The sequence below is a fragment of the Myxine glutinosa genome, chromosome 5 (genome assembly GCF_964187855.1).
Source record: "Myxine glutinosa chromosome 5, kmMyxGlut1.1, whole genome shotgun sequence".
Classification (NCBI taxonomy): domain Eukaryota; kingdom Metazoa; phylum Chordata; class Myxini; order Myxiniformes; family Myxinidae; genus Myxine; species Myxine glutinosa.
The window spans coordinates 60,672,126-60,744,214 of NC_136265.1; the positions used below are offsets into that span (position 1 = coordinate 60,672,126).

The window sequence follows — 72,089 nt, forward strand, 5'->3', positions numbered from 1 at the left end:
AGATCATGGAGCATACTCGGTCGTTCCGGGAGGTTCTCTCGCAGATCGCGGGTCGAGGATCGGTCTACCGGAGGAGGAGGACCATGGACCCGGTACGTGATGTACTCTCCACACCTTACTGTTACCTTCTTCCCGTTACCGTGCCGGATCTGTGCTGTTTCTTGCTGTGCACTATTTCAGGAATTCATTGAAATGGAGAATCTCATGATGGTCGAAGTTGAGGAAACTGAGGTTTAAAAAAAGTACAGACCGTGTAATACTGGGGTAAAAAGGTACAGACATTACCATGTAATACTGAGGTAAAAGGGTACAGGGATTACCATGTAATACTGAGGTAAAAGGGTACAGAGATTACCATGTAATACTGAGGTAAAAGGGCACAGAGATTACCCTGTAATACTGAGGGTAAAAGGGTACAGACATTACCGTGTAATACTGGGGTAAAAAGGTACAGACATTACCATGTAATACTGAGGTAAACGGGTACAGAGATTACCCTGTAATACTGAGGTAAAAGGGTACAGAGATTACCATGTAATACTGAGGTAAAAGGGTCCAGAGATTACCCTGTAATACTGAGGGTAAAAGGGTACAGACATTACCATGTAATACTGAGGGTAAAAGGGTACAGACATTACCATGTAATACTGAGGTAAAAGGGTACAGAGATTACCATGTAATACTGAGGTAAAAGGGTACAGAGATTGCCGTGTAATACTGAGGGTAAAAGGGTGCAGAGATTACCCTGTAATACTGAGGGTAAAAGGGTACAGAGATTACAATGTAATACTGAGGGTAAAAGGGTACAGAGATTACCATGTAATACTGAGGTAAAAGGGTACAGAGATTACCCTGTAATACTGAGGGTAAAAGGGTACAGAGATTACCCTGTAATACTGAGGGTAAAAGGGTACAGAGATTACAATGTAATACTGAGGGTAAAAGGGTACAGAGATTACAATGTAATACTGAGGGTAAAAGGGTACAGAGATTACAATGTAATACTGAGGGTAAAAGGTTTCAGAGATTACCATGTATTACTGAAGTAAAAGGTTTCAGAGATTACCATGTATTACTGAAGTAAAAGGTTTCAGAGATTAGCATGTAATACTGAGGTAAGAGGGTAGAGAGATTACCATGTAATACTGAGGGTAAAAGGGTACCGAGATTACCCTGTAATACTGAGGTAAGAGGGTAGAGAGATTACCATGTAATACTGAGGGTAAAAGGGTACCGAGATTACCCTGTAATACTGAGGTAAAAGGGTACAGAGATTGTCGTGAAAATCAAGCTCAGACACGACTTGACCTCTGGGTAGGTTTAATATCATTTAGATCGGCAATTACATCCTGTGAAAATACATACATGGAACATACATGAGCATACATACATGAGCATAAATCAGGGCATACATGAGCAGCAAAGGGGTAGTCACCATATAACAATGGTTAGCGCAGCACAGCATTTGGGGGGGCGTACATACCATTCATACTACTGGATAATGTCACAGTGAGTCCCGCTGAAGTGTCCGCACGCCCCAGTTGTCCCGGGTCTTATAGACGGCCCCTTCCGTAGCGAGCACCCCTGGGTTCACCTTGGTATATTTTCACTACATTCTCCCCGCCGTTAAAACTATACTGCCGCTCGGCAGGTTGCCCAAGCATCAGCCAGCAATAAACGAAAAGGGCACGTCAATCCATGTCGATGGCAGGGTTACCGCATTTCAACCTGTTAGCCTGGTTAGCATCAACCCCCAGATATAGAAGTATTGAGGAGGAAATCTCAGTCAAGAAGATATCGAACCGAGCAAGCAGTGTTCATCCCAGGGAGAAGACGAAGAGCCCGTGGGTAGCAGTAGTCTTACTGTGGGGTAGTCGGCACAGCAGCTAGATGGATGAGGGGTACCTTAGCATTACGCAACACATTGCATAAGGTGCGCCTTGACGAAGAGCGGCAGACCATTCGTCGCTAGGCAACATGTCAGGATGATGTGTAAACGTGTAAACCTCTTTACAGTAAGTAAGAGTACCTGACAGGAGACCACTACAGTAAGTCCATTACAGTAAGTCTGTACCTGCCTTGGCTCCCAAGGGTACATACGCATTACAAACTCTCGTTCCGGCACGCGAATCTACCGTTGGCAGCGGTCGCACGAGACACGAGCGGCCTCTGAAGGCTGTCTGGACGACCGGCATGGCTGTTTACTACGACGCCCAAAACGACCGAAGCGTGCAGAACCCCGGGACGCATATGGCATCCTGTCCAGCTGTACAGCGCGCGCGGAGGATCGGAGAAGATCAGCAGACCGAGAGAGACTCCCGGCTGGAAACCATGTTTGGCCCAGCGTCGTCCCGGATGGATGGATAGTCTAGATGTCGAGATGATTGACATGCTAGATGATCCGGATGGATAGGCCATCCCCAGATGTCCGACCGATCCATCCATACAACGCCATCATTGCATGGCACGGAGCCAGCCGGACCACGGATGGATCGACCATCATGGAATGGCTCGGACCGACCATTCATGGACACAAAGTGCCCATCCAGGGCCACACAAGGGGCGAGGTGGGAGGCGATATACCGGACGGCACCCGGGCGAGCATCAATTAACCACCCGGGCACCTTGTGGCTCGATCACAGGGAGGGGCCATGTCGAGCAAATGGCCGCAGGCGCTCCCAAGGGGCGAGGTGGCCCGATCACAGGGAGGGGCCATGTCGAGCAAAGGCCGCAGGCGCTCCCAAAGGGGCGGGGTGGCCCGATCACAGGGAGGGGGCCATGCCGAGTGAAGGCCGCAGACGCCCCGTACCCGGAGCGACAGAGCCATGGGTCACGGTGTACCCCAGAAATATATCCATCGTCGCGCATAGTTAAGTAACACCAGCGCGACAGCGCGACATGCAAATTAGCATCATGGTCATCATGGTCATATCCCTTGGACATATCCACACATGCAAATTAGCATCATGGTCATATCCCTTGGACATATCCACACATGCAAATGAGCATCATGGTCATATCCCTTGGACATATCCACAAACCGTAAGATTAACATATCCACAAATCATATCCCTTGGAATAAGGAAATAATAAAGAAATAAGGAGGTGAGCTGCTAAGGCACCCGAACCTTCCCACCATAATGGATGCCGGCCCATAACATCACTGAGCCGCCACCGGGGGTGCAGCAGCGCGCTGCATACCAAAGACAGACGACCTTCACAGTCTGGGTCAGGCAGAGTCACAGGCAGTCCGGGCAGAGGGAAATGGTATCAGACGTGGCGTCTCGCAGGCTCGAAATGTACGAGCCAAGAGCTCTGTCCGATAAACAACGAGCTCAGAGTAAACAACGAGCCCAAGGCGGTACGGTGCCCCGTTTCATGCGCAGGTCACCGTGTACTCCCTAAACGACGCTGGCGCGCGACCCTGGCGCGCGACCCTGACATTTGGTACGTAGTCTACCAAGATACAGGGAAATGTTAACGAATCCCCGGCGCGCGACCCTGACATTTGGTACGTAGTCTACCAAGATACAGGGAAATGTTATCGTATCCCCTCCCCCGATGAGTACGCGGGTAGCACGCAAGTACGTTAATGACGCTGTAAAGCCAACGCGTGATATAGTCGATGACGTCATCAATTAGTTCGGGCGCGTGCGTGCGGGCGGGTTTGACAGCGAGTTCTAGCTGAGTGGCATCCCCAGACGGAGTAAAGTAGCACTCCGAAAACTAAAGTCTCGCGTCCATGGGCTGCAGCATGCGAGCGTGCGCGAGATCGGTATACGAAATAAGAACCCGGCCGACGGGCGAAAGTAATATCTAGGGCGCCCTCATCGTTTTCGGGTCAGAGCATGAAGGATGAAGAGGAGGCCATTTGGTCCGTCAAGCCCGCTCTACACCAACACCACGTAATGCAATCCAACGTTATCATATTAAAGTAATTTGGGGGATCCGTTTGAGGATCGGGAACAACAACTCAGGTAAACCCCAGGACGACGAAGAACGATCATCTTATAGGAAACACATGGTATACACATGGCATACGCATAAGCCCGAGTGCCGTGAAAGGCTATGAAGGTCCCGCTCGACGTCCTTAGAAACGCATCCGTGCTGCGACGAGTCGTCGCATGGTGCCAAGCGAGCCTCCATGGAAGCGATTCCGGGCAGCGGAGCGATTCCGGGCAGCGGAGTTCGCCGGCCTCGGGGGAGTAGCTGCTACATGCAGGTGGGATTGCGACGGCCGCGATCAGAATCGCCGGCCTCACAGAGTGCTCGTCGCATGGTGCCAAGCGAGCCTCCATGGAGGCGATTCCGGGCAGCGGAGTTCGCCGGCCTCGGGGAGTAGCTGCTACATGCAGGTGGGACTGCGACGGCCGCGATCAGAATCGCCGGCCTCACAGAGTGCCCGCGAGAGGAACCGCATGCAAAGGGGCCCATCCAGTGAAGAGGCAGCGCGCGCAACTGGCGCGTCGTGCATTGTAGTGATTCCATCCAGCGACGGTGCGGTGCCACGCGATGGGTGCCACGTGTAGGAGGTGATCGGAATCAGGATGGGATCGCAGGCCTCCCAGAGTAGTAGCACGCGATGGGTGCAGTGCACGTCGATTCGCGTGGAGGAGGTGGTTCCACCGAGTATCGAGTGGTCGGGGGTGAGCCGGTCGTGAGAGGCACGGCGCGCTTCCGACGAGCAGTGCGCGATTCGCGCGGAGGAGATGGGCCACAGAGTAGCGAGTGGTCGGAGTGGAGCCGGTCGTGAGAGAGAGAGAGACACGGCATGATTCCGACGAGCAGTGCGCGATTCGCACGGAGGAGATGGGCCACAGAGTAGCGAGTGGTCGGAGTGGAGCCGGTCGTGAGAGAGAGACACGGCGTGATTCCGACGAGCAGTGCGCGATTCACGCGGAGGAGATGGGCCACAGAGTAGCGAGTGGTCGGAGTGGAGCCGGTCGTGAGAGAGAGAGACACGGCGTGATTCCGACGAGCAGTGCGCGATTCGCGCGGAGTAGATGGGCCACAGAGTAGCTCTATGTTCCGCTGACCTCCGCTCGTCACGGAATCACGATCAGCGGAATGCGTGCCCCGCGCGGCCTTTCTGCAGACCTTTGCAAAAGGGCCCTTAGTGGAGCACAGGTGACACGTCGCCTCTCGGGCCGGCCAAGGAGCACAGGCGTCACGTCGCCTCTCGGGCCGGGCATTCAGAGCGAGGATGCGGCCGATGTCCACACAAGTGACGTTTTGCATACCGGGCAGGCCGTGGCCGGGCAGCGGCGGCTGCAGTGAGGCCGGAAGCGGAATCCGCTTCCGGAGCTCCCCAGAGCCTCGGCCGTCATGGTGGTTGGGTCCTCCTCTGGAACCTCGGCGGTAGCCCTCTCAGGTCGCGCGCGTGTCGCGAGGACCCTGCCACGACCCGTGGGTGATCATATGCGGTCAATTGTTCTCGGGCATCTGTATACGCGTGCCAGCCATAGTGCCTTCTGTAAATGTCAGCTCCGCGACCTCCAAGAGACGGAGCCGCAAGACACCTGCGCGAAGCGATCGATCGATTCAAACGGTTGGCAGTCCGCTCGGTGCGGAGATGCCTGCCGTGCACAGCGCTCCATGTCGTTACGTTAGAGGTGCTTCGCCTCGGCTAGGGCCGTAGCGTACGTCCCAAATCGAGTCATGGTCTTGAAAACAGTGTGATGGACCTTGGACTGTAACACGGACACGGTTGGCTCGGTCCCGTGAGCCGCAAAGTAAACTGTTGCAAGTAATTCTGCAGCGTGTTGAGCCAATGAGCAAACGCCGATGCAGATCCTTCAGCGTGTGGGTCGGCTCCGAGAATCGGCACCACGGTCCAGCTGGTGGGCAGCCATTCGGCGAAATAAATGATATTAAGTGTCGTGAAAATCAAGCTCAGACACGACTTGACCTCTGGGTAGGTTTAATATCATTTAGATCGGCAATTACATCCTGTGAAAATACATACATGGAACATACATGAGCATACATACATGAGCATAAATCAGGGCATACATGAGCAGCAAAGGGGTAGTCACCATATAACAATGGTTAGCGCAGCACAGCATTTGGGGGGGGCATACATACCATTCATACTACTGGATAATGTCACAGTGAGTCCCGCTGAAGTGTCCGCACGCCCCAGTTGTCCCGGGTCTTATAGACGGCCCCTTCCGTAGCGAGCACCCCTGGGTTCACCTTGGTATATTTTCACTACAGAGATTACCATGTAATACTGAGGTAAAAGGGTACAGAGATTACCCTGTAATACTGAGGGTAAAAGGGTACAGACATTACCATGTAATACTGAGGTAAAAGGGTTCAGAGATTACCATGTAATACTGAGGTAAAAGGGTTCAGAGATTACCATGTAATACTGAGGTAAAAGGGTATAGAGATTACCATGTAATACTGAGGGTAAAAGGGTACAGAGATTACAATGTAATACTGAGGGTAAAAGGGTACAGAGATTACAATGTAATACTGAGGGTAAAAGGTTTCAGAGATTACCATGTATTACTGAAGTAAAAGGTTTCAGAGATTACCATGTATTACTGAAGTAAAAGGTTTCAGAGATTACCATGTATTACTGAAGTAAAAGGTTTCAGAGATTACCATGTATTACTGAAGTAAAAGGTTTCAGAGATTACCACGTATTACTGAAGTAAAAGGTTTCAGAGATTACCATGTATTACTGAAGTAAAAGGTTTCAGAGATTACCATGTATTACTGAAGTAAAAGGTTTCAGAGATTACTACGTATTACTGAAGTAAAAGGTTTCAGAGATTACCACGTATTACTGAAGTAAAAGGTTTCAGAGATTACTACGTATTACTGAAGTAAAAGGTTTCAGAGATTACCACGTATTACTGAAGTAAAAGGGTGAGCAAAAAGTGTGATAAGCATAGAATGCCTCAAGGACATTGGTTTCCTTCAAATTTCTTTGTCTCGTGTTAAAAAACATTTGTGCGTGTTTTAAAAGGTCATCATATTGTCGCGTCCATGGAGATAAGACCCCTGGGTGACGGATGACCAAAACGAGCTTTAACTCCGAGGCTTATTTCAAACCTTGGCGGGATTGTCTTTGGCGCGCGCAGGAAAGGCCCGAAGCCTTATCTAATCGGGAACACACTGGGTTAATCTGAACCCACAGAACAAAGAAACGAAACAAGACAAGAAAAGTAAAATTCAAGAAATAATGATTTCATGAAAATAATGCAAGCAATTAAAATGAATGTGAGGTAAAAAAACTATTTCCCAATTTGAGACATCTCCATTCAGACCCATATACAAACAAGGGGGAAAGATAAATATAAATAACTTCCCTTACTGGAGGGCTGACCCTCAGCTCTGGCCCTAAAGTGCGTCGAGGGCGCGTTTGTCATTGCTGCCGGTGTAGCTGCTTGTGCGGGACGTGCCCGATAATGTCGCCGAACCTGCGCGTCAGAAAATGCCCAGGCACGAGCAGGCACTCAACCAGCCCTTCCTCGCTTCCACCGCCGAGTGCAACGCAGCCCCAGCTCCCCCGAAAGACACCACACTCCAACAACACCCCCCTCCTCCAACATTGCAAAAACTCCACAATGCTCTGAAGGTTCTCTGCATGAGCGCGCACGAGAGGGGCGACCGCCCACCATGCAACCAGGAGCAGAAGAGAAGACCAAGATGGAGAGACGGCCTCCGTCTTTATTAGTACGTCACGGGTCATCCATCATGCCGACCAACCACGAAGCTCGGGGTGTGATCTCCCCATCACGAGTCGTCTGGGGGCAGAGTCTAGTCTCTGTTCGGGAATGTTCGGATGACATCGGGGTTTCCTTGCCAATCGGCAAATGCTGTTTCTGTCGGCCCTGGCGGCGTTGTGAGCGAATGATTCCATTACATCGCTGTTGTTGTTTGGCGGGCTTTTAAATTGTAATAAAGATGGAGGGAAGATCACAGGAGGTGAATTACACACTGGGGAATTCTTATTTATGCCTGAGAATTAATTAGCACAAAGCCACGCCCCTTATGGGGACATGCAAACGCTCTTACCCGGACAGACGGCCGAATTACTACATCGAGATTCTCCGCTGCATATGGAGCATTCTAATCTACACAGTTCCAACTTTCCTTAGGTATTTCTTTGTTTACCCCCACAAACGTAACAATATGTTGACTATAGGATGGAATTGACTGAATAGTTAGCGCAGGAGACGGGGTTTTGCAATCGGGTGTGTGTGTGTGTGTGTGTGTGTGTGTGTGTGTGTGTGTGTGTGTGCACATACGTTTCTGTCTGTCTGGGCTGTAACGTTTTTGCCATTTGAGCTATTGTCATTACATTTTCATGATAATGCGGAGAAGGCAAATTAATAATTTTTCAAAAGGTGAAAAGTCAGTGTCACCTAAAATTAGGAATTTTTCATCCAATTGACGTGAAATTAAAATTTACCATTTGAGTTTTGTCATCAAATTTTCATCAAACATTATGAGAATATGGAAAGGGCAAATTAATAATTTTGTTGAAAGGTCAAAACGCACCATCACATAAAATCTTCAATTTTCACCCAATTGGCCTGAAATTTTATGAATTTGCATATCAGGTCACTGAATTTGTTCTCCAATCTAAAGTTACATGGCTTTTTTTTTTTTTAGATCAAAAGGTCACAGGCCTTTTTCCATTGAAACAATCCCCCCCTACTCGCGGGTTTCGCTAGTCGCTATTCGCGAATAGCGGGGTCAGACTGTATTTTCTTTCTACTCTGAAACTACACACACAATTTCGATGAAACTTGACCACAAACTTCACCACCCATGCTGTACCAAAGTTTGTTCACGACATTTAAAACAAGTACAAAAAGTTTTAATTAAAACAAAAGCCGCATCGATGTTACACAATGCCTAGATGCAGCTGTGCCTATAACGTCGATGTTATAGGCACAGGACATTCCTATTGATTCGATTACTTGATGTTATTTTTGTGCAAAGTGAAAATATATCTCGGCAATTTCCCGTGTGTGGCGACGAATTTTTAATATATCTCGGCATTTTCCCGTCTGTTATTTCAGGCGGTGTATGACTGACCATGCCGCGATTTAAAAAATATATATCTCGGCAATTTCCCGTGTGTGGCGACACATGAACGAAGCTATGCTCCTCTCCACATTATTGTGACGACATATAAATTAAATATTTCATCGTGACGATTGTCATCAAATGGACGAATTTTTAATATATCTCGGCATTTTCCCGTCTGTTATTTCAGGCAGTGTATGACTGACCATGCCGCGATTAAAAAAATATATATCTCGGCAATTTCCCGTATGTGGCGACACGTGAACGAAGCTATGCTCCTCTCTCCACATTATTGTGACGACGTATAAATTAAATATTTCATCGTGACGATTGTCATCAAATGGACGAATTTTTAATATATCTCGGCATTTTCCCGTCTGTTATTTCGGGCGGTGTATGACTGAGCATGCCGCGATTTAAAAAAAATATATCTCAATGGACTTGAAGTTACAGGCCTTTGAGAATTCATTTCGTTCTATAAAGGGCAACCTTCATCGGATTTTCTTCCCGTTTTTTTTCAACCGAGTCTAAAACTATGTTAGCGACTGTGAAAAATGAAATGATATATCGAATTTGATTTGAAATAAAACTGTGTGAGAGAGGAAGACACCACGGGCCTACAAAACAGGCCTCAAAGCTATGTGAGTTAATAAAATGGTGGATATTTGTTTATATGAAGCCACTCCCACAATGGGTGGAGCTATGGTTCCCAGAATGGGTGGAGCTTTGAGGTTTTGTCTTCCCTGCAAGAACAAGAAGAAGAAGAACAAGAACAACAACAACAGCAGCGGGCACTCTATGAGCAGCGTCTGCGACGCGGCTAAAAACCTGCCCCTTTGGGGCTCTATGGGGGGGGGTTGCCCCCCAAAATTGGTATTTGCTGTCTTCTAAGAAACTACACACACAATTCGATGAAACTTGACCACAACCTTCACCACCCATGCTGTGCAAAAGTTTTTTCACAGCATTAAAAAAAAATTGGGCCCTGAAGGGGTCTACAAGAGGGTGGGAGTGTGTTGTCCCCAAAAGTAGGTATTTACTCTTTTCTCTGAAACTACACACACGATTTCAATGAAAGTTGACCACAACCTTCATCACTCGTGACGTACCAATGTTTGCTCAAGGCATTAGAAAAGTTGGGGTCTGAAGGGGTATACGGGGTGTGGGGGTTGCTCCCCAAAATAGGTATTTTTTGTTTGTTTGTTTAAAGTCTTATGATTACGTTAGTATGATGGTACATGCTGCCCTGTCTTCTCGCAACCATTTAAATTGGTTTAAAATACCATGATACTGTTGAAAATACCTTTCGTCAGTGTAATACACTGCTTTATTCGACCAGGTGAGCACCCAGGGGTATTGCCCCTATTTTTTTTAGACCAAAGATCAATGGTCAAGGTTTCATAAAATCATCAATTTTCATCCAATTAACCTGAAATTTTAAGAATTTGCATGTTTGGTCACAGAATGGACTCACCAATCAAAAACTAGAAGCTGATTATTTTCTTAGATCTAAAGTTCAGAGGTCAAGGCTGCATAAAATCATCAATTTTAATTTTGTATTTTTTTTAACTGTTGTCATTATTTTGAGCAAACAGAAGAAGAGGAAGACATCGGAATATTAACGACGGACGCGGGCTTTGGCTTTGCTTTTTCAGGTGCTTTCTTGTTTGTTGTTGGAATATTTTTTTACTTCTGGTAGATGTACCCCATGAAGAGCCACGATATTCTATTTACACATCTTCACACATGTCCAAAGCAGAAAACCCCCTGGTGCAAATGAAGTTGCTACAACCTCCAGCATAGGACCCTTAGTCTCCCTGGCAGGTTTGGTGGACATTGGATACGTGACGACTGAATGCATTGAGGTCACACAGACAGAAGAAGAAGAAGAAACCGAAGCAGTTTCCTGGGCTATTGTGCACATTCCTGGATGGGTCGCCACGCATTCTTCACAGTAACCTGGAACTCATTTTGCCGACCTCGGAAGGATAACAGGCGAGTCAACCTATCTGGTGTTAATCATCATCATGACAGGGGCTCAAACTCAAGACCCTAAGATCTGAAGCCAGCCACCTTAACCGTCAAGCCAACAGCAGGCGTTCACACAGACAGACAGCCAGACAGACACCAAATTGTGGATTGTAGTACAATATTTAATCTGGCTGGGGAAACTGGTTTCTGTTTACCAAGATGTCACGATCACATGATCCGGCTCGCTCCTATGGTTCAAACTCGGCTAATGACCATTTGGCAATTAATGGACAGTTATCCCCTGTGTGTATGTGTTCCACCAAGGCTCTGACATGTGAAAATTAAAATATACCATTGAGATTGTAAAGTGAGTAACTTTTAATAATGTATTGTTACGTTTATGGGGGTAGGTAAGAGAATACTGTAGGGAATGTAGGATTGATTCGGAATTGGATGGACTGTGTGACGTGTAGGAGCATCTCGATGCATAGTAGCTCAAGTAGGGAAAATGTAACTTAAGGTTGTGTTTAAATGTCATCATACGAGGGATGATGCCATGTTAATTAGTAGTAGGGTTTAAGGCTAATTCCCCTGTTCGTGATACCCTCTGTGGCCATCTCTAACATTTATAACAACCGCCGGCCAAGCAAAACATTAGCCAGCTAGTAATCACGCTCAATGGACACGATACAGTGAAGACCGCCCAGGAGAGGTGGAGCTACAGTGGTACGAGGGATGGGAAAAAGGGCTGGCAGGCCACACCCCTCCCTCCCCCCGAGTGATACGGCTGGATGACGTGGGGAGAGCGCGAGCGGCAAGAAGGAGCTTGGACATTATGTGCTTTGCTGAGGAGAGCTCTTGCGTTGTTCTGTGGCGATCATGAGGAGAGCTTTTGTGTTGTTCTGTGGCGATCGTGGGGAGGCTTTGGCTGCTGGGCTCTTCGTGGAGCTGAAGGGCGTGCTGTCCTTCCCCACGCCGAAGGAGTGTGAAGCGGTGGATGGAAAAAGAATTAAACAAGGGCTGCTCGCCACCCACCAGATACCAGCGGTTTCAATGCGCGGCGATGCCGTTATTTTGCCAGGCTTCCCGCCTTGTCGCTGTGGGCTTTGACAGCTGCCAAACTTACCACAGGATCCATATTGGGGCCAGCTAAGTGCCGAAGGGGTATTTTCATTTTATTAGTTTACCCTGTGTGCGTGTTTGTGTACCTCACATTTTATTTACCCTGTGGAGGTACCTCAATTTATCTTTTTTACCTCAGCATTTATTTTCGTTATTTTCTTATAAATTATTATTGTTACATTTTCGTTGTCGTGTTCTTGGTTGGGTTTCGGAGTGAAGTCAAACGCTTCGTGTTTCTTCCATCCCGCACGCGTCATAACCACCAGATTGGAAGATCGCCTCGGGAGTTAAAGCTGGTTCTGTTCATCTGTCCACGGCTGGTGATAACTGGCTGCGGACGCGACAATATTGTGAAAAGGCTTTTGATTACAGTTTATTTAAACTTTTATAGTTTGGTTTAAATGGATTGTTTTTGTTTCAGATTTTATTGTGAAAGTGAAAGTGAAGTCCGAGTTCGTCGATGATTCGTTCCCTCAAGATGAAGGTTTGAACCACAAACACATTGTTGGTGTTGTAGTTTTATTGTTTATGATAATATACAGATGTCTGTCCCCCTTCATAATGGTAGGTTTTAAAGGCCAATCTTTTAACACGAATGTGTGTTCACTACGGTCTATTTTTGAGGATAGAAAAACTCGAAAAGCATTTTCCATAAAAGAGTAATTCTGTCACTCCTATTGGAATTGTCAATGGTGGCTTGTAAACTGAGCCTCAAGGGCGGTGTACAAAAGCGCTTTTTTAAAATAACAATAAATACAAGGCTCAGGGAGGTGAAATTCACTGCACGTGATGTGCAATGCGCAGAATAAAACGAGTGTTCATTTACATCCGTATGATGTCTTATAAATAAAGAAGAAAAAAGCACTCCTGACACTAGGCCTGGGCTTCAGACTTTGGCACACTCCCGCACATCATGATGCCAATGGAGGTCCCAGCTGCCATCGCCATTCACTACATCTGGCCGTGAATAATTATGGACCTAAATTTGCCTATCCAATTGCACAACTCGACATTGGCCCTATGTCAGTAATATGTCAGAATTGTTGTGCCAAAAAATGGAGGGGCGAGCTCCCCCACCCCACCCTCAATTCTGCTCCGTGGGTATGGTCAACTTCAATTGGCCCCTTGAACCACCAGCTCTGTTGAGAACGCTCACGAAAGGTGCCAAATCAGAGTCTGCAAACTTTTTGAAGAACGTACCGAGGAGGTACAACTGTTGCTTCCAAATGACATATTTTGGCACCGATGGGATAAAAGAGCATGTCTTCATAGCGACTTTTGAAGTGCAGGGACAAGTGTATCATCTCGCTGGCTCATTGTTCCCACCACATGGCCAGCTTTATGTCAGATGCTCCAGAGTTGGGACTGGAACGAGTTTGTTCATCTTTGCATATGATGGAAGAACCAGGAATGTAGTATTTCAAACCGGAGGTTCTCGCATAAATTAAGCCTGATTCAATCAGTGAGTAAGAAAGCCTCCAATCACCAATCCGTAGAAGACGGTTATCCTGCAAGTCTACAACGAAAAGCGTGTGTGTGTGCGCTCGCACTCACAATGTAAATCATTCCTGCTGTGGTAGGGATAGTGCAGGGACCTCCATTGGAGTAATACAAATTGTACCGTTGGAAAGCTGATGAATCAATTTATTTGATTGAAAAACAAATAATCGATTTACCCGTAACAAATATTTCTCTACGTTTAATCATAAATGTGCCTGTTTTAAAAGCCCTTCTCTCCAGGATTGAGGAAGAAGATGCGGGAATGCGAGCTTAATGTAGTGGTTCCAACAAAAACATTTGTTATTCTATGACAGCAGGAACCTTGAGAAGGACACTGGAGCACACAAAATTGTATATAGTAATACTTCTTGAAGCAGTAGAAAAATATATAAAGGTAAACAGAAGGAGCGTACAATCAACAACCAGGGCCACAACAACCGAACGGAGTCCCTCAAGGCTCACTCCTCTCCCCCACACACTTGAATGTTTTCATGCACAACAATCCACAACCAGCCGAGAACATACAAATAGCTTCATAAAATCACATCAACACAACAACAGCACAACTTAAACCCTTCCTCAGCATCTTCCAAACCCGATAGTTTGACAGTACCTTCAAAATTGATCTGTAACAGCTCCATGACATAATCAGGCATAATGGGTCCGTTTGTTCAGTTGTTTATGTTTTATCAAATTGTCGAAAATGAAACTCTTAATAGTAATATTGAGTACTGCGAGACGTGGGCTTGTGCCAAAATGAACACCTCTCGAGTTTTATATCATTTGTCATTTATTTTTAATGTTTTTCTTCAGAAACAAAGAAGTCTGTTGATTCAGTCATGCCATTGTTTAGTTTTATTGAGGTTTTTTTTTTGTTTCAGGTTTTACTGTTGAGGTGAAGTCTGAGTATGTTGAATCATCCTTTCAAGACAAAGGTCTGGACAACAACATTCTGTTTTTTTTTACATTGATGAGAGTACATTGCACTGGAGCTTGTTCGTTCTCTCTCTCTCTCTCTCTCTCTCTCTCTCTCTCTCTCTCTCTCTCTCTCTCTCTCTCCCCCTCTCTCCCTCTCTCCCTCTCTCCCTCTCTCCCTCTCTCCCTCTCCCTCTCCCTCTCCCTCTCCCTCTCTCTCTCTCCCTCCCCCTCTCACCTAAGTAGTTGTTGGACTTTCCTTAAGGGCATGTAACAACTTAAATTCCAGCTCTTTAACAAGGCAAATTTGAACAACACATTGAAACGTCACGATATATGTCGAGATACATGTGGGTATGATGGTTATGATATAATCAGTCGGTAACCATCTTGCAATCTCAATGATATCAAGGGATCAAGATACAACGGGATCACTTTCATGTTACAGATGCTGATGGGAAGCTGATGGTTGATCCTGAACTCGTGCAACGTCCCTTGAGAGGTAACTAAGTCTTCCTACTTTCACACTCCATGTAATTAGGTGTGCCAATATGCTTGAGGTGAGATGTGCTACTTTTTTTTCTTCTTCTTTTTTCCTCGTGGGAAACAACTGGACTTGCTGTTTGCTGACAGACAGAAACTTGATCATGACATGAGTTCAAGGAAGCCTTCATCCAAATCAACTAAACGTAACATGCAAGCACACACTTTCGTCATCGGATGAGGTCACCAGGGGTGGAATTAGTCATTTGGGGGCCCTATGCAGAATGCAGTAATGGCCCAGTGGGGCCCCTGTGAGCCCTGTCAATCTGTTGTTACACTAAAACGTGCAATTTTGTCTGTCGACAGTCTGTCTGAAGTCGATGTATTCGGTCGCAATTTATGCAATCACAACCTACTAAACTTGCCAAGGGGACTACGGGTCATAAGGCAAAGGTTGTAACAACTTCATCCCCCCCCCTCCCCTACCCTGCCCCCCGCCCCTTCACCAGGTGTTCCGAATGTGGGGCAACGCAAATTATCTTCGTAAAGGTGCACCGTGCTGCGCCATTCCCAGTCACGGCTGTGGTGTGAGGGTATGATGAGTGACGCTTAAGAACCCTTAATTGTATCACTGATTCACAAGTGAGGGGACTCTATCATTTTCACACTCACTTTGCCTATGTCGCCTTAGGCTCGACTGCAAAAATCCGGAGGAATTCCCATGTTCTATTATCTTTTTCCACCTTGGAAAAATGTTAAGGTGTATATTTAGCAACTCAAGTGGCACTTCATCTTATCGTGGCATTTTTCCAATCTCACTTCAAATGACTCAAGTCGTCTTTATATAATGGAGCAAGTTTTTGTGATTTATGTATGTACTTATGTTTGTCCACTCTTCACCCACTGGTTTGACAGCTGACTTGATGCCACCCACAATTGTAACCTGAAATACATAACCCAAAGTACCCAGAGCACCCAAAAGACCGCCCCCCCCCCATCTCCCCACCTAAAGACTGAAAAAACCTACAGGACCCAAAGCATTGCGTCCAAACATAGTGCTCAAACACAAAAGGAAAAGACAGCATTGTTGATTAACGTTTCAGTTCCCAATGACTTTAGACTAAATGCTTCAGAAACCAAGAAAATGCTGAAATACCAGGATCTGAAAATGAGGTCAAGAGGACTTGGAAATTGAAAAAGCTGAAATTGTACCAGTCGTAGTCGGAGCAACAGGGATGATCAAGAAAATCCTTACTGAACACTTAAGAAGAATTCCGGAGAATATCACTACAAATGAGCTACAAGTGGCGGCTGTCAGGCTGAGTGAGGAAGATTCTGAAAAGAGCCCTTGGAACGAACCTATGAGAACAAAGTTTCACAATCCGGTTCATAAATAATTATTATCCTTTACCGAAAAATGAGTTGGAGATTTTGAGTTCTGGGAGAACTTCCTCCCACCTCCTAAAACCCACAAATGAAGATAACAACCAACAGGAGACAAAGTTAACACTCAATTAGTCACACTGTTTGAAAAAGCAATGACTCCCTGGAATACAATGCGGATACTTGCAAGGTAAGATTGAAATCCGAGGGATAATGATACGACGTGGTATCTTACAAGGTGACAGCCTTTTCCCCCGCCTGTTTTGTCTGGCTCTGAACCAACTGAGTAACCTCATCAATGAACAAGGACACGGATACAATCTAACGTGCAACAGAAAAATGACAAAAGAACCAAGAAAGGTGACCCATCTACTGTACTTACATGGATGACCTAGAACTCTTCGCACCGAATGATGACAAATTGGCAGATCAACTGAAACTAGAAAAGCGCTACTCGGAGGACATTCAAATGGAATTTGGTCTTGAAAAATGTGCCAAATGGACATTTCTAAAAGGTAAAACAAAAAGAACATCCAACATCTCAATCAATCAAAGTACAATAATACAGGAACTAGAAAACGAACCCTCCTACAAATACCTCGGAATAGAAGAAGGCCCAGGTAAAACACAAAAAATGTGTAAAATACTCAGCAAAGAGTACCTTCGCAGAACAAGACTAATTCTGAAATTGTGCCTCTTTCCAATGAACAAAATCAAAACAACAAACCATCTTGCAGTACCAGTATACTTGTGCAATTAGAAACTGGCCACAAACGGAATTCAACAACTTAGACACCAAAACAAGGAAACTTCTGACTATTCACAAGATATTCTATAAAAAGCAATGCATTCCAAGATTTTACTTGCCGAGACAAGAAGGAGGCGGTCTCATGGAGCTTAAGTCCTACATAGAGGTCAACTTGATGGGGATGGAGAATGAGCCATCATAATGTCCAAGACCAAGAACACCACACCGATGCTTTTAAGAAAATGATGGGACTGAGTCAATCGGACAAGTGTAGGTTCCGCAAGGTAGAAACAGAATGTACAAGCCACCTCATATCAGGATGTAAAAGACTCATGTCAGAGCAGCTGTACACCCAAAGGCACAACAAAGTATGTTGAGCAAACAACTGACACATCTGCAAAAGACTCGTGAAACCATGAACCAAAATCAATCATTGAAAACAATGTTTTGATTTGAAAACATTGTTGCATTGTTGCAAACATTGAAAACAAAATCAATCAAGACCTCAAAAATGAAGTGAAAAGATCCTGGAAGCTGAAGAGCGTCGAAATTGTACTGGTGATTATTGTAGCCTAATGGGAATAAAAAATACAACAATAAAGAGCAATCAGAGATTGCAGACCCTCGCCAGGACGTGATTTTTGTGTTTTTTAAGGCTTTTGTGTTTAATCAAATATGGCGGCTGAACCACGTGACTGATGACGTCATCATTTTTTTGCTTCCGCCAATTTATCCCAGATGACGTTTCACTCGTGATACCAATGTTTACCTAAAATAGAATTGGTGGTTGAATTCAGTGACCAGATATGCAAATCCAATTCAAATAGAAAAGTCAATCGGATGTAAATTGAGGATTTTAGAAATTTGGCCTATGTTGACCTTTTAGCCTATGTTGACCTAAAATATAATTGGTGATTGAATTCAGTGACCGGATATGAAAATACTTTTCAAATTCCAAGTCAATCGGATAAAAATTGAGGATTTTAGACATTTGACAAAGTTGGTGACCAAAGGTGACCAAAAGGCCAAAGGCCAAAGCCTACGTTTACCTATTGGCCTTTTGACCCCAAAAACAATAGGCTTCTTGATTATGACCAGCCCTACCATTTGGTGAAGTTTCGTTAAGATCGGTTGAAAATTGTGACATGTCGGTTACTAACATACAGACAGACAGACAGACAGACAGACAGACAAACAGAATAACGCACAAGACCAACCAATATACTTGAAAAATCTTAGATTTTCGCAAGTACCAAACAGACAGACAGACAGACAGACAAACAAACGGACTCAAATCAATACCCTCTCCTCTAGCGAGGGTTTGAAAGGGAACCTGACAGAGATCTTAAAAATCATCCCTGGGAATATTATGATCCAAACAAATTGCAGTTGGAAGCTGTCTGAGGCTCAGTGACAATCCTCAAAAGAGCCCTTGAAACAAAACTTTGACGATAAGAAAACTTCACAAACTGATCCATGAATCATGACCCCTTATTGAAATGGAGGTGGATACTTTGAAACCTGGGAGGACTCCGTTCCACCTTCTGAAACCCGTAAATGGAGATAATAACCAACGGCACACACACACACACACACACACACACACACACACACACACACACACACACACACACACACACACACGAAATACGCTACTCCTCCAACCGAGAGCATTGGGAGGTGATTATCTCAGCAGGGAGCACCCAATCAGGATTGGTCTTGCTGGTAGGTGGCCTATGTAGGTTCTTCTTCAATGTCTCATTACCTACGCCACCGAAGGTGGATGGAGGTTATGTTTTCACTCCTGTATGTCTGTCTGTGAACAAAATATCTCAAAACGTTGTGGACTGATTCGGACGAAATTTGGCAGAGAGGTAGTGCACGTGACACAGACGAAATGATTAGATTTTGGTGAAGATCCGGATTTGGCTACTAGAATTTTAAAAGTGATTCTTCATCATTGGGAGATAGGCCAAAAACGATACATAGCAGGATATCTCAAAAAATTATGGACAGATTTGGACGAAACTTGGTGAACAGGTTGTGTATGTGACAAGGAAGAACCGATTCGATTTTGGTGAAGATCTGAATATGGATTCGGATATGAGAATTCTTTAATTTTTAAAGTGATTCTTCACCATTGGGAGATAGGCCAAAAGCGATGCATAGCAGGATATCTCAAAGTTATGGATGGATTTGGACGAAACATGGTGGATCGGTTGGGTGTGTGACATGGAAGAATCGATTCGATTTTGGTGAAGATCTGGATTCGGATCCAGCTACTATAATTTTTAAGTGATTCTTCACCATTGGGAGACAGGGCCAACAACTATACATTGCGGGATATCTCAAAAGGTTATGGATGGATTTGGACGAAACATGGTGGACAGGTAGTGTGTGTGACAAGGAAGAATCGATTCGATTTTGGTGAAGATCTGAATATGGATTCGGATATGACAATTATTTAAATTTTTAAGTGATTCTTCACCATTGAGTGATATGGCCAACCAGGTGGAGGTATGCTCTCTACTGAGTGCCGTTCTAGTTATTATTAGTCCCCTACCGGTGTACACCGGAGGGGACTTTGGGTTTGCACGCCGTTCCTCCGTCTGTCAGTCTGTCAGTCTGTCCGTCCGTCAGTCTGTCAGTCTGTCAGTCCAACAGTCCGTCGCGCAAAGAACAGTTTTCCGGACTTTTTTCTAAACTCTTCATGCTAATGATTTCAATCTTGGTACATGGTTTCCTCATGATAAGTTACAGATCAAGTTCGAACTTCACGACGTTTCGATCATTTTTGACAAAGTTATGGCACTTTGAACTTTGGTAATTTCCCCAACAGTTTTCCGGACTATAATTTGGAGTGCGGTAAGTCAAAGCTGTTAGTATTCCTTGTTTTAACTCCAATTTACATTCTGTTTCCACTTTTAGTGAGAAGTAGGGGTCTGTGCATCCATTCATGAACTTTATTTGGTGCAAATCGGATCATTTTTAGCCGAGTTACCTCAGACCGTGAGTTGGTAATTATATAATTCACACAGTGCAATACGTGTAGGCCGCTCCACGGAGCGACCTTGTGGGCTTATTTTAACTCCGATTTACATTCTGTTTCCACTTTTAGTGAGAAGTAGGGGTCTGTGCAACCATTCATGAACTTTATTTGGTGCAAATCGGATAATTTTTAGCCGAGTTACCTCAGACCGTGAGTTGGTAATTATATAATTCACACTGCCGGTAGGGGACATGTATTGTAGCGCAATACTCAGGATGCTTGTTGTTGTTACTTTTTTCATTTTGAAGTAGCCTTAGAAAAATGCCACAATAATGTGGAACGACGCTCAAGCTGCGACATATTACACAACGTCCCAAGGCGCAAAAAGGCAATAAAGCATGTGAATTCCTCTGGATTCTTTGCAGTTAAGTCCAAAGCAACGTAGGCTAAGCGAGTGTTAAAATAATATGGAGTGCTCTTACTCATGATACAATTGAGGGTTCTGAAGCGTCACTCATAATACCCTCTCTGACCACCACTGGAAGTGGCACTCCAGGGTACACGTTTACAAAGATAATTTGTGTCGCTCCACCTTCGGAACCCCAAGTGAGGGGAGCATATGAAGTCGCTACAACCTTTGCCGTATGGCCCTTGGCAAGTTCAGTTGGTTGAGATTACATCCTGATAAGTAAAGACCGAATACATCCATGAAGAAGGCATGTCAAATAATTTGACACAAGTGGCCACATGGGCCACCCAGGGCCAGGTTTTGGTGACATCTTGCACCCAGGCTACCGCTTATTTCGATCCCTGCTGTCATAATTACTACTCTTATCTGTTATTAGGCTTTTTGGATAAATCATAGGATGTCATGCTATGGAAACTCAAATATTTGACCATCTGTTTTTTAAAACTCACTCGATATGACAGATCCAGATTGAGTCTATTTCAGAGTATGAACGAGGTAAGGATTAGCATGTTGGATGAGCTGAACATTTTCGGCCATTTGAAGCAGAACTCTGCAAGGTGGTTCTGAGATTTTGAAATGGCAGTGGTAAATCCATATAGCATGATGGATCACTTTAAGGCTCCTTCATTTACACCATACAACTTACAAAGAAGATCACTCCTTTAAATTGAGATCAAATGTAACAGTGAGTTGACAGCTGACATGAGCAAAGACATATCCATTGGAGTGTTCATATCAAATTCTATTTTTCTACTTTGCTATATTTATCATGAAGATGAGTTTTAATTTCTGGTGTTTATGGAATGATTCCAATGTTGCTTCTGCTTTGTGAGAAATGAGTACAGACGTGGGGCGAATTTAAGATAAAAATGGAGTCCATTATGCTTTTTTTTGTTTTATATTTCTCAGCATAATGATTTGTTGATGCTTTTCTGAATTGTTTTACAGGGAATCAAATGAAAATGGTTTCTTGTTCCAAGTCAAGTTCTCACTTGTTTGACAGCGAAGTTTCTTTCAATCAGAACATGACACAGAATTCTTGTCAGGAAGTCAACAAATATAGTCGTGTTCTATCGAAGAACAACAATTGTATTACGACATTCAAGAAAACTAAAAGGAAGGAGAAGCCGCACATGTGTTCTGTTTGCAAGAAAACGTTCAGTTCATTAAAATATTTAAAAATATGTCAAAGATTACACAAACGTGAGATGCGACACAAGTGCAATGTGTGCAGCAAGGAATTTTGTAATTCATCATCGATGAAACGTCATCAAGTAAAACACACAGGAGAGAAGCCTTTTCAATGTCCTGTGTGCAGCAAGACTTTTGCTTTTTCATCGTCTTTCAGTCGACACAAAAAATTACACTTGGGAGATAAGAAGAAGCCATTTAAGTGTTCTGTTTGCAAAAAGGATTTTACCAATATCACGCCATTGAAAATACACCAAAGAATACACACAGGACAGAAACCATACACGTGTTCACAATGCAGCAAATCATTTAGTGACTCATCAACTTTACGTCAACATCAAAGAATACACACAGGAGAGAAACCATACAAGTGTTCAGAATGTGGCAAATTGTTCAATAATTCAGCAACTTTGCGTAAACATCACAGAACACACACAGGAGAGAAACCTTACAAGTGTTCAGAATGTGGCAAATTGTTCAATAATTCAGCAACTTTGCGTAAACATCACAGAACACACACAGGAGAGAAACCTTACAAGTGTCCTGTGTGCAGCAAGACATTTGCATATTCTTCCTCTCAAAATGTACATAAAAGAATACACACGGGAGAGAAGCCGTACAAGTGTCCTGTTTGCAATAAGGATTTTACCACCACAAATAATTTGAAAGTACATCAAAGAATACACACAGGAGACAAACCCAACAAGTGTTCACAATGCGGCAAGGCATTTAATCAGTTATCACATTTACGTCGACATCACATAATCCACACGAGCAAGAAAACAACAAATGAGAAAAGGTATCCTTAATCCATGTCGTTACAAACTTCCAAAAACAGGTGCAAGTGAAGGATACTACACAGGAAAACGAAACAGACACAAACACAGCCCCAATGATCGCAAAGAAGAAAAAGGAAAACTATAAAAATAACAAGTACAAAAAGTTTTAATTAAAACAAAAGCCGCGTCGATGTTACACAATGCCTAGATGCAGCTGTGCCTATAACGTCGATGTTATAGGCACAGGACATTCCTATTGATTCGATTACTTGATGTTATTTTTGTGCAAAGTGAAAATATATCTCGGCAATTTCCCGTGTGTGGCGACGAATTTTTAATATATCTCGGCATTTTCCCGTCTGTTATTTCAGGCGGTGTATGACTGACCATGCCGCGATTTAAAAAAATATATATCTCAGCAATTTCCCGTGTGTGGCGACACGTGAACGAAGCTATGCTCCTCTCTCCACATTTTTGTGACGACGTATAAATTAAATATTTCATCGTGACGATTGTCATCAAATGGACGAATTTTTAATATATCTCGGCATTTTCCCGTCTGTTATTTCGGGCGGTGTATGACTGACCATGCCGCGATTTAAACAAAATATATATATATCGGCATTTTCCCGTCTCTTATTTCGGGCGGTGTATGACTGACCATGCCGCGATTTAAAAAATATATATCTCAATGGACTTGAAGTTACAGGCCTTTGAGAATTCATTTCGTTCTATAAAGGGCAACTTTCATCGGATTTTCTTCCCGTTTTTTTTCAACCGAGTCTAAAACTATGTTAGCGACTGTGAAAAATGAAATAATATATCGAATTTGATTTGAAATAAAACTGTGTGAGAGAGGAAGACACCACAGGCCTACAAAACAGGCCTCAAAGCTATGCGAGTTAATAAAATGGTGGATATTTGTTTATATGAAGGCTCTCCCAGAATGGGTGGAGCTATGGTTCCCAGAATGGGTGGAGCTTTGAGGTTTTGTCTTCTCTGCAAGAACAAGAACAAGAAGAACAACAACAACAACAACAGCAGAGGGCACTCTATGAGCAGCGTCTGCGACGCGGCTAAATATCAGCAGATATAATCTGACAAATGGGAGAATGACAAAAGTACAGGAAGATTCAAAAAAGAGCTTGACAGAACAGAGATCGACAAGGAAAGCTCAGGCTAAGAAGAGGTCAAATTAGTTGGGATGGAGAACGAGTCATCATAAATGCCCAAGACCAAGGACACTGCAGCGATGCCTTTTAAAAAATGGAGGGATTGAGCCAATCGGCCAAATGCAGGTTTTGTGGGGTGGAAACAGAAAGTACCAGTCACCTCCTTTTGGGATGTAAAAAGCTCATATCGGAACAATTGTACACAGAAAGACATGACAACGTTTATAAAGTAAACCACTGGCACATCTGTAAACATTTCAACATTCCGGTTCCAGGGCAATCATGGAAACACAAACTAAAGTTGATAAATTTGTCCGGACATAGTGCTCAAACACAAAAAGGAAAAGTCAGCATTGTTGATTGAGGTTTCAGTTCCCAATGACTTTGGACTAAATACTGCAGAAACCAGGAAAATGCTCAAATACCAGGAGTTGAAAAATGAGGTCACGAGTATTTGGAAATGAAGAAAGCTGAAATTATACCAGTGATAGTCTGAGCAACAGGGATGATCAAGAAAACCCTTACTGAGTACTTAAAAAGCATTCCAGGGAATATCTATACAAACGAGCTGCAAGTCACATTGGGGATAGGAAGAGGTGACCAAAAGCAAGATGGCAGTGAAGTGACGCTTGTGACGATTTTAAATGATGCTTGTTATATAATACAGTATTGTTACAAAGGTGTTTATAATATGTTGCATGGGGAATACTTGCTTCCGGATTAAGGAGGAATAAAATGATTATCGTATAAAATTAATTTGATTCTCGTTGAGCATTTTATTACTTCCGCCACCAAAGGTGGATGGGGATTATGTTTTCACCCCTGTCTGTCTGTTTGTCCGTTTGTCTGTCCGTTTGTGAACAAAATATCTCAAAAAGTTATGGACGGATTCGGACAAAATTTGGCAGAGATGTGGGTATTTACAAGGTAGAATCTGCCACCTACATTGGTGGTCAGCGTATGCCACAAGGATGAAATGATTAGATTTTGGGGAAGATTCGGATCCGGCTATTAGAATTTTTAAAGTGATTCTTCACCATTTGGAGATAGGGCCAAATACGATACATAGCAGGATATCTCAAAAAGTTGTGTATGGATTTGGACGAAACTTGTTGGACAGGTTGTGTGTGTGACGAGGAAGAATCGATTCAACTTTGGTGAAGATCCGGATCCAGATCCAGCTAGTAGAATTTTTAAAGTGATTCTTCACCATTGAGTGATATGGCCAACCAGGCGGAGGTATGCTCTCTACTGAGTGCCGTTCTAGTTACCCTGCGCTCGCGAAGGGAAAAGCGGGGTTAAGCAATCGGGTGCGTACGTGTGCCGTGTCTACATTTTAAAAATTCATTTTCTCGGCAGCCGTTGTTCCGATTGACATGAAATTTTACCGTAGCGCCTCTGCCTGTGGATTTTTTTGTGTGATAATTATGACGTCATAGGTCACGTAGTACGGATGCCATCTTGGAAAAACGTTGCACCTCTATATCTCCCAAACCGCTTCATGGAAAAAATTGAAACATGGCTCATTGTCAAGTACTTCCCATGGGGAATAAGATATGTTGATGATGATGTCATCAGTGCCTTCATTATGACGTCATAATTCAGCAAGTACAACGCTTGATCTGATCATTATAAAAAAAACATCCTCTGCAACTATTCGTCCGATGGACACGAAATTTTCAAAATGTGAGCGGCTCCTGTGGAATTTTTTAATGATAATTATGATGTCATTGGTCTAGTGATACAGGCGCCATCTTGTAAAAATCGAAAAATGTTGCACCTCTATATCTCCGAAACCACTTTATGAAAAAAATTGAAACATGGCTCATTGTGAAGTACTCCCCATTGGGAATAAGATATGTCAATGATGATGATATTGGTCCATTCGTTATGACGTCATAATTCGACAAGTACAACACTTATCCGATCATTATGAATTTTTTTCTCAACAACTGTTGGTCTGATGGACACGAATTTTCACCATCGGAACGCCTCCTCCTGTAGAATATATATATTTTTTTGTATACAAGATTGAGGCTCGTGTAAGAGCTAACATTAATGACAAAAATAGACAAAAAACAAACAGACACATAAGACGAAATAAAGGGAGTGGGAGACAAGATGGGGAGAGAGGGGGAAGCACACAAGTACAACATTTGAGAGCAGGGACATCGGGAGATCTGTGGGAGGGAGGGGGCTTGGGGGAGGAGGCGTGGGAAGGGGGGTGGGGGGTGGGAGAGGTCAAAAAGCACATGGACACTGCTAGGACTTCCAGGAAAGAAGTCGGTATTTCAGAAAAGTGGATCTGGGGTGAATTAACAGGGGTAGAAAAGATCAAGGTTTTGGATGGGGGAAGATAAGAGATGGTGGTGGACAGCTGTTTTAAAGACCTGGAGGGATGAGTGGGATTGAAGAGAGTGAGGGAGTTTGTTCCAGAGGCTGGAGAAAAGAGGAATGAAAGAGTGAAGGTGAATAGAGAGTCTTGATTTTGGCAGTTTCACCAGAAGAGGGTTGCAGGCAGATCTTGTGCCACCTGTAGGAGTACTTGGGTGACAGACAGAGAGAGCTGGGGGAGTGGGGGAGCAAGGCTGGAGATGAGTCGCTAGAAGACAGAAAGACCACCAACCTGCCTGCGGTGAGTAGGTGAAAGGCCCTTGGAGTTAGCTTCATCGCAGGAGATTCCAATGATTGTGAAAGCTTTGGTTTCAACAGCGTGAAGACGAGCTAGGTGTGAGGCAGGAGCACCAGCGCAGAGGGGAGAGCAGTATTCCATTGAGCTGCGGATGAAAGGTTTGTATGTGGCGAGGAGCTCAGGTGGTTATCATTATCAAAAGGATATTATCATTTTAATGATAATCATGACGTCATAGGTCATGCGGTGCAGCTGCTATCTTGAAAAAAACGAAAAACATTGCACTTCTATATCTCCAAAACCGCTCCATGAAATTTTTTTGAAACATGGCTCATTGTAAAAAACACTCCACATGGGGAATAGATGGTGTTAACGATTACGTCATTGGTGCCATAATTATGACGTCATAATTCGACAGGGACAACGCTTAGTCTGATCAGTTTGAAATGTATTGAGCGTGATCTATGCAACAATTATATAAGAGAATATAAATTTATGATGTCATCGCTCACGTCGTCTGGCAGCCATATTGGATCAAAGAAAAAAAAACGTTCAAAAACAGAAGATTTGGCTCGCACCAAGTTGACTGCGCAGGGTAAGTATTCTATGAATACCATCTCGTTGTAAATGTGTTAATGTGTGCAGTAAATGTTTGGAAACTTTCTGAGAATGGTGAAAGTGTGAAATTATGAAAGTGAATATGGGTGCGAAATAACAAGCAGAATATTCTGGATGTCATGAAAGAGTGGAAATGTTACCCGCCGCTCAGAGTGTGTGTCACAATGTACTATCCTTTTTCAATTGGAAGTGTTGTTCGATCGGCCTCTGGTGTTTGCGACATCTTGCGCGGTGATAATAGTCCTCTTGATGACCAATTTCCATGAAGAGCGCCATTTTGAAACTCAGAGGTTGGTGTTTAGGGATGAGGGTGCTCCCTTTGAGTTTACGAAAGGTTTTAAGGAAAAACTTAACGAATATTCGACGATGCAACGATCCTCAAATTAAGGATGTCCTTAAGGAGAAACTTGAGGAAATTTTTTAATAAATCCTCAAATCTTTCCTGAAGGATGCTTCGTGCAACCGGGCCTTGGTCCTCAATATAATTCCAAAAATAAAGGTGGTGACTTTGTATCCTAAAAGGGTTCTTTGCCACCTCTGACACCCACCGAAGCAGATTCCATTTAACTGAAAAGGACTTCAGAAAGATGGTCCATTAATTAATCAGTGGCCAGAGTGAGGGACAGGGAATCTGTGAAAATTCCTGAATGCAAGAGCAAGATGGCTTGATTTGTCTTTCACCCTGACATCCAGGTCACATGATCAAATTACATGAACCAGAAACACAGTGGGTTAAACTCAGGTTTTCCTTGGCTTTACCTTTCAACAGTGGAGCTCACCATTTTTGGGGTCTGAAGACTCGAGGTCATCAACTTGCCATGCTGCGAAGATTTTTTTGATTGATTTTTAACTCAACTGGACCACCATCCAGTTGAGTTCATCACATACTGAACCCTCCGGCGTCCGTCGTCTGTCGTCGTCGTCTGTCGTCCGTTAACTTTTCGACGTTAACACTCCAGCGTCCACAAATATCAACCGATTCTGATCAAACTTAGAATGTTTAACCCTTACCACACAATGTTTAACCCTCATCCAAAGGACCAGGTTTGTATTACATTTCAGCCCGATCCGTTGAAAAATGGCAGACTTAGGCGACCATTTTGTTTTTGGTCATGAAAACGACGTTAACTCTCTAGCGTCCACAAATATTAACAGATTTTGATCAAACTTAGAATGTTTAACCCTTACCACACAAGGTAGGTTGCTATTGCATTCCAACCCGATCCGTCACAAAATGGCCGCCATAGGCCGCCATATTGTTTTCAGCTCCGAAACGACGTTAAGACTTTAACGTCCACAAATATTTATGGAAGATGTGGGGGTGGGTGACTTTGAAAGCGAATTACACCCGTTTCCTTTTATCTACACAACTATATTTCTGCAACATTGTTGTAAAGTGTAACATTGTATGGAAGATGTGGGGGACTACCGATTCCTCTCCGTCCTTGCTCCCCCAGCTCTCTCTGTGCTCTGTCCCCCCCAATATTCCTTCAGGTCGCACAAGATCTGCCTGCAACCCTCTTATAGTTAAACTGCCTAAATCTAGGCTCTCTGCTCACCTTCACTCCTTCATTCCTCTTTTCTCCCGCCTCTGGAACAAACTCCCCCACTCCCTTCAATCCCACTCCTCTCTCTCCAGGTCTTTAAAACAGCTGTTCACCACCATCTCTTATCTTCCCCCATCCAAAACCTTGATCTTTTCTGCCCCCGCTAATTCACCCCAGAGTCCTTGCAGTGTTCATATGTTTTATACCTATCCCACCTCCCCCCAAGTCCTCCCGATGTCCCTGCTCTCAAATGTTGTGTTTGTGTCCTTCACCCTCTCTCCCCATCCTGTCTGCCGCTCCTCTTGTTTTTTGTGTGTCGGTTTGACTTTTTGTGTAATTAATGTTAGCTCTTTCACGAGACTCGATCTTGTATACAAAAAAAACAAAAAAAAAATTGTATGAGTTGTAAAACAAGGACAAATACAAGGATACAAGGACCTTAAAATTATTACACAAGGTTGTTCGCTTTTCATTTAAGTCAAATCTAGTACAGACAACTGACCTACTTTAAAGTTGTCCAGTCAGTTCAGTTGAGTTCTGCTTCCCTGGAAGCTCTAGTTTTGATTGCACCTTCTGAATTTAGGAAGAATGAAGAGTGAGTCAGAAGTGAGGAGAAGCTCTCCACAAAATGCAAAGGCTGAACAAAGTGACACCTGCCTCAAAAACAGCACAAACTCGATTCCTTTTTGCTTCATTACCTCCGCCAGCCACTTAAGATGGATGGAGGATATGTTTTCACCCCAGTCTGTTTGTCTGAGAGCAGGATATCTCAACATTGTGGCTGAATTTGGACAAAACTTGGTGGACAGGTTGAGTGTGACAATGACGAATTGATTAGATTTTGGATTTTGGTGAGGATCCGAATCTAGATCCTATAATTTTTAGTTATTCTTCAGCATTGAGAGATTGGGCCAAAAACGATTTTTTAATTTTTTTATTTTTGGTATACAAGATCGAGGCTCATGCAAGAGCTAACATCAATCACCGAAATGCCATCACCTAAATTTTGTGCTGCTTATTTTAGCTTTTAGCTACAGCATATCTGTGTGAGAATTTAGTGATATTTTGGAATTGGTATAAGGTCAACTCGCAACGGTACCCGCCTTAAGGGCGGGGCTTCAATTGGGAGGCCCAAATGAAAAGGCAAAATATCAGAAATTGAAGGCTTTTTTTAATTTTAAACGATTCATATAAACATCCGTTAAATCATATCACGTGCAAATCATCAAAATCGAAACAGTATTTGTAGAATTTCAATAAAAGCCACATCACTGTTCATATCGGTAAATATTATTCCATCGTGTTTGGAAAAACTGGAAAATTGGAAAAATTGGAAAATTTGGATTTTTTACTCCAGAGGGTCCCAGGATTACCCACCCAAAATTTCGTTGCAATCGTTTCAGCCGTTTTTGCGGTACTCTGCCAGAGCTGTCGCTGTGCTGAGGTCCTTGGAAAGCCACCCTCAAACGCTGCCTGCAGCACACCATCGAGGTCACACACAAATGTAAAGCCCAAATCCGCAGACACGTTTGCAGGCACTTCATCCATGTCTTTGGAATTTTTCTCGGGCAGAATGACGCATCTAATGCCAGCACGGTGCGCCGCCAGAACTTTGTCCTCGACACCACCAACCGGCAACACGAGACCACGCAATGTGATTTCCCCAGTCATAGCAACGTCGGAACGAACAAGGCGGCCGCTGAAGAGGGATGCAAGGCAAACCACCATGGCGACACCAGCCGAAGGTCCATCCTCAGTGACAGCACCAGCAGGAAAGTGCAAATGCACATCTGTGCGTTCCATAAGGTCCGTGGAGGCCAAATTGTTGCACAGGTCGTAACGGCGCGCATTGCTACGCAGCCATGTGATGGCCAGCTGAGCAGACTCTTTCATTACGTCTCCCAGTTGGCCCGTCAGTTTTAGTTGCCCATCACCCTCCATTCGGCTCGCCTCCACAACAATGAGCTCTCCACCCACAGGCGTCCATGCCAAGCCCAGCGCTACACCAGGCTGACTCAGTCTCTCCGACACCTCCATCTCATAAATAGGAGCTCCGAGGATGCCTCGTAGAGCATGATCATCAACGATGATGGGCATTTCAGGCAAAGGATGTACGTCATTGCCTGCCGGCTCAGACAAAGGTACAGTCTATTGCTCCTCAACACCTTGCCTCTCTTTGGGTTCATCGTGCTCATTTTTCTTGGACCCCTCAATCCAATTCTCGGCCACACGTACAGCCACAGCACGGCACACAGCTCCTATTTTGCGTTCAAGCGGACGCACTCCAGCCTCACGTGTGTACCTGCTGATAAGGGTGGACAGCGCGGCAATTGGCAATTGTATATGCTGCTCAGTTAGGCCGTGCTGCTGAAATTGCTTAGATTTTGTCCTGATATTTCAAAAAGTTGTGGACAGATTATGACAAAACTAGGTGGATTTACATGGCAGCCATTTTGAAAAACCAAACAAATAAAAATTGACTCCTCCTTCCTTTAAAAAAAACAATCCGGATGATCAACTGGTATTTTTTTTTTTGGCCTAACCTAAAGATGGTACCACAGTCACATTTTCGTATTCTGCCATTTTTATTTCTTCTCCGAAAAATCTGGCACGATGATGTTGGTCAGACACTCAATTAAATCCTCCCTGGTGTCTGAGTAGGTTGAAGTTCAGAGGGCAACTTGGTGTGTTCGGGTTGCAACACCATGTCAGGTAAAAATGTAGTAAATTGAGAACAGCTAAAGGGATTCAAATCATACTTGGTACTACAAGTATCTATGATGATGTAAATATGAACTGATTAGATTTTCGGGCCAAGAGGTCAAAGGTCAGAGGTCATGTGAAGTAAAAATTATGTTGCAACACCAACTTGTGAATAAGTGATGGGATTTGGAACTACATATGTATATATGATGCAAAGGTGAACTAATTGGATTATGCCATCCAGAGGTTCATATTTTGGGGTGCCAATTTGATTCATCCACCTGCATGAAGAAGTAATTGTATTTTATTTGCCAGATGTAGGGCGCCTCTTGATATATAACTTTTCTAGAGCATTACTTGGTTCCTCCTCAGAACACAAGGGTAGTCCAGCATGCACACGAGATTTTTTGAATGCCCCTTATTTTGTATTGTTTGGCATTTTCTACAAGCTATGGAATGTCCCTTCTTTTCTATACTTTGCCACATTTCTATACCCTTATTATAAAGGGGAATTTCCTATGCCCCTGGCATTTTACCCAAGAATGTCCCTTCTTTTCTATAGTTTGCCACATGACACATCCCATATAAATGGGCCTTTTCTATGCCCCTGGCATTTTTCACAAGTTACATTTTAAATACGAACAAAATGCATTTGTTCATCGTACAAGACTATTCAAGACGATATAAAAGACTTGGAAAAAGTAAGGGGGGAAAAATATATTCAACCCAGATGGGATTCGAACCCACAATCCACAGCTTGGGCCTCTGATGCTTTATCCATTAGGCCATTTAGCCAGCATGTTAGAATTTTATTTTTACGGCATAGCCCATTGGGCAAAGCTGTCGAGAACAGTGTTTGTCCGTCCGTATGTATGCATGTCCCCTCAAACGTATACCAATCAGAGCTGATGATCTGGTCACATGAGAGGGTGATGTGATTACGGCGGTGCGGCGGCTGACTCCACACACCGCCATTTTAATTCCAATTTCGTTCAGGCAAAACATATCGTCGAACCTGTCATATATCACAATCACCATGCTCTACCTTTATGTTTTTCATTCATTCACGGTGAAACACAAACAAACTGATTGTTAAAATGACCATCAAATATCGAAAGCATCAGCATTAGGGCTCTTCCATCAAAATGGTACATATAGGGCTATAGGCCTTAGGCTTTATGCCTCACCTTCGGACCACTTCGGACAAATTAAGCCCAGGTTTCTTAATACAGTCGTGTATCGTTTTCGTGGTATCGTTTTCGTAATAATAATAATAAAAATATAGCAAACATGACCAAATAAACATATTACCCAATCAAATATATAAGTCCTTGCGCGGGAATCTGCAGGCTGCACTACCCGTGGGTGGGATTTAGGCCTCGTCGCGCGGTCCGCTCACTCCTGGCTCCGTGCACGAAGCGAACAGGCCGTGCCCGCTCGGTCGCTCCAGCCGTGCTTGTCCTCACGATCTCGTTCACCAACACCAACAGCAAAGCCAGAAGATGTGAGCCAGCCACGAGAAGACAAAGAAGAGCGATGTCGGGACACGACCGTTCGCTGTCAAACCAGGACTCCAGAGACAAAGAAGAAGGCCAAGCCAAGAGAGGAAATGTCAGGCAGAGCGTTCGTTCTTTTATACTCAAGGCTCTGATGTCATCCCATGACGTCTCCGTGTCCGCTCCTATCAGCGAGTGCCATCTTGCCAGTCCTTACTTGAACCAAATTCCGGGCCAATCACTGTTCTTCGGGGCGTGGCCTTACGAGCCTACCTGTTCCTGTGTGCTCACAAGGTCGGTGTTATCAGCGGTAATGCTCAATGTCCTGCTTCCGGTTGGTTTTCACCCCTCAGCCCAATTGTCGTCACGGGGCGTCGTCCGAGCGTCCGTCAACTTTTGGTTTCCGTCAATTTAAAGAACAGCCTGAGCGATTAAATCCATTTTTGCAGTGTGTGTTGGGGTTGAGTAGAGGAAGGTTCCTTTCGAAAATGGGCGCGCTGCGATTTTCAATATGGCCGCCACGGCAGCCATCTTGAAATTGGTTTCCATCAATTTCGTGCAGAATGGCTTGTCCGATTAAATTCGATTAAATTCATTTTTGCAGGGTGTGTTGGGGTTGGGTAGAGGAAGGTTCCTTTCGAAAATGGGCACGCTGCGATTTTCAATATAGCCGCCATGGTAGCCATCTTGAAATTGGTTTCCGTCAATTTCGAGCAGAACGGCTTGTCCGATTAAATCCATGTTTGCAGTGTGTGTTGGGGTTGAGTGGAGGAAGGTCCATGGGCGCGCTGCGATTTTCAATATGGCCGCCACGGCAGCCATCTTGAAATTGATTTCCGTCAATTTCAAGCAGAACGGCTTGTCTGATTAAATCCATTTTTGCAGTGTGTGTTGGGGTTGAGTAGAGGAAGGTTCCTTTCGAAAATGGGCGCACTGCGATTTTCAATATGGCCGCCATGGCAGCCATCTTGAAATTGGTTTCCACCATGCATGGGCTGAGGGGTTACGCCCACTTTGCAGTGCTATTTCTTATTTTGTGTCATAAATGCACGATTTCTTTCTTGTGTGTGTGCTGTGTGTGTCATAAGGAACAGAGGAAAATAACAGAGGCCATTATGTACAGGGGATTAGCATTAATCCCGAACTAATTAACATAACCCCACCCCTCGTGATGGGAATGAAGATACGCTCTTCCATGACATACGGTCTGACCTATGTACATCAAGATGGCTACACTACCTATGCAATTCTACCTGGACTAAGGTAATCACTGCCTATCCCCTGCAAACGTAATAGTATTGTTGCAGTTTTTAGAACCTTCACATGTAAATTTAGTAGTAAATTCCCTTATAAATAACCCCTGTGTACATTTCCCCTTAATTGGCTGTTAATTGAAATAATTGCACCCTAGTTAGTCCACATTGCAACACGTAGCGAATCATAGGCCCTTTTCGTAGTTATATCATTATTATGTGTTTCAGGTAAGGCTGTGTTTCCAATAGTGACTATACGTTGCATCAAACAAATAAGATAGTTCCCCTTTCAATTTTCCCCAATCGCCTCTGCCAAGTGCCAGTGACATTTGGGCTGTTTTTGGTGGCGTTCGCCGCCGTTGCATTGGGCTGTTTTCTTCACCACCAAACCTCCATTATGCACGAGGTCATCTCGTAGAAGAAGGGGGAGGAGCCGCCAGAAGCAAGGGCGTGGCCCCACCTCGTCATAAAAGGTGGAGCGAGGGAGCCCTCGTCATCAAAGGTGGAGTCAGCGAGCCCTTGCCGACCAACCAGGGCTCTAGGGGCATGGCTTGAGAGGGCGTGGTAAGAAAGAACGGGCAGGTTCAAGAAAGTTCCACGGGCGTGGTTATAAAACCCTGGGGGTGAGGCCCCCACTAGAGAGACGCGCAAGGTTTTTGGAGTTGGACAAAGAAGGTTCAAGAGAGTCGCCCCTGCCGTGTGAAGCTACGAGACGCTGCTTCAAACAGCCCCTGCTGCGTGAAGCTACGAGACGCTGCTTCACACAGCCCCTGCCGCGTGAAGCGCTGACACGCTGTTTCGAGCAGCCCTGCCGTGTGAACCCGAGTGCGGGGAGTCGGCGGCTGCTCGCTTCCAGCCCTGCCGTTCTGCACGGACCTGAACCTTCTCCTTCCAGCCATTCATTCCTGCCTGCAATTCCCCATTAGTGTATGTGAGTTTGTGCTGTCTGTGTTGTCTGGCGTTCCATAATTAAGCTTGTATAAGGATTTGCGTTGTGTCTTCTTCTTCGCTGTAAATTACTTTAGTTCCTTTCTCCTTTGGTTTCTTTGGTTTTGTACATAATTAATAATAAATACCTGTTCCTCCTTATTCTTGGTTTTCATTCTCATCCAATCGTCTTTGTCTTTTCCCAATTGAGTACCTATGGCGCGATTTCGGCAGAACCGCTTTTAATCGGGTTTCGTCTATTGCGAACGGCTCAGATTCCGGACTGCTAAACCGCTCGGCAAAATACCATCTTGGCCGGGATTCGAGCGGTACTTGTCTCCCTGTTTTGCAGAGGGGTTGATAAAGGTATTCGGGCTAATACCTGGCCCAATAACCCTGATCAATCCCACCCCGCAAAAGAGCGTTACAAGTACCAGGACCGGTCGGACGGCCAGCTTAAAAAGACGAGGGGATTAAACCCCCCTTGCTAACGGGAGTGCCGTCCCCCGATTCCGTAACAATTGGTGTCTGGGAGTGGGATTTGGACCCAAACCAAATTTTTTAAACCATCTGGAAAATTTGGTCGAAATTTCGAGCGGCCGAAATTTTGTGTAACATCCTAAATTGAAGTCGTGCCATGGATGATCAAGGTGATCGGATGCCGGTGGGGGTAGAAGAAGAAGGGTTAGAGGCAGCCCAGGATCCCAGGGAGGAATTGGAGGAGGAACGCGATGAGGATGTGGTAGAGGGGGCGGCAGGCGCACGAGATGGCGGCGCTTCGCACGAGGTTGCAGCAGCACCAAATGGCGCCGCGCACGTGACCGCAGCAGCCGCGCCCGCGGCGCCGATAGACTGGGGCCTATTTGTGAACCAGATGATGGCCTTTGTGGCCAAAACAGGGCATAGCTTCAAGGGATTGGAAACTGAGATTGGAAGCCAAATCGGAGAAATGAGATGGGAAGCCAAATCGGGGAATTGAGAAATGACATGGGAAGCCAAATCGGGGAATTGAGAAATGACATGGGAAATCAAATTGGGGGGCTAGAAGGTAAATTGGGGGGCCAACTGGAGGACGTGGGTAATCAAATTGGGGAAATGAAGAATGGGTTAACGGGGTTGGAAAATAGGATGGCTGCCCAGGAGGACCAAATGGAAAGGGTGAAGAATGGGTTAGAGGGGTTAGAAAACAATATAGAAGGCAAATTGAGGGAAATAGGGGAGCAATCTGCCCAGGAAATTAAACAAATGGGGGATCAGATAGAGGAGGTAAAAATCGGGTTAGAAACCAAATTGGACACCCACAAGGGGGATTTTGGAGCAGATGAGGGCGGCATCTACAAAGGAAATAGGAGAGATGGGGGAGGATATAAGGCGCGGGGTGAGCGAAGAGGTCGTGGGGGTACGCGAGGAGGTAAAGTGGGGTGAGGAGCGCATGGAGAAAGAGGTGAGGAACAGTACGGCTAGGTTACAGGGGGGAATAGAAGACCTGATGCGGGGAGTAGAGCAGCTGACGGTGGGACAAAAGGAGTTAGGGGAGCAGGTGGAAAAGAACATGGCGGTTATAGGAGGGTTGAAAGTGTTACGTGGTCCCCTCGGTGAATACCTGGTCTCGGTGACCCCCGGACCGTGAGAGGAACTTCGCCAGAAAGCTGTATTAAATATGCGCTTTCGCCACGCAATCCATATGAATTTCACCCCAGAGACAACTGACGTTCAAGGATATATTTCAATGGGAATGACCATACAATTGCAATGACACAACCACGGAGATTTTCCCCGAGCAATCAACCATATACAACCATCAACAATTCCCAATTCACAAGCACTTTCCTATGAGTAAGATGGCCATCTTATATACGTGTGTCCCGGTGAGTACTCACGACACCCTTTCGGTCTCGGTCCCGCACAATGTCTCTGGGCCCCTCCTGACCAAGATGATGGTCGCCGTCACCGCACTCGGGCGGTAGAACGAACCCCGGGTGGACGTGTTTCCACCGGGCAGGTATCGTACCAGGCACCGTGGCTGCAGCCCCTCGTGGCCACGCGAAGCGAATACGGTAAAGCAAGCCAAACCCCACGCCGCTTGCAAGGCGCGTTAGGCCCCAACGGGCGACCCGCACGCGTCTGTTTGGACGGTGCCGCGAACGAGGCCAGGCGCGGGGTCGATGCACGGTCCCACGTCAACTTGCCGTCTCCACCGGGCAGGTATCGTCCCGGTAATTCCTCTCGCCAGACAGGCTTCGGATCGGAACGCCGCTTTTCCACGCAGCGCAAGGTCGATCCCACCTTTTTTCGGAGCGGGGCGAGGAAGAATAATACTTGTCCCTTTTTTTCCTCGTGTCTTTTTTTCTTCCGTTTCCGGTCACTTCCGTTTCTGGCCACTGGTTCAGAAGGGCTCCCGACCCTCCAATCACAACTACACAACAACTTAATATACTACACACGGATAAGCAAAGACCTGAATGGTAATTCACATACATTCACATAAATATGTAACATTCCCCCCCTTCAAGAAAGAAAGTTTGAACCCAGCGAAAACTTTCTTTGCCGGCCAATTTGGAGAAACAAACCAGATAACTCAACCCCCCCACATTACCAGTTCCCCCCGGGCACAGTTATCACTTAAAAATAAAGCAACCAAAATTTCACCACAACCCCTCCAGATTACTCACTCTGGACTAAGCACCAGCAACGACATTGTCCCTGCCAAATCAAACTCCATCTCATGGCCCTCTGACTTTGACCGTCAGTTTCTTGTGAAGGAAGGTTAAGGGGTTAATCAAAGATCCAAAGTTAAGCCACTCGATAGCACTTTTTCCGGGAGGCCAAGCCGAGTATTCACTACATGGATGCCTTTAGGAACGCGGAGTTCACGGTTAGTCCGTGCAGGAAAGTTCTCTACATGGGCGCCTTGAGGAACGTGGAGTTCACGGTTAGTCCGTGCATGAAAGTTCACTACATGGACGCCTTTAGGAACGGCGTTCACGGTTAATTCGTGTAGGAATCTTGGCTCGGCGGCTCCGCCGCATTCAGTGCTTCAACTTCTCAGAACTTCCCTAATAATTATGGTGGGACCACTTGTCCCTGTAGTCCCCTGAATAGCGGTCTCCTTCTCGGCCACTACTTTGACAATCCTTCCTTCGGGAGCTGCTGTAACTCAGGGAGCCTCCATAATAATATTGATTGCGGCCACCACCAAAACTACCGCCCAGTTGTCCTCTCCTGTAGACCTCTCGACGCCTACGAAATGCCTTCCCTACGGTTATGGTCCGACCCTCCAAATCCTTGCCATTCCAATTCTTCTCTGCCTCTCTGGCATCTTTTGTGCTGGCAAACGTGACAAAGCCGAACCCTCTTGACTGTTGCGTTTCCCAGTCTCTTACCAACCGCACTTCCACTAGCGGCCCATATCTGTTGAAGACAGAGGTCAGAACTTCTTCCTCTGTTTTGAAGTTCAGTCCCCCTACAAATAACTTGGCACTTTTGTCGCCATCCCGAGCTGGTGTGGTGTTATTTTCCCTGCTGGGCTCTTTACCAACCCTCAGGTTACCATAAACTTGACCCCCGGCCAAATCATTCCCGATAACCACAGATACACCCTCTACAGGAAGCGTGGCTTGTAAGCCGACGGTGACCGGTCCTGACACCAAATCGGACTCCAAATGGATGACATGAAGGGGAGCACTAACACCGCCCCCGATCCCCTGTAAACGAACACTATCCCCCGTTGCCGTCTCCTCGGACCATGGCAAAATGCCTTCAAGCATTAAAGATTGATGGGCCCCTGTGTCCCTCAATATCCTAACCAGTCTCCGGTTAGTCGAGGCTCCATCCAGTGACACAAACCCCTCTGAAATAAATGGTTGGTAACCCTTTTGATGGCGATTTCTTACGCTAGCCATCGCATTCGGAGTTGTAATAGTCGGACTCCGCTCTGGGTTGTCCCTTTTCATGAGGTAACAACTGGACATCAAGTGTCCAGGTTTCTTGCAAAACGCGCAAGTAGGCCCGGAGGAAAAACTCGTGGTCTGCCTCGGGCCCCCTGAAAAATAAGTTTGTCTTGGGCCCGCAGCCCTCTGACTTCGAACAGGTGGGGTATCCGCGTTGTCCCCATAATCCTCTCGAGGCCGCCGCCATGTATTGTCGTTCTCCGCACCTGCTGTTCCCCACCTCCCCTGCGGAGATCTAGGCGAGGAGTTAGGTTCATGGACCCCTATTCGGTGGGTTAAGGCATAATCATCTGCCATGGTGGCTGCGTCCCACAACTTTGGTACCTTCTTTTCCTGCAGGTACACTTTGATGTCCTCGTGGACACACTGCTGGAATTCCTCCACCAGGATCAAGTCCCGCAATGTTTCGAAGTCTTTCCCGACTCCTTTTGACTCACACCACCGATCAAACATGTTTTCTTTCACTCTGGCAAACTCCACATGGGTCTCACTCTCCCTCTTCCTGGCATTCCTGAATTTTTGCCTGTAAGCTTCCGGAACCAACTCATAGGCTTTGAGGATGTGCTTCTTCAGTACCTCATAATCTGCACATTGGTCCATTGGTAGCGCCGAATAAATTTCCTGAGCTTTCCCCACCAGCACACTTTGCACGAGTATGGTCCAGGCCTCCTCCGGCCAGTTTAATTGTCGAGCCACTTTCTCAAAGTGTGGGAAAAATTTCGCGACTTCCTTTTCACTGAACGGTGGAACCAGCCTCACATGTCTGCCCACATCCCAGGTTTTCTGGTTAGGTGTCGACCCCGTCAGCAAGGGTGGTGCCTCTCCCCGTTCTCTCATTAACTCCAGCTCCTTGAATTTGATTTCTTGCTGAAGCTCCATGTCACGTTCCTTTAATTCCCTTTCCGCTTTTCTCTCCTCTGCTTCGAGGTCCCTTGCAGCTCTCCTCTCCTCTGCTTTTCTCCCTTCTAACCTTTCCTGGAGTTCTCGTTCCACTCTCCTTTCCTCTGCTTGTTTCTCTTCTCTCCTCGCTTCTGCTTTCCTTTCTTCTTCTGCTAACCTTTCCTGGGGTTCTCGTTCCACTCTCCTTTCCTCTGCTTGTTTCTCTTCTCTCCTCGCTTCCGCTTTCCTTTCTTCTTCTGCTCTTTCCTTTTCTGCTTTCCTTTCTTCTTCTTTTAACCTTTCCTGGAGTTCTCGTTCCACTCTCCTTTCCTCTGCTTGTTTCTCTTCTCTCCTCGCTTCTGCTTTCCTTTCTTCTTCTGCTCTTTCCTTTTCTGCTTTCCTTTCTTCTTCTTTTAACCTTTCCTGGAGTTCTCGTTCCACTCTCCTTTCCTCTGCTTGTTTCTCTTCTCTCCTCTCTTCTGCTTTCCTTTCTTCTTCTTTGATCCGTTCCTGGCTCCGTAATTGCAACTCCAGTTTCCGGAGCTCAACGTCTTCTGGTTCTTCGGGTAGCCACTCCCAGGCTAACTCGTCCCATGTTCCTAATCCCACCATAGATTGTATCACCGTGGCCTGCAACTCTGCCTTCCTCAAATTAGTTCGGACCTCCAAGTTAAAATGTTTGGCCAATTTCAAGAGGTCCGACTTTAGCAACGCTCGGAACTGTGCCTCACTCGGGGTTACCCCAAAGTTCTGTGCCACAAACGCCATGGTGCCTATCGTTAACACCTGTTAACCTTCACCCAAGACTTTACCCCAATTTCTCAAAATTTTTTTTTACCAATTAATAATTAATTAATAAATTTTAATTAATAAAAAAATTATTATTTTATTATTTTATACAATTTTAAATCCCGGACGTAGACCCAATTGCGAAACCGCAAATCGTAATTTGGACGAGCCCCCAATTCTGTTACGTGGTCCCCTCGGTGAATACCTGGTCTCGGTGACCCCCGGACCGTGAGAGGAACTTCGCCAGAAAGCTGTATTAAATATGCGCTTTCGCCACGCAATCCATATGAATTTCACCCCAGAGACAACTGACGTTCAAGGATATATTTCAATGGGAATGACCATACAATTGCAATGACACAACCACGGAGATTTTCCCCGAGCAATCAACCATATACAACCATCAACAATTCCCAATTCACAAGCACTTTCCTATGAGTAAGATGGCCATCTTATATACGTGTGTCCCGGTGAGTACTCACGACACCCTTTCGGTCTCGGTCCCGCACAATGTCTCTGGGCCCCTCCTGACCAAGATGATGGTCGCCGTCACCGCACTCGGGCGGTAGAACGAACCCCGGGTGGACGTGTTTCCACCGGGCAGGTATCGTACCAGGCACCGTGGCTGCAGCCCCTCGTGGCCACGCGAAGCGAATACGGTAAAGCAAGCCAAACCCCACGCCGCTTGCAAGGCGCGTTAGGCCCCAACGGGCAACCCGCACGCGTCTGTTTGGACGGTGCCGCGAACGAGGCCAGGCGCGGGGTCGATGCACGGCCCCACGTCAACTTGCCGTCTCCACCGGGCAGGTATCGTCCCGGTAATTCCTCTCGCCAGACAGGCTTCGGATCGGAACGCCGCTTTTCCACGCAGCGCAAGGTCGATCCCACCTTTTTTCGGAGCGGGGCGAGGAAGAATAATACTCGTCCCTTTTTTTCCTCGTGTCTTTTTTTCTTCCGTTTCCGGTCACTTCCGTTTCCGGCCACTGGTTCAGAAGGGCTCCCGACCCTCCAACCACAACAACTACACAACAACTTAATATACTACACACGGATAAGCAAAGACCTGAATGGTAATTCACATACATTCACATAAATATGTAACAAAAGCGACACAAAAAGAGATTTAAAAAAAGAACTGATAGCGACAAAGAAGGAATGTCAGACGGTACACGAGGGGTTGATGAAGAGGTTAGAAGAGGTGACCGAGGCAATGGAGACAAAAGAACGGGACGTCAGGACGCACATAGAAACGACCAAGGTGGCGCTAGAGGGAGAAATTGAAGGGGTGCACCGGGAAATAAAGGAGGTGAGACAAAAATTAGAGGAAGTGGAAGAGGGGGCAAGTGAAATTAAGAAGAGACGGAGGGAGACTAAAAAGGAGATAAAGGAGGAGATGATGGAATTGGTGCAAGGTTTGTGCTCACAGCGTGATGATGTGCTTACTGACCAAATAAAGAGTTTGCAGGTGGCGGAGGAGGAACGGAAGAGACGAGGTGCCAAGGTGAGTGGCGATATGCTCGGGAATGTATATGGTGTTAGGGGAGATTCAGTGAGCTTGGGTGTCAGGCTAGACCCGGGCGTTCGTGAAAGGCCGTTGGTGAGGTATGCGACAGCTGCAGAGTGCGTGGACGGAGGGTGTGTGCAAGGATGTCTGACTATGGGGAGTGCGGAAGGTATTTGTGAGCCAGGGTGTGCGGCGGTGATCGGGTGTGTGCAAGAATGCACCCCCATGAGTGGTACGGAGTATGTACCGGGAGAGAGTGCGCGAGAAAGGTGTGGAACGGAGGTGTGTGTGAGGAAAAAGTGTGTGCCGAGAAGTGTGTGCTGTCGAGAGTGAGAGTGAACGCACGACCGAGTGTGGTGGTGAGAGTGACACGGAGAGTGAGTTGGTGGTGGCGTGGGTGCGGGAGGGCACATCGAAGCACGTGATTGGGTGTGCAACCGAGTGCACACCCATGGTTGTCACAGAGGATGTGACCGAGGAGGGGGTGCGAGGAGGGGTGTTGATGACGTGTGCGAACGACGAGTGTGTGCCAAGGTGTGCGGTTGTCAGGTGTGTAACGAAGTCTGTGAGCATTATGAGTAGTCCTGAGTTCGGGCGAGGGGAGAATGCACGAGCGAGTGCTGTGACAAAGTGTGTGGGATATACGAGCGGCGTTGGCGCGCCGGGTTTGGAGAGTGTGAAAGGGGTCGCGTATGCGTATGAGCATGCAAGTGAAGCATCGACGTTAAACGGAGCAGCGGTTAGACCGACGTTTAGCCGACGCGAGCCCTCGGTCCGTGCCGGGCTTTGGGTACTGCGGGAACCGGCGGGGGTCGTAATCACTGCGGTTTCAAAAGAACCGCCGTGCGTGACCCGGGCCGGGCCTCGCCCTGCATGGTTGCGTCCGCGCTCTGCTAAGCGGAGCGGGTGGCCCGGTGCGAGGGAAGGTAAGAAGGGTCGGGACGGCACCCTCTTGTGGTTGCGGCGTTCCGGCCGGGCGAGATTGGGCCATCGGGCGGGAGACCGAAAGGCTCCGCGCCGAGGTGGACCTTGAAATCTCGGGCCGAGTAAACCTCCCCTGAACCGAGTGCCGGACGGATCCAACCGCGGTAGACAAACCACCCGCCTTCATTGCTCGGCTTTGCGAAGCCGCGCTTTGAGAAGGTAATGACGCACCGAGGCTCGAAGATTAATGGACGATGGTATGGATAGGGTATATGATTGGCAAATTGGATTGGTAAATTTGATTGGGAAGATGATTGGCAGTAAAGATTGGCAAATTTTTGATTGGCAAAAATTGGATGGGCAGAAAATTGATAGTAGGAGCTGCCCGATGTGGAGGGATGGCAAATCCACCATCCCTCACATCACCCTGGGCAAATGAGTTGTAGGTTATGGGGTTATGGTGGTGAAAACCAAGTGAGGGAGGGTTTGGATAATGCATTAGGGACCTAGAGAAATGACCATACATTTTTTTATTTTTTTTTGTATACAACATCGAGGCTCGTGAAAGAGCGAACATTAATCACACAGAAAGACAAACCGACACATAAAACTTATAACATCGGGAGCGGTAGACAAGATGGGGAGAGAGGGGGAAGGACACAAACACAACATTTGAGAGCAGGGACCGAGAGACATGGAGACATTGAGAGATCTGTGGGAGGGAGAGGGCTTTGGGGGGGGAGGCATCGGAAGGGGAGGAGGTGGGAGAGGTATAAAACATATGGACCCTGCCAGGACTTCCAGGAAAGAAGTTGGAATTTCAAACAAGGTGGATCTGGGGTGAATTAGTGGGGGTAGAAAAGATCAAGGTTTTGGATCGGGGAAGATAAGAGATGGTGGTGAACAGCTGTTTTAAAGACCTGGAGGGAGGAGTGGGATTGAAGGGAGTGGGGGAGTTTGTTCCAGAGGCGGGAGAAAAGAGGAATGAAAGAGTGAAGGTGAGCAGAGAGCCGAGATTTCGGCAGTTTAACCATCAGAGGGTTGCTGGCAGATATTGTGCGACCTGTAGGAATATTTGGGGGACAGAGCACAGAGAGAGCTGGGGGAGCAAGGCCAGAGAGGAGTCGGTAGAAGACAGAAAGACCACCTACCTGCCTGTGGTGAGTGAAAGGCCCTCAGAGATAGCTTCATCGCGGGAGATTCCAATGATTCTGAAAGCTTTGGTTTCAACAGCGTGAAGCCGAGCTAGCTGTGAGGCAGGAGCACCGGCCCATAGGGGAGAACAGTATTCCATTGAGCTGCGGATGAAAGCCTTGTGTGTGGTGAGGAGCTCAGGTGTGCCTAGGAAGGACTTCGCACGACGGAGGATGCCCAGTCGGTGACTGGCTTTGGAGGCCAGCTTGGAAATGTGGTTTTCCCAGGAAAGATCATGGCAGATAGTGAGACCCAAAAGCTTGAGCGACAGAACTTCTTGGAGAGGATTGTTGAGAAAGTAGATGGGAGGGTTGTCCAGTCGATCTTTTCGGAGAGACATAGTAAGAGTGTGAGATTTGTCAGGATTGAAAGACATGTTCCACTTGTTTGACCAGTCTGTGATTTTGTCCAGGTCTTCAGAGAGTGAGGAGGCTGCAGACTGCCGATCTGAGGGAAGAGGAATGGAGCGGCAGAGAGTGGAGTCATCAGCAAAGAGATAGAGAGGATTTTCCAGAGAGTCGGAGAGATCATTGATGAAGACCAGAAAAAGCACAGGGCCCAGAACACTGCCTTGGGGAACTCCAGCCTGAACAGGAAGGGGAGATGAGAGAAATCCATTCAGGGCCACACGTTGACTACGACGTTGACATGTCATGTGTGGAGTTCCTTGGGGAACTCTACACACGACATGAGAATTAAGTAGCGACATGTACCTGTAGAGGGGACGTAGAATAGATTAGGTGGATTATAACGACGAGGGAGCGCAATGGAATAAGAGGCGACGGGGAAGCACGAGTTTCAGAAGGGGGGTCGTCAGATCAGGTGATGCAGTGTATGACTGAATAATTGCGATTGGGAGTTGTATTGAGCGTGAAAGTGATGGAGCAGCGTATTGTGAAAAGTGTGAGGTGATTGTGAGTTGTATTGAGCGTGAAAGTGTATGGAGCAGTGCATGAGTGAATAATTGTGATTGTGAGTTGTATTGAGTGAATGGTTCTGGAGGAAGGAGGGCGCAGGTGGCACCAGGTGTGTGGGCACAGGTGTGCAAACCCAGGTGAGAATGGTTGTGGGGAATAAATGGTCTGGAGTAAATGGAGTATGGAATGGATGGGGTGGAGTGAGTAGTGTGGAAAACGTGGAGTGGAGTGGTTGGTGCGAAGGGAGTGGATGGGGAAGATGGACCCCCATCACGAATACCCAGGGAGGGTAGTTTAAGAGTTAGGTAGAGGGTATAGGTAAATTGTGGTGGATATTGGCATCTGTGGTGCATGTGGTAGAATGGTGTTTGGATGGGTGCATTAGTGACGTGGAAATGGCTGGGCGTGTGGCCTGTTAGTGTGTGTGGTTAAATGGACACTCCGCCACTGTGAGGATGTCGGCCAGGTGAGGCCGCAGACGGGCTCTGGGAGCCAGTAGAGTTGTTGTGAGTGGGGCCCGAGGATCCGGAGGACGGACCCGGGTAGCCCAGTGCCAGAGAGGGCACCGAGGGGGTAAGTGCCAGGGAGGGCCTTCCCCCAGTTAGATAGGTTAGGATAAGGAGCAGGTAAGCTCGGAGGCAACTGCAGCGGCGGAGGTGTGCAGGTGAGTAGACCTGCTAGGGGAGCCACACAACTCAGCCCCGAAATTGTGCAAAGGCACAGGGAGTTGAATCGGGGGAGTGAGACCTCAAATTGGAGAGCGCCACAGTATGTGCAATGGGAGTTTGGTTTTTAGAACCACATAGTGTAAGACAGCCAATGGTTTGGCAGGGAAAGACCCCGGATAGTGTAAAGTGTGTTAATGTCATTTAGAAAGTAGTTAGGATTTTAAAAATCTCCTCGCACCATCTGCACCCACTCACCGGAGGTGACGACAGTGCTCCACGCCATGCCATGGTTTGTTATCTTTTTGTGCAAATGTTTTGGAATGTGAGATGCATCATGATGTGGGTGAGACATTGTGTTGGTATTCCATCTCTCCCTCCTTATGAGGATTGATGATGAATTGGGTGATGGCAAATTTGGTTAGAGGGATTGTGGTAACGAATTTGGTATTAGGGGAGATATGGGGAAGACGTGACGATAGAGACGAATTGTAAATTGTTTTGTAAATACGGGGTAAGGGGCAAGGGTAGAGTAGGTGACAGGTGGGGTGGCGTACGTTAGGGACGAGCTTTCTCCGCTCGCTCTCCGTGCGCTCCTCACTCTGCATTGCCTTTATTGATGTGTACCCTTGCGCCCTTGCCCTCGCTGACTCTGCTTTGTCTTCCTCCCCCCCCCCCCCCATGGACCGTGCTCTCTGGGCACTGAGGGAGAGCGTGCGGGAGCCGCATTTGTGTGCCCGAGCCACCGCTGCCAGCTGCCTGGATCGATACACCACTTATGGACCGCACGTCTTGCGGCCATGCACCACCACATCGACCACGGTTCTGTGCCCGAGCACCACTTATGGACCACACATTTGTGGCATGGCCCCTCTGCTGGGACCGGCCACAATGGCCCAGGAAGATCTTGCTTGCGGACCACGGAGAGGTGGCCTCCCTTTTGCCCTACAGGTGGACCACCCATAGTTGGCCCCTGTGGGCCATAAATAAAAACAATGAACACGTTCTGTGCTTTTTTATTATGGTGCAAATAGGCAGCAAGTCACACAAGAAGAACAACATCAAGAACATCGGCCAGCAGAGGGAGCAGAACAAGAATAAGACCATCAAGTTGTTTTTATTGTATGTGCAATGTAGCACCGGATGGTGCTTGACTGGTGCTTGCTTGATTGGTGCTTATGATTGGTGCTTTGGTGCCTGGATGCTCGGGGATGCATAACAGTAAAATTCTGCATCCCCGGGCATGTGAGGTGGTGTATCGATGCAGTGCATGCTCTTTCCTCCCTCCCACAGGATTCTTTTTGTTTCCAAGAGAATGACAGGTCCTGGGTTTGCAGTTTTGTAAATACAAATAGTGTCGTGTAAATAATGCTCCCCACCGTAAATGTTTAGCTTGAGAATTAATTCCGCAATTCGGTTAACTGTGGGTGTGAATCTGTTAGGTAGGATGCAACGTAATAGGGGGACATATTTAATTGTGTTTTAAAACGGTCGCACTCAGGGTAAGGTTAATCGTAGAGGGAAACTACATCTGAGTGTCACATTAAGTTAAAGTTTTGTCAGCCCGAGACGTGCCGTGAGGAATGAGGGTGCTGTGTTGCAGTTTTTAGAACCTTCACATGCAAATTTAGTAGTAAATTCCCTTATAAATAACCCCTGTGTACATTTCCCCTTAATTGGCTGTTAATTGAAATAATTGCACCCTAGTTAGTCCACATTGCAACACGTAGCGAAGCATCGGCCCTTTACGTAGTTATATCATTATTATGTGTTTCAGGTAAGGCTGTGTTTCCAATAGTGACTCTACGTTGCATCAAACAAATAAGATAGTTCCCCTTTCAATTTTCCCCAATCGCTTCTGCCAAGTGCCAGTGACATTTGGCCTGTTTTCGGCAGCGTTCGCCGCCATTGCATTGGGCTGTTTTCTTCACCACCAAACCTCCATTATGCACGAGGTCATCTCGGAGAAGAAGGGGGAGGAGCCGCCAGAAGCAAGGGCGTGGCCCCACCTCGTCATAAAAGGTGGAGCCAGGGAGCCCTCGTCATCAAAGGTGGAGTCAGCGAGCCCTTGCTGACCAACCAGGGCTCAGTGGGCATGGCTTGAGAGGGCGTGGTAAGGAAAATCTGGCAGGTTCAAGAAAGTTCCATGGGCGTGGTTATAAAACCCTGGGGGCGAGGCCCCCACCAGAGAGACGCGCAAGGTTTTTGGAGTTGGACAAAGAAGGTTCAAGAGAGTCGCCCCTGCCGCGTGAAGCTGCGAGACGCTGCTTCAAACAGCCCCGGCCGCGTGAAGCTACGAGACGCTGCTTCACACAGCCCCTGCTGCGTGAAGCGCTGACACGCTGTTTCGAGCAGCCCTGCCGTGTGAACCCGAGCGCGGGGAGTCGGCAGCTGCTCACTTCCAGCCCCGCCGTTCTGCACGGACCTGAACATTCTCCTTCCAGCCATTCATTCCTGCCTGCAATTCCCCATTCGTGTACGTGAGTTTGTGCTGTCTGTGTTGTCTGGGGTTCCATAATTAAGCTTGTATAAGGATTTGCGCTGTGTCTTCTTCTTCACTGTAAATTACTTTCGTTCCTTTCTCCTTTGGTTTCTTTGGTTTTGGACATAATTAATAATAAATACCTGTTCCTCCTTATTCTTGGTTTTCATTCTCGTCCAATCGTCTTTGTCTTTTCCCAATTGAGTACCTATGGCGCGATTTCGGCAGAACCACTTTTAATCGGGTTTAGTCTATTGCTAACGGCTCGGATTCCGGACTGCTAAACCGCTCGGCAAAATACCATCTTGTCCGGGATTCGAGCGGTACTTGTCTCCCTGTTTTGCGGAGGGATTGATAAAGGTATTCGGGCTAATACCTGGACCAATAACCCTGATCAATCCCACCCCGCAAAAGAGCGTTACAAGTACCAGGACCGGTCGGACGGCCAGCTTAAAAAGACGAGGGGATTAGACCCCCCTTGCTAACGGGAGTGCCGTCCCCCGATTCCATAACAGTATGTTTGAAGTGCCTGCAATTCAGAAGCAATTACATTGTTGGTTGTTGTTGTTGTTGTGGGTTCTATACCGGCCCTCCATGAATGTGGACAAAGAACAAACTGTTCAGAACTGTTCCAAGTGTACAGACTATCAAAATCGCCTGCCTGCTGAGTCCCTGAAACCGACCCCTACACCGGATCTACCTTGGAATGAAATTGGGACAGATCTGTTCCAGTTTGATGCTAGGACATACCTGATAACGGTTGAATATTACTCCAGATTCATTGAGGTGGAAGAAGTGAAGGATTTACGCGGTAGTACAATTCTTGAGCGACTGAAAGCACAGTTCAGTCGACATGGTCTACCGGAGACTCTACGGAGTGATATAATGAGACTATGTACAACTCGCAACTTGTGAGAAAATTCTGCAAAGATCACGGAATCATTCTCAGAACGTCTAGTCCCAGTCATCCACGTTCAATGGAGAAATTGAGAGGGCTGTACAAACTGTTAAACGACTGGCGAAAATCTACAGACAAGCACCTGGCCTTGCTGGATTATCGGACAACACCAATGGAAGGCATTCACCTATCACCGGCTCAACTACTGATGGGAAGATGTCCGAGGAATACCCTTCCCATTGCTTGAGGTCTTCTGGTGCCTATGGATTACGACCGTGATGGTGTCAAAAGACACTTCGACATGGAAAAAGCGAAACAGAAGTTCTACCATGATCGTCACATGCTCAAAGATCTTCCACCATTACATCAGGATTATGAAGTTAGAATGGAGCCTCCTACGAGTTCCAAACGGTGGATGCCAGGTGTGATTGTGAAGCCCACCCAATGAGGGTGCTGCTCTCGATCAGTCTCTCGTTGATACTGATAACGCTACCAGTGAGGTCCATGATGGCTCAAGCTGTTCGTCAGACCTGAAGCCTCCAGCTTGTGATACTGCACCTTCTGTAGTATAGATCTGGTGAGCCTGGCAGAGCAGTCACCCAGCCAGTGTGTACATCTCGCTCAGTTACCCCATGTGTAACGTACCAATATTGGATGTTTGCTAACACTGAGTTGGATTTGATTCGTTGCAATGTTATGTGCATTTTCGAGTTTGATCTGTTGTTTATGGTTTTGCACGAAGTTGGACTTTGCAAGCGATCTCTGCTTCTACTTTTCTTCCTGCGTTGGTTTGCATCTGTACTATTTGCTCGTGTAACAATAACTAGGTCACTGCACTTTTCCATCTTGAGGGGAAAGATGTATTGTATGTTTCAAGTTGGTGGTTGTTGTTGTGCGTTGTCCCGAGGGACCCAGAAAAAATTAACAGTCTTCCGGCGCGGACCGGATGGCCTAACGTTGGAGTCCTGCTTATGTCACGTGATTCAACGTGCCGAATCTTCGGTCTTGAAATCGTGAATAACATCCTTTGATGGTACATGGCACGTGGTTCGCGTTTGCCGGAATAACTGACGTACTGTACTCGTACAGTACCATAGTGTAACATTCTACTCCACGCTACCTTACAGTACCGTACTTTACCTCCTTCTACCTTACAGTGCCGTACTTTACCTCCTTCTACCTTACAGTACCCTCCGGTGCGCCATGAACCGAGATCTCTCAGGTGAAGATCACAGATCGAACCCCCCGGGATCCACGAGCGGTTCCGATGTAGGAAACTCGGTCGTTCCGGGAGATTCTCCCTCAGATCGCGGGTCCAGGGTCGGTCCACCCGATGATATGCAGTCTTTACCCGGTACGTGACGTTCTCTCTGCACCTTGCTGTTACCTTTTCCCGTTACCGTGCTGTGCCTGTGCTGGTTCGTGCTGTGTACTTCACTACTATTTTATTTATTTCATGAATTCATTTAAATGGGGAATCTCATGATGGTTTGATTTGGGGGAAACTGAGGGAAAAGGGGACAGAGATTGCCGTGTAATGCTGAGGTAAAAGGGCGCAAGGAGTATCGTGTAATACTGAGGTGAGGTAAAAGGGCAGAGATTATCGTGTAATACTGAGGTAAAAGGGCGCAGAGCTTACCGTGTAATACTGAGGTAAAAGGGCGCAGAGCCTACTGTGTAATACTGAGGGAAAAGGGCACAAAAATTATCGTGTAATAGTGTAATACTGAGTTAAAAGGGCACAGAGTTTACCGTGTAATACTGAAGTAAAAGGGCGCAGAGGTAACCGTGTAATACTGAGGTAAAAGGGCACAGATTATCTTGTAACAGTGTAATACTGAGGTAAACGGGCGCAGAGATTACCTTGTAATACTGAGGTAAAAGGGCGCAGAGATTACCGTGTAATACTGAGGTAAAATTGCGCAGAGAGTATCGTGTAATACTGAGGTAAAAGGGCACAGAGAGTATCGTGTAATACTGAGGTAAAAGGTTACAGAGATAACCGTGTAATATTGAGGTAAAGGGGCACAGAGATAACCGTGTAATACTGAGGGGAAAAGGGTACGAGATAACAGTGTAATACTACGGTTAAAGGGTCCAGAGATAACCGTGTAATACTGATGTAGTGACTGATGATGTAGTGACTGGTTGAGAAGAGTGATGGAAATGAATGTAGAAGGAAGTAGAAGACGGGGAAGACCGAGAAAGACTTGGCTAAAGATGGTGGAAGAAGAAATGCGGGCAAGGGGGTTAACAAGGAGAGATGCAGAAAATAGGGCAAAATGGAGAAGATTGTCATGGGGACCGCAAGGCTAACCCCCGCTCTAGCAGGGAACATGGCCTTAAAATGCATGTTGTTGTTGTTGTTGTTGTTGTTGTTGTTGACTGATGTAAATGTGCCCAGCGATAACCGTGTGATACTGAGGTAAAAGGGAGCAGAGATAACCGTGTAATACTAAGTTAAAAGGGTACGATATAACCGTGTAATACTGAGGTAAAAGGGTCCAGAGATAACCGTGTAATACTGAGTTAAAAGGGTACGATATAACCGTGTAATACTGAGGTAAAAAGGTATGAGATAACCCTGTGGTACTGCGGAAAAAATCCCGCGACTTGGAGAAAACATTGAAAGTTACGTTTTAGGGTCGAGGAATTAAATTCAAATTCAAAACAACATTTATTTTCTTTAACAAAAGCACCATGGTACACAAAAGATTTTTAATAGCTCGAGGATGCCGAATCCCAAAAAGCTTATAGGGGGAATGCCTTTCCATATACAAAGGAGATATTCAGAACAAACTACAAAACAACATCGGGTTACATATAAACATGATCAAACTAAAATACGCAGTTTTGTGATTGTCTGACGATTTTTTACTGTAATACATTCGCTCGTCACTTATCCAATCTCAACCAAACTTGACAGGAGGACGAAGGATCACACAATGAAGGTTGTCGTGATTTCATTTGACCTCCTCCCAGAGGGGGTTTTCCTCGCCAATGGGGTTGGATGTGTAATCCGTGTTAAGATAGCTTTATTGTGGCGTTTTTCCAAGGCCGCTTCTCATTTCATAAGTAATAACAACATTTATGATAAAAGTATAATATTAATCTATATAATAATAGCGTAAGGACTCGACTTTGTTATCCCTTTTATGCCACACCCAGTGACCCGATGCCCACGGCACTAATGGATTTACGATCTACGAACCGCGCTCTTTGTTTATCACGTACAGCCATACTCGAAAAATCTGAATTAGCCGACGTTGGGGCCCAAAAGCATCCGATTAACTGCCGATACGACGCCATCTTACGACGCCATCGTATTGGCGTCTGCTGGGCGAAGGCGAAGCAAGCCGTCCACTGAGTGGACAGGCGAAGGCGAAAGCAAGCCGTCCACTGAGTGGACAATCCAGAGCATGCATTTGTGCCGGTGTCGGCGACCGTTGTCATATACGCACTCTTCATTCTCATCTTTCTTCCTAACTCTTACTCGGACAAGCAAATCCCCTATGCCATCCATAATGGTACACTCTATCCATACACCACATCCTCCCTTCCGTGGATGTTCCACGGGTTTCGGCTAGTAAAACAATATCCTCACTTCCCATGGGGTTTTGTGACTTGCGATATCCCCCACATCACCGACACCCTCACGGAAGTAAATTTTATTATCGGGAATTTAAAATGGTAAGGCACGGTCTGATCTTTTCAATGACCTGATCTAACATAAGTAAGAGTAATATTGAGGTAAAAGGGTACAGAGATTACCATGTAATACTGAGGTAAAAGGGTAAGCAAAAAGTGCGATAACCATAGAATTAGAATGCCTCAAGAACATCGGTTTCCTTCAAATGTATTTGTCTCGTGTTAAACAACAGTAACGAGTCTTTTAAAAGGTAATCACATGTGAGATGGAATTGACTGAATAGTTTGTTGTTGGAATATTTTTTTACTTCCGGAAGATGTACCCCACAAAGCGCCACCACATTCTATTGATACACCTTCACACCGGTTGTCCAAAGCGGAAAACCCCTTGGGGCAAATGAAGTCGTTACAACCTCCATCATTGGACCCTTAGTCCCCCTGGCAGGTTTGTTTGAGATTGGATAAGTAAGGACTGAATGCTTTGCGGTCACACAGACAGAAGAAGAAAAAAAACTGGAAGTCATGATCACATGATCCTGCTCACTCCTGTGGTTCAAATTCGGGTAATGAGAATTGGCAATTAATGGACAGTTAACCACTGTGCGCACGTGTTCCACCAAGACTCCGACATGTGAAAATTAAAATGTACCGTTGAGATTGTAAAGTGAGTATCTTTTGATAATATATTGTGATAAAGGCTTTCGATTAATTTTTTATTGAAACTTTTATAGTTTGGTTTAAATGGATTGTTCTCGTTTCAGATTTTATTGTGAGAGTGAAGATGAAGTCTAAGTTCATTGATGATTCGTTCCCTCAAGATGAAGGTTTGAACCACAAACACATTGTTGATATTGTAGTTTTATTGTTTCTGATAATACAACAACAACAACAACATGCATTTTAAGGCCATTTTCCCTGCAAGAGCGGGGGTTAGCCTTGCGGTCCCCATGACAATCTTCTCCATTTTGCCCTATTTTCTGCATCTCTCCTTGTTAACCCCCTTGCCCGCATGTCTTCTTCCACCGTCTTTAGCCAAGTCTTTCTCGGTCTTCCCCGTCCTCTACTTCCTTCTACATTCATTTCCATCACTCTTCTCAACCAGTCACTTTCATCCTTCCTCAACACATGACCAAACCATCTCAACCTGTTCCTCTTCACAGCATCACTCACAGGCTCTATTCCCATCATCTTTCGCAATTCATCATTTGTCTTCCTCTCTCTCAACGACACTCCACATCCACCGAACCATTCGCATTTCCACCCTTTCCAGCCTTCGTTGCTGCTCTACATTCATGACCCATGTCTCGCTCCCATAAATCATAACACTTCTCACACATGCAGCATACACCTTTCCCTTCAGCTTCAACGACACTCCCCTCCTCATCAGCACGCCACTCAGTTCCCGAAACTTCTTCCATGCACATCTCACTCTAGCAACCGTTGCCGAGTCTGATCCACCTTCTCCATTCAGCATGTCTCCGAGATAGCAAAATGTTTTCACACCTTCCAGCTTCACGCCATCTCCAAGATCCAACTCAACATTTCCTCCATCTGCAGCTCCCTCTGTGCACACCTTACATTTGAATGTAGCTGCCACACTGGTTAATGACCCTCTCAGACCACTACATTTTTGATGAACCCACTCAGCGCACATTGTACATTGAATGGAGTTCACTCCGACACCCTTCCTGCACACAGCACATGGCCACTTCCCAGTTCTTTCCACCTCACCACATGCTTTACCACTTGCCATCACCTTCGTCTTTCCTATATTCACCTTCAGACCTTTTGTCTCCATACTTTCCTTCCACTTGTTCATCTTTTCCTTCAGTCCATCCATACTTTCCGCAATCAACACCAGATCATCTGCATACAACAACTCCCACGGTAAACCCTCCTTTACGGTCTGAGCCAGCACCTCCATCACAGCTACAAATAGTAGTGGACTTAGTACCGACCCCTGATGCACTCCCACCTTCACCTCAAACTCACCACTGTTCCCGTCCTTCGTCCTTACAGCTGTGCGCGCTCTTTTGTACATTGCCATCACAACTCTGATCAACCATTCCTCCACTTCTAACTTCCTCAATGCCCATGTCAATACTTCGCGTGGAACCCTATCGAATGCTTTCTCCAGATCAACAAACCCAAGAAACAACTTCTTCCTCTTCTCCATGTACTTCTCCTGCAACTGCCTCACAATAAAGAGCGCGTCTGTCATTCCTCTTCCTGGCATAAATCCAAACTGCATTTCGTCGATCTTCCCCACCTTCTTCCTTATCCTCCTCTCCAACACCCTTTCCAATACCTTCATTCCATGCTCCAATAACTTTATTGCACGGTACGAGCCACACTCCAGAGGGTCACCTTTCCCCTTGTATAGAGGGACAAGGGTACTCAGTTCCCAATCCACTGGAATGCGGCCTTCTTTCACCACCAGATTACAGATCTCTGTCATTCTCTTCACACCCCAACTTCCTGCTGCCTTCAACATGTCTCCCACAACTCCCGTCGGCCCTCCCGCTTTTCTACTCTTCATTGCTTTTATCGCTTCCTCAATTTCCTTCTCAGTTAGCTTCTCTGCCGGTCATAAAACTGGGTTACTCTCTATGTTGCCATCCCATTCATTCTCTGTATTCAACAGCATTTCCATATATCTTTTCCATCTTCCTTTAATTCCATCTGGGTCCACAACGATTTGTCCCACTTCATCCTTCAAGCAACTCACCCCCATCACATCACACTTCTCTTTCGCTATCTGCTTTGCAATCCTGAATACCGCTCTCTGACCCTCTTCCGAATCCACGCGTTCTCCGAACATTTTCCTACATGTCTCCTGCGCCTTTGCTACCTCTTTCTTTGCAGCCTTCTTGGCTGCCTTATAACTTTAATGCTCTGCTTTTTCTGCTCCCGTACCCCTTGCCTTCTGCCACTCCTTGAACTTCTTACTCTTCTCGTCAATCCTCTTTCCAACTTCATCATCCCACCACCATGTTTCCGAGTGCCTCGGTGGTCCTTTTGTCCATCCACATACCTCACCAATGGCTCCCAACAGACTATCTTTCATTGACATCCAACCACTTTCAAGCTCAACCATATCATCCTCGACCAGACTCAGCCTCTCTTTTAATGCCTCCCTTACTGTCACCTCTTTCAACATCCACACCTTCATTCTTGGTTGGTACTTCACCCGCCGAGCTCTCCTCGCACCTTTCACCCTTATGTCGCAGACAACCAAGTGGTGCTGTGAAACAGCCTCCTCCCCCGGGGTTACCTTTGTGTCCCGGAGGTGCCCCCTATCTCGCCTACGCACCATCAGGTAGTCAACAGTTGTCGTCGACCCACCTGACGTGTATGTAACAAGCTTATTATCCCCTTTCTGGAACTGAGTATTACACATGAACAAATCAGCTCCATCAGCAAACTCCAAAATCCTTTCACCTTCTCCATTTCTCACACCATATCCGTAACCCCCATGAACTCCCTCAAAACCGTCCATACTCCTTCCCACATGTCCATTTAGGTCTCCTCCTATCACAACAACTTCCTCATCTTTCACGTTTTCCATCAGCTTCTCTATCGCACACCAGAACTTGTCCTTCTCTTCTTCGCTCCGACCAACCTGCGGAGCATATCCCGAGATGATGTTCACCAAGAGCTTTCCAATCATCATTTTCACCATCATCAACCTATCACTCACTCTGGTCACACTCACCACACTGTCTACAAACTCCTCAGAAAACAAGACACCAACACCATTCACGCCCTCCGGGCACCCTTGCCACACAAACTTGTATTTCTGTCCCTGCCTACCCTTCACCATTCTCACACCACTTCCCTTCCATCTCGTCTCTTGCACACAACATATGTCCACTCTTCTTCTGACCAATACTTCCACCACTTCTCCTGATCTCCCTGTCATTGTCCCTACATTCCATGTCCCAAACCTCAGAAACCGATCTCCACTTCGGGCCGTTCCCTGCCCATATGCAGTTGTAATTGTCATGGTTCTCTTTTTGAGGCAATGTTTTTATGGCCGGATGCCCTTCCTGACGCCAACCCTCTTAGTCACCTCTTACGACACGCAGGGATACGGTGTACCTATTCTAACCAGGATACACACCGGTCCAAGTCAATTCATGTAAAACTAAAAGCACAAGGATGGCCGAGTCGTCCTCCCAAATACATGACACATACAAGCTCCTCCACAAGCTTGAGATCACCATTGATAACAAAGAAAAGGTTCGTTTACACTGCACGTTAAGTAGCTAAGATGGCCAGGCATACAGAATGTAAACGCAACACTTTCGAAGGTGATGATGCATGAAAGAAAATGCTTGATGCTTGATGAAATGAAAATGAAAATGCTTGATGAAAATGCTTGGTGCACGAAAAAAAAACGATCAATAAACTATATTCCCAAATGGAGCACTCCCAAAGATACCCAAATACAGACAAAGGGAAATCCAACTGAAAAACAAAGAGGTGTGATTTAGTGGGCACTTAGTCTTAAATCGGCTGGTGTATCTCGTCAGGAATCGTCAAAGATCGTCCGAGGCCCTGGCGTCTTTGCGCATGAAACACACTCCTTGGCGCGAAGTAGGCCTTCCGCGTGAAGCGAACGGCCTTGGCGTGCAGCTCGCTCTTCCCAGGCATGCTTGTCCTCACGATGTCTGCACGGAAACCACAGCTCTCCGTCCACAGTTCCCCTCCTCACGACCGACCCCAGCAAGACGTCAGAAGACGACCGCTCCTGATGAAGCCGGGACTCGAACTCGCACGACGTGAGAATGTCTTGCCTGATCGATGTACCTCCAAATTGGCTGGTGTATCTCGTCTGGAATCGTCAAAGATCGTCTGAGGCCTTGGCGGGAAAATGTGTTCGTTGGCGCGAACTTGGCCTTGCTGCGTGTCCGCTCCACGCACAGCTTAAAGAAGGTCCGCAGGACGAACCGCCGCTTCGAAGTCGGCACGAACCAGGACGCACAGCTTAAAGAAGGTCCGCAGGACGAACCGCCGCTTCAAATTCGAATCTGATAATCTACCATATAAAACACAATGTCAGTTTGTGTGGTTGTACAGATGTCTGTCCTCCTTCATAAGGGTAGGTTTAAAGGCCAATTTTTAAACGCAAATGTGTGTTCACTATGGTCTATTTTTGAGGATAAAGCAAAATCGGGAAACATTTAACATAGACAAGCAATTATGTCTCTTTAATTGGAATTGTAGATGGTGGCTTGCAGACCGAGCCTCAAGGACGGTGTGCAGAAGCGTTTTTTAAAATAACAAATAATACAAGGCACATGGAGGTGAAATTCACTGCACAATGATGTGCAACGTGCACAGAGTAAAACGAGTGTTCATTTACATCCATAGGATGTCTGAAAAATAAAGAAGAGAAAAGCGCATCTGCCACTCGGATGAGGCTTCAGACTTTGGCACACTCATGAGGCTGTGCCGTCCAATAAACTGTTCCAACCCGTCATATTTGACGGGCTTCTTCGTGGTAATGTTATAATGAAGAGTAAAACTTACCACTGTATATCCGGTACTTGTTATTTCTCCCAAGGTATAAATGTCCATCAAGTTTTGGAATGAAATCATGAGACATACTGTAGAAAGCTCGAGCAATGAGACTGTGTCACCAATATGCCTCCATGTAATCCCTGTGCATGACAATGGGTATATGCCGTCATTTACTGTCCTAAAAATTAACAAGTTTGATTTAAATCCCTTCAGCTGTTTTCAAGTATCACATTTTTACCAGACACGGCAGGTTTCACATCCATCGGTGAAGCTGTTTCGGAGAAGAGGTTTTTTTTTTTTGTTTTTTTTCGGCTTTCAAGCCAATATGGCTGCCAAACTACGTGACATATGACATTAAAAATGTACACTCCTTAAATGTATGGGCAGGGGATCACGTTTGTGAAGTTTCGTGTTGATCGGATAAGGTTTGTTTTTCAATCCAAGATTGCTGCCAAACCACGTAACCTACGGACGTCATCATTTTCAAACTAAATGCAACAATAGTGTTGGATGACATTTGTCAAATTTTGCAGTTTGTAAAATAGAGTTCTGGTAATTCTGATAAATTTTCGTTTTTGTTTTTTATAAATTCGTAAATTCGTTTTTGATAAATTTCCGTAATATTGTCAACTAGCTGAAACCCGTGGAACATCCACGGAAGGGAGGATGTGGTGTATGGATAGAGTGTACCATTATGGATGGCATCGGGGATTTGCTTGTCCAAGTAAGAGTTAGGAAGAAAGATGAGAATGAAGAGTGCGTATATGAACAACGATCGCCGACACCGGCACAAATGCATGCTCTGGATTGTCCACTCAGTGGACGGCTTGCTTTCGCCTTCGCCTGTCCAATCAGCGGACGGCTTGCTTCGCCTTCGCCCAGCAGACGCCAATATGATGGCGTCGTAAGATGGCGTCGTATCGGCAGTTAATCGGATGCTTTTGGGCCCCAACGTCGGCTAATTCAGATTTTTCGAGTATGGCTGTACGTGATAAACAAAGAGCGCGGTTTGTAGATCGTAAATCCATTAGTGCCGTGGGCATCGGGTCACTGGGTGCGGCGTAAAAGGGATAACAAAGTCGAGTCCTTACACTATTATTATATAGACTAGCCGAAACCCGTGGAACATCCACGGAAGGGAGGATGTGGTGTATGGATAGAGTGTACCAATATGGATGGCATAGGGGATTTGCTTGTCCGAGTAAGAGTTAGGAAGAAAGATGAGAATGAAGAGTGCGTATATGAACAACGTATTTATTGCAATCTACTTAAATGACAACGCTACGATATACTTTTGAAAAATGAATGGATTCATAATAGGAATCGGCATAGCACCACTCTGGCCATTTTTTATGAGACTATATGGTGTGGGTTGGATTTGTGTGAACAAAATCAAGAAAAAGGTGACACTTTGTAGAATCCAACTTACACTGTGTATAAAGTGTCACCTCCTGACTTTGTATTTTACATTGTTAGAGACAAAACAAACACTAAATAACATAGCCACATACCAAAAACGTGTATTTTCAATTTTCACTTGTGCAAAAATGCTACTCACAATTACATCGCCTGTGCATCGGCCTGTGATTGAGCCAGAGAGTTGGCCTGTGAGTCAACTTCCTTTCCAATGTCTGCAAGAGTTGAAATACTGATTGTGCATGTGTAAAATTATATGAAAGAAGAACATGCATATCAATAGACGATGCCATTGAAAAGGAGCGCAGCTGTCAATAGAAAAGGATGTCTGACTTATCAATTTGACATTATTGCACAGGAAATGACAAACAAAGAAACAGTTCATTTCCATCGGGTAATATTACGATGAGAGATCAGCCGATACCTTTATTATGTCCATCAGCATCCATGGCACTTATGAAAGAAAAAAAACGTGGCATCAGCCAGCCGCAGCCAACTATCACATACCGTCTCGAAGTCAATGCCATCCTTTTATCTCTTCGTATACACCTCACTGATTTCTACCTTATCGTGAACAGGGTAAAGCCTACTTTGATAATCATGAACGGTGGCAGATGCAGGAGCGAAACGTAAGCGTAGGCCTCGGCCCTACCTATCCAGTTGTTGTTTCCGTTGTGTAAGGGGGGAAAAAAAACAAACATTTTGGCCTCAGACATTTGAGAGTACGTCGTTCCGTGAACTTTTTGAACGGGCCTCGTATGCCATGCTTCGTCAACGTTGGGTTGTTTTTAAATGATTTGAAGGATTAACTTAAGCACCGTGAATAGAGCAGATACTGATGGGCTGCTGATCGGTTTCACTTCGTTGTTATCACAGTATATGGAAGAAATTATGGTAAACCCACCTGATGAGGTTAGCGTACACCGCCATCGATGACACCGGCACAAATGGCGGAACAGATGGATTCTTCTTCATCGCATTGCATCGCATTCTCTTCCTGCGAAACTGTTTCATAGAGCTGTGTCGTTTATGTACATTTTTAGCCGCGTCGCAGACGCTGCTCATAGAGTGCACTATGCTGTTGTTACCACGTCTTCTTCTTCTTCTTCTTCTTCTTCTTGTTGTTGTTCTTGCAGAGAAGACAAAACCTCAAAGCTCCACCCATTCTGGGAACCATAGCTCCACCCATTCTGGGAGAGCCTTCATATAAACAAATATCCACCATTTTATTAACTCGCATAGCTTTGAGGCCTGTTTTGTAGGCCCGTGGTGTCTTCCTCTCACACAGTTTTCTTTCAAATCAAATTCGATATATCATTTCATTTTTCACAGTCGCCAACATAGTTTTAGACTCGGTTGAAAAAAAACGGGAAGAAAATGCGATGAAAGTTGCCCTTTATAGAACGAAATGAATTCTCAAAGGCCTGTAACTTCAAGTCCATTGACATATATTTTTTTTAAATCGCGGCATGCTCAGTCATACACCGCCCGAAATAAGAGACGGGAAAATGCCGAGATATATATATTTTGTTTAAATCGCGGCATGCTTAGTCATACACCGCCCGAAATAACAGACGGGAAAATGCCGAGATATATTACAAATTCGTCCATTTGATGACAATCGTCACGATGAAATATTTAATTTATACGTCGTCACAATAATGTGGAGAGAGGAGCATAGCTTCGTTCACGTGTCGCCACACACGGGAAATTGCCGAGATATATATTTTTTTCAATCGCGGCATGGTCAGTCATACACCACCTGAAATAACAGACGGGAAAATGCCGAGATATATTAAAAATTCGTCGCCACACACGGGAAATTGCCGAGATATATTTTCACTTTGCACAAAAATAACATCAAGTAATCGAATCAATAGGAATGTCCTGTGCCTATAACATCGACGTTATAGGCACAGCTGCATCTAGGCATTGTGTAACATCGACGCGGCTTTTGTTTTAATTAAAACTTTTTGTACTTATTTTATTACATTCACGTCGTTTCACATTCTTGACTTCGTGGAGCTTCAATCTTTTGTGGTTCAAAAAAATAAAATAAAGATGGATTCTTCTTCATCGCATCGCATTCTCTTCCTGTGAAACTGTTTCTCCATTTAACGTTTCCAAAATCAAAACTTCAAAAACTTCTTCACTTCGATTCGAAAAAACTTCAAACTTCAAAAAACGTTTCCAAAACGTCACTCCATTTAACTTTATTAAAATGACGATAAAGACCATTTGACCATCGCCTTCGCCCAGCAGACGCCAATACGATGGTGTCGTAAGATGGCGTCGTATCGGCCGATAATCGGATGCTTTTGGGTCCCAAAGTCGGCGAATTCAGATTTTTCGAGTATGGCTGTACGTGATAAACAAAGAGCGCGGTTCGTAGATGGAAAATGCATTAGTGCCGTGGGCATGGGGTCACTGGGTGCGGCGTAAAAGGGATAACAAAGTCGAGTCCTTACGGTATTATTATATAGATTGTGTTTTCAGGATATTTCATCAGGAAAAATCGTGTGTGTGTTCGTGTGTGTGTGTGTTCGTGTGTGTGTGTGTTCGTGTGTGTGTGTGTTCGTGTGTGTGTGTGTTCGTGTGTGTGTGTGTGTTCGTGTTCGTGTGTGTGAGTTCGTGTGTTCGTGTGTTCCGAAAAATTATGGACCTGAATTTGACGATCCAACTGCGCAACTAGACATGGGCCCTATGTCGGTAATATGTCAATTCACCCCATCTTCAATTCTGCTCCTTTGGAAAGGTCAACTTCAATTTTCTCAACCCATAACAAATATTTCTCTGCGTTTAATCATAAATATGCCTGTTTTAAAAGCTCTTCTCTCCAGGATTGAGGAAGAAGATGCGGGAATTAGAGCTTAATGTCGTGGTTCTTACAGTAACATTTTTTATTCCAAGACGGCAGGAACCTTGAGAAGGACAGTTGAGGACACAAAATTGTAAATACTAATACTTATTGCAGTAAAAGTCTAAAAATATATGAGGGTAAACAGAAGGAGCGTACAATCAACAACGACAGCCACAACAACCGAACGGAGTCCCTCAAGGCTCACTCCTCTCCCCCACACACTTGAATCTTTTCATGCACAACAATCCACAACCAGCCGAGAACATACAAATAGCTTCATAAAATCACATCAACACAATAGCAACATCAACACAACAACAGCACAACTTAAACCTTTCCTCAGCACCTGAGGGAAAGGTTTAAAACGTGATAATTTTACCATACCTCCAAAATTGATCTGCAACAGCTCCATGATGCAATGAATGGCTCTGTGGAGATGCTGTGTGCGTCTTTAGTGTGTGGGCCCATCTGTTTAGTTCTGTTTATCTGTTTTATCAAATGTCGGAAATGAAACTCTTCATAGTAATATCGAGTACTGCGAGACGTGGGCTTGGAACATAATGAGCACCTCTCGAGTTTTATATCATTTGCCATTTATTTTTAACGGTTTACTTCAGATAAATGTAAGTCTTTTGATTTAGTCATGCTATTGTTTAGTTTTATTGAGTGGTTTTTTTTGTTTCAGGTTTTATTGTTGAGGTGAAGGTGAAATCTGAGTATGTTGAATCATCCTTTCAACACAAAGGTCTGAACCACAAGATTCTGCTTTTCATATTGATGAGAGTACATTGTGCTGGAGCTTGTTCTCTCTCTTTCTCTCTCCCTCTCTCCTTCTCTCCCTCTCTCCCTCTCTCCCTCTCTCCCTCTCTCCCTCCCTCTCTCTCTCCCAGTGGTTGTTGGACTTTCCTTAAGGCCATGTCACAACTTAAATACCAGCTAGTTGAAAAACAAATTTTATCTCCACATTGAAACGTCACGATATATGTCGAGATACATGTGGATATGATGATTATGATATAATTAGTCGGTAACCAACTTGCAATCTCAGTGATAGAGATAACATCAAGATACAACGGGATCACTTTCATGTTACAGATGCTGATGGGAACCTGATGGTTGATCCTGCACTCGTTCAACGTCCCCTGAGAGGTAACTAAGTCTTCCTACTTTCACTCTCCATGTAATTAGGTGTGCCAATATGCTTGAGGTGAGATGTGCTACTTTTTTTTTTTTTTTTTTTTTCCCCTCGTGGGAAACAACTGGACTTGCTGTTTGTTAACAGACAGAAACTTGATCATGACATGAGTTCAAGGAAGCCTTCATCCAAATCGACTAAACGTAACATGCAAGCACACACTTTCATCATCGGATGAGGTGACCGTTTCCAATTGCAGTGTTTGTCATTTGCGGGCCCCATGCAAAATGCAAGAAGAAGAAAAAGACATAAGATGTCATAGTCCCCATCCTGGTTTTAATAATTTTGCTGCACAGAGTTACAGGCTGTCAGTCGCCATCTTAGGTTGGATGACAAAACAAAATCTTCTCCAAATTTACACTCTCATTTATTGTCTTTGTGCCAGGTTTAAAGAGAATCGGTCCATGCATGTTCTTGAAATGGATGGGAACACGTCTAAGTAACAAAATGGCCACCAGTCGGCCATCTTGTATCTGATCTCGAAAGAAATGACGTGCATATGTAACTTTTCATTCATTCATTATTATCTGTGTGCCAAATGTGATTATCTGTGATTGCATTATCTGTGTGCCAAATTTGAAGACAATCGGTAAATGTATGTCCGTGAAAAGGTTGAGGACATATTCAATGTCAGGTTTTTTTACAACTAAAATGGCTGCCAGTCTACCAGTTGGCCCTTTTTGATCAGATCGCAAAATAAAGTGAGGTGCACGTGTATGCCATCATGTACTCTGTGCATGTGCGATGTTTGAACAAAATTGGACCACGCATGTTCAATAAATGGCCTGGGACACGTTTAAGTAACAAAATGGCCGCCAGTCAGCCATATTGGATCTGATCTCGAGAAATAATTATGTGCATATATAAGCAATAATTTATTGTCTGTCTGCCAAGTTTGAAGAAGATCGGTAAATGCATGTCCGAGAAATGGTAGAGGACGCGTTCAACATTGGGTTTTTTGCAACTAAAATGGCCGCCAGTCGGCCATCTTTGATCTCATCGCGAAACAAAATGAAGTGCATATGTATACCGTCATGTATTGTCTTTTTGCCAAGTGGATCACCCACAAAGCAGTGGGTCAGACACACGGGGGAATGGTCGCACACACACATGGGGGGGGGGGGGGTGGGGGGGACTGGGCCACACACACACACACACACACACACACACACACACACACACACACACACACACACACACACACACACACACACACACACACGGGGGACTGGGTCACACACACACACAGCGGAGTAACAGTCATTGCCTGGTTTCCTTTGCTTGAGTTGTAATCAAAATGTACCTTTGTTTCTTCAAAAAGTAATTTATGATCGAAGACGTGTTGATTCAGTCTTAAAATGAACATCATAGGCCTGTCAGAGGCCTATGGACCACATGACTCTTCTTCATTTTTAAACTTGAATGTATCGAATACGAATACGTTTCACTTCACAAAGTAAAAATAGATTAAAACCTAACGTTGTATTCCATAGTTAAATATTGTATTTAATAGTTCGTTAGTAGTTGCATAGCTAGATATATTTTCATCGTTAGATCATTCAATATTGTATTCCATAGTTAGTTTACATTATTATGTACATTTTTGAAGTACTGTATTGTTTAATTAATTCCATGGTTGGAAAAGAGTGGACTCGCTTTAAACAAACTCTGCATACACCCTAGGAATATGTAAATATATAATTAGACTTCGGTTTGATCCCAAACTTCATTATTCAGTCGCTGTACTTTTACTAAGTAATAATATAAATAACGAAGTCCTGGGAACGCTCTCTCCTCTCCTTCACATCTCTCATTCCCCTCTCTCCTTCCCTGTGCCCACATCTCATCCAACCAGTCGACACATTCAAAACGGCTGTTGGAATACATTTCGCCAATTTTCTCAACTTTAGCTGAAACTGAGTGTTGAACTATCCCAGCGACTGTGATGGTGAATTGGAGTCGAGATAAAGCCGTGTCATCGGATATCTATAGATATCTCAGCATTTTCCCGTCTGTGTCATCTTGGGCGGTGTAAGATATATCAAATCGTGAAAAGGCGCGATTATTTAATATATCTCGGCCTTTTCCTGTCTGGGTCATCTTGGGCGGTGTAAGATATATATCGAGTCGTGAAAAGCCGCGATTATTTAATATATCTCGGCATTTTCCCGTCTGTGTCATCTTGGGCGGTGTCAGATATATCGAGTCATGAAAAGCCACAATTATTTAATATATCTTGGCATTTTCAGCAATTTCTCAAATGTCTCAGCAATTTCCTGTGTGTGCGTTTATTTCTCAATTATTGCTGAAACCGAGTCTAAAACCATCGATAAAAATGAAATCGGATGGTGAATTTGAGTCGAGATAAAGCCATGAGAGAGACTTAATGAACTTTGGGCGGTGAAAGATATATCGAGTCGTAAAAAGCCGCGATTATTTAATATGTCAGCATTTTCCCGTCTGTCATCTTGGGCGGTGTAAGATATATCGAGTCGTGAAAAGCCGCGATATTTAATATATCTCGGCAATTGCCCGAATTTCTAAAATGTCTCGGCAATTTCCCGTGTGTGCGTTTATTTCTCAATTATTATTGCTGAAACTGAGTCTAAAACAATCGATAAAAATGAAATCAGATGGTGAATTCGAGTCGAGATAAAATCGTGAGGGAGTCTCAATGAACTTTTATGTTACAGGCCTTTGAAAATTCATTTCGTTCTATAAACAGGAACTTTCATCGAATTTTCTTGCCGTTTTTTAAATCGATTCTAAAACCATGTTGGCGACTGTGAAAAATGAAATGAGATATCGAATTAGAGTTGAAATAAAACTATGAGAGAGAGCAAGACACCACAGGCCTAACGAAAGAGGCCTCAAAGCTATGCGAGTAAACAAAATGGTGGATATTTGTTTTTGAAGCCTCTTCCAGAATGGGTGGAGCTACTCCCTCAAAGGAGCAGGCCACACCACCACAGAGACTCACAGACAGACTCACAGACAGACAGAATCACCTATGGAGAATATATATATATATATTATTTCCTAAATTGCTCCCTTAACATCCGTAACCCTGAATTAACCAGAACTGACAATTGTTACAAAGTACATTGTCAAGCTCCTGCAGTAAACCTAAATTTATATGGGTTTTTATGAAGCTTTGGGATCCAAAAAAAATGGGGAATACATACATTTACCGCTTTACATGCAATGTTAAAATTATTACCGAAAACTTCCTGTTGTTTGGCTGTAATGACTTGGAAAGGCTTTTGACCAGGAACATATGTGCTATTTCTCATATCAGTGAAAGTAACGCTATCAATACCTAACTCCGTTCATATAACATTGATGTTAAAATTTTTCTAAACCACCACAAAACTATTAGCTGCTTTACCTGCCACAGCTATAACAGGGTGCTACTGGGACGTTCGATACTTGAAGGAAACCCGAAGATTTGAACCATATGTTTTCAAAAACTTCCTCAATATGACGGACCCAGATTGAGTCCATTACAGAGTATGAAAGAGGTGGGGATTGGCATTTCGGATCTGCCGAGCATTTTCGGCCATTTTAACCAAGAAGCAATCCCTACTCTGCAAGGCGGTTCTGAGATTTTGAAAGGGGAGTGGTAAATCCATATAGCATGATGGATCATCTTAAGGCTCCTTCATTTACACCATACAACTTCAAAACAAGATCACTCCTTTAATTGATATCAAATGTAACAGTGAGTTGACAGCTGACATGAGCAAAGGCATATCCATTGATGTGTTCACATCAAATTCTATTTTTATACTTTGCTATATTTATCATGAAGATGAGTTTTAATTTCTGGTGTTTATGGAATGACTCAAATGCAGCTTCTGCTGGGTGAGAGATGAGTGCAGACATGGGGCGAATTTAAGATAAAAATGGAGCCCATTATGCTTTTTTTACGGCGTAGCCCATCGGGCACAGCAGTCTAGAACAGTGTATGTATGTATGTCCCGGATTGTCCCCTCAAACGTATACCAATCAGAGCTGAGGATCTGGTCACATGACAGGGTGATGTGATTACGTTTGATGTCATTACAGTGGTGCGGCGGCTGACTCCGCACACCGCCATTTTGATTTATATGCCGTTCAGGCAAAACATATCATCGAACCTGTCATATATCACAATCGCCATGCTCTACCTTTACTTTTATCATTCAGTGTGAAACACAAACAAATCGATTGTTAAAGTGACCATCAAATATCGAAAGCATAGACGTTACTGCTCTTCCATCAATACGGTACGTATAGGCCTTAGGCCGCATGCTTCATCTTCGGACCGCTTTGGACAAATTAAGCCCAGGTTTCTTAATACAGTAGTGTATCGTTTCAATAGTATCGTTTTTGTAATAGTAATAATATAGTAAATATAACCATAACACTTTAATCCCAATGTCGTGAATACAAAGTTAATGGATTGAAGCGGTGTGTGGTTCATGAATCAATGATGAGCGGTGTTCGGCACTAATATTAATAATCCCAGTATTAACAGAGAATAAAAGTAAGGAATTAGCCTCGGTTTTTTTAATGGTAATATCATTTTTGAAATCATGATAAATGTAACGTTAATATTATAGTAAATCTAATCGTAACACCAATCCCTTTGTAGTGACTGCAAACATCCTGGAAGTTAAAATATATCATCTTCTACATATTAAAGTAGCGGCAATTTTGTGACCGTTACATCATTATGTTTATGATGTCATTACGACGGCATACTCCACCGACCGACATTTTAATTTACTAGTACACCCGCTCACTACGGGAGCTGCAAGAAGGGTAATTCTTCTTTGGGGTACATAAGATTACAGTCGATCTATGGTCGGGTCTCAAGAACATTGTGTGTGTTCATTTACCAAGGTTATTGTGGAGATTGACAAGTGGTGTAAGCATTCGAGCAAGCACTCCATTCAAAATCGTTAAGGAACAGCTGCTTGGTAAATGAGCACACCTCCAACCCTTGTGGGGTATAATCCAGATTACAGTAGATCTTCGCTCACTTCTGTCAGTAAAACTTACCCCATTGATGTCGGGGATTCCACCAAATTTTTTGTTTAACGTTATAAGCAGCATTAGCGACTGTTTAAAAAGCTAATCATATGTTTGTGGTTTATAATATTTTACAAGCCCGGCTATGCCGCTGTTAGACTTTTGGTCTTGTTTGTTTTATATTTCTCAGCAATAATGATTTGTTGATGCTTTTCTGAATTGTTTTTCAGGGAATCAAATGAAAATGGTTTCTTGTTCCAAGTCTAGTTCTCACTTTTTTGACAGCGAAGTTTCTTTCAATCAGAACATGACACAGACTTCTTGTCAGGAAGTCAACAAATATAGTCGTGTTCTAACAAAGAACAAAAATTGGATTACGACATTCAAGAAAACTAAAAGGAATGAGAAGCCGCACATGTGTTCTGTTTGCAAGAAAACGTTCAGTTCATTAAAATCTTTAAAAATATGTCAAAGATTACACAAACGTGAGAGGCGACACAAGTGTAATGTGTGCAGCAAGGAATTTCCTCATTTATCATCGATGAAATGTCATCAAGTAAAACACACAGGAGAGAAGCCTTTTCAATGTCCTGTGTGCAGCAAGACTTTTGCTTTTTCATCGTCTTTCAGTCGACATCAAAAAATACACCGCAGAGTGAATAAGAGGCCATTGAAGTGTTCTGTTTGTAAAAATAATTTTTGCAATATCTGGCAATTGAAAATACACCAAAGAATACACACAGGAGAGAAACCTTACAGGTGTACACAATGCAACAAATCATATCTTGACTCATCAACTTTACGGAAACATCACAGAACACACACAGGAGAGAAACCATACAAGTGTTCAGAATGTGGCAAATTATTCAATTATTCAGCAAGTTTACGTAAACATCACAGAGTACACACAGGAGAGAAACCTTACAAGTGCCCGGTGTGTAACAAGGCATTTGCTGATCTATCAAGTTTCCGAAACCATGAACGAATACATACTGGTGTGAAACCCCACAAGTGTACTGTATGTAACAAGGCATTTATTACTTCATCAGGTTTACAAAAACATAAACTAATACACACTGGTGTGAAACCCTACACGTGTTCTGTGTGTAACAACGCATTTACTGCTTCATCAAGTTTGCAAAGCCATGAACGAATACACACCCGTGTGAAGCCCTACAAATGTTCTGTGTGTAACAAGGCGTTTAGCCAATCATCAAGTGTAAAAAAACATGAACGAATACACACCGGTGTGAAACCCTACAAGTGTTCTGTGTGCAACAAGGCATTTACTGCTTCATCAAGTGTAAAAAAACATGAACGAATACACACCCATGTGAAACCCTACAAGTGTTCTGTTTGTAACAAGGCGTTTAGCCAATCATCAGGTTTACGAAAACATGAACGGGTACACACCGGTGTGAAACCCTACAAGTGTTCTGTGTGCAACAAGGCATTTACTGCTTCATCAAGTGTAAAAAAACATGAACGAATACACACCCATGTGAAACCCTACAAGTGTTCTGTGTGCAACAAGGCATTTACTGCTTCATCAAGTGTACAAAAACATGAACGAATACACACCCGTGTGAAACCCTACAAGTGTTCTGTGTGTAACGAGGAATTTACTGCTTCATCAAATTTACAAAAACATGAACTAAAACACACAGGTGTGAAAATCACCTAATCTGAGAGAAATTAACAATGTGAATTTTGCAGCAGCACTGTATGTCCAAGAGAAAATAACAGGAAAAACGATAGATCTGATCATCTGAACAGAAGCAAAACACCACAATGGAAACAGAGATTGAAGAAGCAGAGACTAACTGAGGAAAGGAAACGGGACAAATATAACAATTCAGGAGGGGAGACAGAAGCCTAAAGCTCAAGAAAAGAATCAGACAAATAAAAAAGAAATACAATATTGAAAACAATGGGCTAGAACCATTAGCTGTCCATAATAAGCTCCAAATAGAACATATGGCAGGGAAAATTAAGAAAAACTGCGGCAAACAACGGAAGAAAGCAAAATCAACAGTTTGAAAACAACTCAAAAAAGTTCTACAGAGAACTCGGGGAAACAGAAACAAAATGTGGCAACTCCTCCTAAAAAAGAGGATCTTGGAAAATTCTGCAAATGGATAAATGAAGACAAAAAAGAACACAACAAAGAAGCAGATTGGATATGACACTTCGAAAAGAAAAAGCATCAGCAACAGGAAATGCACTCGATGATAATTAATTGATGGAGAAAATCAGAAATCAGCTCGAAAAAGTGCCGAACTTCAAATGCCCAGGCACAGATGGGATTCCAAACTTCTGGCTACAGCAACTGTATGCTTTCCACCCTCACCATGCTCGAGCATTGAAAAACTCATCCAAAGGGAACAGTCAATGGATAAATGGTTCACTGAAGGTGACGCTCTTCTCATCCCAAAATCCAATGAAACCCATCCACTTCATAAATATAAACCGATAACATGCCTACCAACAGCATACAAACTTGAAACAGGATTAATTACCGATGAAATTTATGAACACCTCACTCAATGAGAGCTTTGGAGGCAGAACAGAAAGGATGTAAGAGAGGATGTTATGAAATGATGGACCATTTGTTATTAAACAAGACCACACTAGAAAATTACAAGCTTCGAGAAACCAACTTATCCACAACCTGGATAGATTACATAAAAGCCTTTGACAGTGTCCCACATTCATGGATTATAAAATGCATGCAAGTTTACAAAGTTAACCCCCAAATAGTCACACTGATTGAGAAAGCAATGACGATCTGGAATACAACGCTGATGCTAACTCCTCACTTGGAAGGAAAGATTGAAACCCCAGGAGCAAAGACAACCTTACAAGTATCTTACAAGGTGACGACCTTTCCCCTCCTATTTTGTCTGTCTCTGGAGAAACTGAGTATCCTCATCAATGAACAAGGACACGGATACAATCTAATGTGGAACAGAAAATGACCCAATAACCTAGGCAGGTTACGTGCCTCGGAGTTAAAGACCGTTACGGCCTTCCGTCATCCGGTGGTGTTAATCGTGGGTGACCCGACTATCTTGAGGACACATGAAAGTCTACAGAATCTTGTTTCTCACAGTCAGAGTCCTTTAGGTGCTTTTTTGCAAACTCCAAGCGGGCTTTCATGTGTCTTTCACTGAGGAGAGACTTCCGTCTGGCCACTCTGCCATGAAGCCCAGATCGGTGGAGTGTTGCAGTGATGGTTGACCTTCTGGAAGTTTCTCCCATCTCCACACAGGATGTC

General features: G+C 45.0%; 1 protein-coding gene and 1 pseudogene across 1 annotated transcript in view; one reads left to right on the top strand and one right to left on the bottom strand.

The window, feature by feature from the left end:
• Positions 1-22,640: 22,640 nt before the first annotated feature.
• On the bottom strand, positions 22,641-30,945 carry LOC144891950 (lon protease homolog 2, peroxisomal pseudogene; annotated as a pseudogene).
• A 19,159-nt stretch (positions 30,946-50,104) lies between these two features.
• Positions 50,105-72,089, top strand: part of LOC137427483 (uncharacterized) — a 22,697-nt gene continuing 712 nt past the window's right edge. Inside the window, exons 1-6 of the mRNA XM_068117016.2 lie at positions 50,105-50,184; positions 50,339-50,505; positions 53,561-53,623; positions 63,287-63,346; positions 63,697-63,750; positions 69,043-72,089. The exon at positions 69,043-72,089 is cut by the window's right edge and continues 712 nt beyond it. Coding sequence (XP_067973117.2) covers positions 50,355-50,505; positions 53,561-53,623; positions 63,287-63,346; positions 63,697-63,750; positions 69,043-70,496 — 1,782 coding nt within the window. The 5' untranslated portion in view covers positions 50,105-50,184; positions 50,339-50,354 and the 3' untranslated portion in view covers positions 70,497-72,089. The remainder of the gene's footprint in view (positions 50,185-50,338; positions 50,506-53,560; positions 53,624-63,286; positions 63,347-63,696; positions 63,751-69,042) is intronic.